Source organism: Ipomoea nil, unplaced genomic scaffold, assembly GCF_001879475.1.
Source record: "Ipomoea nil cultivar Tokyo-kokei standard unplaced genomic scaffold, Asagao_1.1 scaffold2761, whole genome shotgun sequence".
Lineage (NCBI taxonomy): Eukaryota > Viridiplantae > Streptophyta > Magnoliopsida > Solanales > Convolvulaceae > Ipomoea > Ipomoea nil.
This window is the reverse complement of record NW_017619189.1, coordinates 482,968-555,056: the sequence shown is the minus strand read 5'-3', so window position 1 is coordinate 555,056 and position 72,089 is coordinate 482,968. Positions and strand designations below refer to the sequence as shown.

Genomic DNA, 72,089 nt, shown 5'->3' with positions numbered 1-72,089 from the left:
TATAACTACAGTTTCATTCGACATTATACACTCAAAATATGTGAAACTGTTATTCAGTTTTATTTTATATACACTAGTTTCATTACAATACAACTACAATTTCATCGAACAATATACACTTAAATATGTGAAACTATTATTTAGTTTTACTTTATATACACTGCAGTTTCATTTCAACACAACTATCGTTTCATTTCGATATAACTACAGTTTCATTCGACATTATACACTAAAATATGTGAAACTGTTATTCAGTTTCATTTTATATACTGTCATTTCTATTCAACTACAGTTCTATTTGACTTACACTAAATATATGAAACATATTATTCATTTTCATTTTATACATACTGCAGTTTCATTTCAACACAACTAAAGTATCATTTTAATTCAATTACAGTTTCATTTGATAATACAAAAATAATATGTGAGACAGTTTCATTTTAGATACACTGTAGTTTCATTTTGTAATAAACACGCTAAAAATACGAACTGTGTTAAGATGTAACGGTAGCAATTTCTTTACTTAAAGAAACGCCGCCGTTTTTAGACCATGGTTCACGATATAACCACTGATAATACGGAGTAACATTTTAACAATTCTTTAAATTTGAAATTATCTAGTTGTGATCCTTCTACTTTTGCAATAGTATTACATTTGGTTATTCTGTACATTTTGGCGTTAGATCTTTAATTATAAGGCTATTTATGTAAAAACATTATTTTTTAAAAGTTTTTTCCAATTTAATATTTTTAATTTAAAAATAAGTTTTTGTAAAGTTGAAAATATTATATTAGAAAAAGTTTTTAAAAATTAAAACTTTACAAAAAATATCCTTAGAGTTAACAAATTTTAATTCCAAAAATTTAAGGGATGATTGCAATTTAATAATGATAATTTCAAAGCTAATGACTAAGGGGGTGTATTCAATCATGTCTTTTGTAGACTTTTAAAATGATTGATTTTAATAAACTTTGATCGACTTTTATAGAGTCGTTTAAAATTTTTTAAAACTTTATAAGACTATATAAAGTCTATATAAAAAAACATTTATAAACTTTTATCAATTTTTTATTTTAAAAAGTCTACAAAAGTCATTGAAATTCTAAATTGAATACATCCTTAAAAACTTTCAATGATTTCGATTCTTATCATTTATAATTTTCTTACAAAACATGTTATAATATATCATAAAATTCTTCTTATTATTATATAGTTTTTCACCCACATCAATATTCTCAACATTATTATTTTTATCCATCGTATGCTGAGACTTATATGCTAATTATTACTTATATCTACAATTTTAATAAGAGTCAATAATGTTAAGCATTATGAGATGCTAGATCATGATTATGCTAATAGTTTTATTTTAAAATGTTAATTTTTTTTAAAGGCAAAATGTTAAATTTTAATATGTAAACAAACTAATTTAAATTTTATGAAGATGTCCTTTTTAATCTTTTTACATTCATCCGCTTATCAAAAAGCTAATTTTACCAAACACTTTCAATCATAACAGCTAGCTTAACAACTCTTCAGTTTTCAGCTCCGAACTTATAACTTTTCAGCTTTCAGCTCCTTTTCAGCTTTCAACTCCTAGCTTATAACTTTTCAGCTAGGTTTGCCAAACAGAACCATATATAGGATGGTAAGAGAAACTCTCAACTACTACCCGATAGTGTGCATTTGATAAACTCCGCTCTTATATAATATCTCGCAAAACAGTACTTAATTGAGAGGGTATTGGTAATAATCGAACTAATGATTTTCCGGTACAAGAATCATGTTCAGCTCCATCCCTTATGGGGGCACATTTACATATTTTTAAAGCAAAAATTTGTGTGAGATCTTCTCACGTATCCTTGCCCGTGAGATGCGTCGGGTTGTAGTCACTCACAATTGGTTTATAAATATCACAATTTCAGTTATAAGTATTACAATATTTATCATTAGTAACACTCAATTTTATTTTAAATAATATCAAAATTTTACGTATAAGTATTACAATATCTATCATAAATAACGATTTATTTTTAATTCAAATTGGTATTAACTTTTCTAAAATAAGTGTTACAATTTTTTTATAAGTAATATTTCACATATTAGTAGAACAATATTTACATTAGAATTACACTTTGTAAGTATCACAATTTCAGTTAGAGAAAATTTCAATTTTGGTCCACTGTCTATTGGAGTTGCGTTAATTGCAACACTTGACTTTCAAAAATGTTAATTTAATACATTGACTATGTAATTTTTATCAATTTTGGTCACACCGGCCAAATTACCGGCGAATTGTGACTGGAAAATTTTAACTCATCAATCAATCTTAAATAATAAGGGCAAAAGGGTAATTTCATGTTATATATAAACAATTTATTTGTGACCATTACCGGCGAAAAACTCCATTGAAGCCAAGGAAGATGATGTCGGAACAGTGATGAAGAAAGAACCCAGCAAATTCAAGAATTTCAAGAGAAATTCGAGGATATTGAATGGAAAATGCCGTGAAATAAAGTCAACAAGATTAATTTTGACAAAGTTAATTCAATTGCTTGTGACCATTGTCGTCGTCGTTGGCCTCCAACAGGTTGCCCAGCGGCGCAACTACAAGAGCTCGGCAACTGAGGCCGTCTGTGAAACTCTGCATCTGAAGCCGGGGGGATCGCTGTCACTGGTTCATAGCTCGCCAAAGAAGAAGGTTCAAGGTCGCCGCTGGTATGAAAACGGTGGTGCTGCTGTACAGGAGAAGGACGTTGTTACTGACCCTCGAACTACTTCGCCGGAAAAATAGGGGAAGGGGAGAGAAAGCTCGCTAGCTACCCAGCGTCGCTAGAAATGCTCTGTTTACCGGATGAGGTCGTTGGTTCATAGCTCGCGAAGAAGAATGTTCAAGGTCTTCGCTGGTCACCAAGGTCGCCGGAGGAGGAAAGACGGGTGTAATTTTGGAAGGAACAAGAAAAGACGATTTTGCCCCTTCAAATTCAGTTCAGATGTTGACTTAAGATTTTTCGGTCACAATTCGCCGGTAATTTGACCGGCATGACTAAAATTGATAAAAATTACATAGTCAAGGTACTAAATTAACATTTTTGAAAGTCAAGTGTTGCAATTAATACAACTCCAATAGTCAGTGGACCAAATTTGAAATTTTCTCTTTCAGTTATACATATTACAATATTTATCATTAGTAACAATTATTTTACCCTAAATCGTATCACAATTTCACATATAAATATTACAATAGAGAAAATTACACTTTTGGTCCTATGACTATAAGGGGCGTGTTAATTTCAGTACTTGACTTCTGGTAGCTGAACAAAGAAGGATACTGATTAATTAATTAATTAATTAATTAATCTTGTATAATCCACATTATTGTATAATCCAAATTATTTCCGTCGCTGCAAAGGAATTAATGGCTCCACCGCCATTGCTGGATACTTGGAGGTGGCGGTTTCCGACCGTCGCTGCAAAGGAAGAAGAAGAATGAAGAAGAAGGTAGGAGAAGGAAGAAGAAGAGCCTGAAATGACCGTTTTACCCCCACTTATATTTAATTAAAAATGAGTTATGTTTTTCCAGTCAAATTTCGCCGGTGATTTGGCCGGGAGAACCAAATGTGTTAGAAATTGCATAATTACAAAACTAAATTGTTAGTTTTTAAAGTCAAGTACTGAAATTAACACGCCCTCTATAGTCATAGGACCAAAAGTATAATTTTCTCTATTACAATATCTGTTAAGTAACATTTTATTTAAACAAAATTTCAAAATAGTATTAAATTTTATGCATTAAGTATTAAGATTTCTATCATGAGTAACAAACAATTATCTTATATTTAACATGTTCTTACATATTAAGATCTGTTAAGATCTGTGAGGCAGTGATACACAACTCTAACTTTATTTTTAATATTAACCCCTTGGTCAAATAATTCCAATGTGTTTGGTACTTTAGTTAACCCATCGTGTTTTGTTAGCTTATAAGTCGCTTTAACAAAAAACACTTTCAACGTGCTTAACCCATAATGATTTAAACGTTGGCTTAGGCTTCTCTCTCAGATCGTCGCTGCAACTTAAAAATTAAAACACTGCATTATATATGCTAAATAATACTGCTAATAACTACCATATATATAATGTGATGAGATCTCGATTGCCATTATTCGAAACGGGTGGTTACAGGTTCGAACTCCGATTGATGGAGACTTAGATTTTTTATGTTAAAAATGTTTAAGAAAGTATATAATAAATACTATCTTATAAAAAATTATGAGTATTTAAAAAAAATTGTTTAAGTAATACTAATTGATATTGCATATTGCTCCTCTTTCTATAACCGAACTTAAGTCTTATTATTTTAGGATTGATTTAAGAAGTGTAGAACAAAAAAAAAAAAAATGGGATTAACATCTCAATTGATTTTTAAGTAGTAAATTGGGAGCAAGAACACAAAATCAAGAGTTGGAAGTCGCAAAAAATGTTATAATATATATTTTTCAATGGAATAGCAACTAGCAAGTATTATATTTTATTAAAAATTATTACATTGATTTCACAAATGAGATGATTTCACACTAATTTTGAATTACTTGGTGATTAATTGTAAATGTTGTTACTATAGAGATTCATGATTAACAATATAATAGTAATTAATGAATTGCTAACCTGCGAAATATATTATATAACGTAGAAAATATATAGTCTCCATCAATTAATGCTTTTCTTATGGGGATGTGTTACCACTAGTCACAAAGATACATGCATTTGCAATATAATTCAATATCAATCATATCATCATATAATAAATAAACGTAGAACGAAACATTAACAAAACATATACTCATTCATTTGGTAGGTTTACGTACAAAGTGCATTGAAAGTCATCAGCCTGCCATGCATTTCACATTTTCACATGTTTACCCAACCTTCTTCCTTTGACTAAGAGTAAAGCCATTCGTTTTTTTTTTTTTTTAGCATATAATATATAATATATAAATATAAATGCCTAATCTAACTATCAACTTAGACTTGTAGTTGAATTGGAACACATGTTTCAATTTTTGTATCAGAGTCAATCCCATGCCAAAGGTTATGAGTTCAAATATCTCCGCATCACCCCATAAAAAAAGAGACTATATACGGTCCACATGCTGTTTGGAACTCATCAAAAGTAATTGGCCCACACACGTGAGGGATGTGTTGAACATATGCAATATATAAACAGAAATGTGCAATCCAACTATCAATTTAGGCTTTTAGTTGAGATGGAACACATGCTTCAATTTTTTATTTTTTTATTTTTTTATTTTTTATTTTTTTTTAGTTCTGGAACAAATTTAGCAAACAAGGAAAGAGACAGGAAACAAATGATAAAATTGGCGACCTGTTACTTGTTAGCAAACAATATATGAGAGAGACTAATATAATGTTATGTTTGGTATAGCATATATTAGAGCTTATAATTTATTTTAAACTATAAATAAATTATAAGCTCTGTTTAGTAAAACATGAAAATGTTAAAATATTAGGTTATTTTGAAAGAGTTAATTTTATTTTTAGTCTTAGATTTATAAGTAACAGTTTACTTTTAGTCATTTTTTTATTAATACATACCCTTTTGGTCCTACCGTCCTAATATTATTGTAACATGACCAATTTTGTTTCTCTATCAACAAAATCGTTGAAATTTTCTTAAATAGAACTAAAAGTGAGTTGCCACCTATAAATTTAGGACAAAAAATAAAATTAACTCTTTTGAAATACTATCTTAAATAACATTTCAAAATAAGTTAGTAACTATTACCTTTTAAACTTTCACTTTTAAATTAGCTTATAAGCTAGGTATGCGACAAAAATATTGATGATTTGCCATTGCCCATTATTTGTTACGTTTAACAAAGAGAATAAGACAGGGCACAACACACACACACACACACACATATATATATATATATATATATATATATATATATATATATATCATTAATTCACTTACGTACGTTTTCCTTAATTAGACATGCTGTCATATGTGGGCAACTCAAGCAAAGTAATTCTTGATTAATTATGTTGAAGTATTAAGGTAATATTGAGTGGTGTCAATCTCGTGGCATGACACCTTTTAATTTTCATGATTTGGATAAGAATGTATCGATGTTGTCGTTTCCCAAAATTATGAATATATATCCAATTTGTTATTTTCAGTATGTAAACGTTCCATTTGTTACCATAATTCTGTAGCCATCTGTCATGCATACTACGTTTATAATAATCTATCAAGAATCAAAGTTGCGATACGTACATTGCATATATGTCTCCTTATGACGCAGCAATCGAGCATGACAGGTTGCTTAATTGCATGTGTTCACTTCAACTTTTATTACCTTGATAAGTAGCAAAGATGAAAAGTGTAGTGTTAATTTCATAATTGCAATAATGAAATTCAAAACAGAAAACATGCATGTTTTTAGCAATGTTTTTCATTTGGTTTTTAATTTCTTTTTTCGAACGTAACAGAAGAGTTTTTTTTTTTTTTTTTTTTTTTTTTTTAAAAATTTATTTATTTATTTTTTTACGAATACAAAGATGCAGGCACATAAATCATTTATAATCACCATCATTATTAATTACTCCATCTGTCTCATTTTACTCGTCATATTTACTATTCATTGGTCAAACTAACTCTTACTTCATTGCTTTTTTTTTTTAATAATTTTTAATTATTATTATTATTATTTTTGTTTGTGTTTAATAGTACTTTTAATGTAGTTTCTAAATAAACATGGGGTGTGGTTGAGTGGAAGAGACTCATTGATCCATCCTTAACCAAAAGTCAAGGGCTTGATCCTTGACTTTGTGGGAATAGAATAGTCTACAATCTAAGAAGAGAATTAGTCATATACCCAAGACAAACAAAATAAGACGGAGAGTACACATTTTCATTTCACTTAATAATTTATTGGGAAAATGGCACTTTTTACCCCTGAGTTATATACTTATAGCACTTTTTCCCCCTCAATTATTTAGGTAAGCACATTAGCCCCCTCAATTATTCTAAAAGTGGTGTATTTCCCCATGATATATTAAATTGACATTTATACCCTTAAAGTAAACATTTTATTTATTTTACTACTGCAACAAATTATTGCGTATACGTAGGGATGACCACGGTTCGGTTTGAATTGAACCGGATACTAAAACAATCGAATTAATAGTTTCCGGTTATAATTCAGATCTAGAATCCAATATTTAAATGTCAATTTATTAAAATTATGTATCAAAAAAATTGAATCTTGAACCGTGAACCGGCGGTTCCGGATCCGATTCGCGATTTTGAACCGTCTTTATTTTAAAATTTTATTTTTTATTTTAAAATAGTCTAAATTCAACAATAAATGTATTTTATTTTTTCAGTTTGAAACATGAACCGTCCGTTCCGGTTCACGATTTTAATAAACTCTAAATATCGAATTTCGATTCTAAATTGTAACTGGAATATTTTGGTTTGGTTGCTATAGTGTTTGTTTGGTTTGAACCAAATTATGGTCATAATTTGTTGGAGAAAAAAAATAAATTAAATATTTAGTTTAAGGGTAAATATGTCCATTTAACATTTCAGAAAGAAAAACAACCACTTCAATAATTTAGGGGGAAAAAAATACTATAGGTATATAACTCAGGGGAAAAAGTATCATTTTCCCTAATTTATTTCTATCATTTATCCACGCACTCCCCTATCTATAGCTCTTACCACCACCTACTTACCCATTTTCACCCATATCTATTTATCTTCTCATAATCACCATTACCTAATTTATATACCCTCTGCTACGACTACATGTAATACTATCTTTTCTTACTTTACCTACCATCATCTACACACTCCATTTTCATCTTTCTTATCTTAATATAATTTATTACTTACATGCAATTATGATGAGATATTATTAGGGATGCCAATGGTAGGGTATCATTTGCCTGTTTAGTGTTGGTCACAAAGATGAAGTTTGAGAATTGAAGAATAATCCGGGATCGAGTTTTATCAGCGACAATGTGGAAACAACCTTTCAAAGCGAGGGGCTCCTTGTGCGCAGTAAGCAAAAGTCTAACAACCTTTCAAAGCGAGGGGCTCCTTGTGCGCAGTAAGCAAAAGTCTAACCTTTGTGTTCAGCTGAGTTACCATGATTTACATCCTCCAGATGCTCTGTCAGATTGGGACATGGGGGCCCTTGGGGCCTTGGAGTGGGGGATTAAACCTTTGGAAAGAATCATCTGCCTATTTAGTCATTTATGAACCCGAACCTCCAACTTGAAACCTGATTGCATTTAGAGGGCAAATTATTGTGTGGACCATGGTTCACATATTGCTGTATGAACCATAAAAGAAACTAAGAAAATACATTTTTAATATATTAAAAATACATTATTTTTGTACTAAATGTATATTATTTTATAACATACAAAATATGGTCCACACACTATAATGATTGCATTTAGGGCTTCTCGGACCCATCTCAAACCTGAATGACCCATTTGACAGTATCCAAGTACGTGAGGGGTGACCGCTGTTCCGGTTCCGGTTCACGAACCAGCGATTCCATTTAGAACCGGCGGAATTAAAAAAAACAAAAAACTAATGCTTTTTAGTTTCTGCCAATGGCCATGCTATTGGCACAGGCCAATAGCATGGCTATTGGCAGCTAGCAGGCCATTGGCGTAGGACAGTAGGCATGACCACGGTTCTAGTTTCGGTTCGGTTTCAGTTCGAAACTGTCGGTTCTGGTTCCAAAAATGGACGAACTGGAACCGGCGGTTCCGGTTAGAACTGCCGGTTCTAACCGGATTTTTAAAAAAAAATTATATATTATATGTTCTGTTGTTTGTTGCATATGTTATGTTGTTTGTTGTACGTGGAAAAGTGGACAGTAGGCCACTAGCCTAGTGGCCTATTGTCCATTCGTTTTTTTAATTTTAATTTTTTTTTTTAAATTCACGGTTCCAAACCGGAATCGTCCGGTTCTGAACCGGAATCGGTGTTCCAGTTCCAAATTTTTTACAATCGAAATCGGAACCGAAACTGTACGAACTGTTCCGGTTTCCGTTCGGTTAGCACAGTAACAGTTACGGTTCGAACCTCTGATTTGAACCGAACCGTGGTCACCCCTAAGGTCAGTGGCCTGCTGGCTTAGACTTTTGAAAAGCCAAAGCCTTGCGGTTTTGGCTTTTCATGCAACTTAATTTTTTTTTTACGGTTTGGAACCAGAACCGTCCGGTTCCGAACCCGAACAGGCGATTCCGGTTCCTTTATTACACAAACCTTAACCGGAACCGTACGGACGGTTCGGTTCCAATTACGGTTCTACAGTGCACGGTTACGGTTCGAACCTCCGGTTCGAACCGAACCGTGGTCACCCCTAAGTACGTGTACCAAAAACCTGTCCAATATATTAACAAAAATGTTAAATGCAAATATTATACACACACACTCATACAACCTGGGACTTCACTACTAGCCAAACTCGTAACAAGTATTATTTTGCCTATTTAAATATGATTATCAACTACTTATTAGAATCAATATTGCAGAAGGCGCTAGGCGCTAGTCGGACGCCCAATGCTTAGGTGATCTAATAATTTGAGTATATTGCCTTCATTTTCCTCACTCAGTGCTAGGAGTTGTTAGACTGTTATAATCTCTCAAACTAGTCAATTACATATGTTAATAACAAAACAAAAATAATCTGAGTATATCGTCTTCATTTTTCACAATCAGCGCTAGAAGTTGTTAAGACTGTTATTATAATCTCTCAAACTAGTCAACTGCATATGTTAATAATAAAACAAAAAATAATACGGAGTAGTTAAAAATAATCTATATATCTATAAAAGTAAAATCCTCCTATGTAATTTTCCCGCTCAAACTTTTATAGTCAAATTAATGAAATATTTTATTGGTCAAATTAATAAAACTTATTTGGTAAGCAAATGTAAAATGGAAATGTTATAAAAGCTATTAATTGGTAATATTATGCAATACCAATATACCATTGTGAAATCCAGTCAATATAAATTGAAAAAAGGAAACTGATATTATTAATTGATTGAAAATATAAAAGGATTCTAATGAAAAAAGGAAACAGAAATTAGGCAAATTGATTGAAAATATAAAAAGAAATTAATTCTCACATTTTCTATCTCTACCTATAAATACAATGGATTAGTGACTAGAAAAATTATAACTCTTCCTTTTTGTATTGGGGTGAGTTATGTATTGCGTCTTTCATTTTCCAATGGCATAATTCTTAATTTATGTTCTTATTTCTTTTCTGCATCTTTTGCAAATATTGCAGGATACAAATATAGAGACAATTGAAATGGTTCTGAGCAACTATTTACATGCATTAAGGAGAGTTGATGACTTCCAACACCACGTGTGCCCACGTTGTAGAAGGTACGCACAATAACTGGATAAACTACAATGATGTTAAGCATTGGCAATTACAACGAATTTATAAATTTACATGTAATATGCATTATTATTATATAATAGTTGACACTACATTTATTTTTTAAAATTATTTCCCTTTTATTTTTTTATATATTTATTTTAAAAATAATATAATTGTCTAATTGTTGTAGCAGGAAGTCACAACGAAATTGTTGGTAGTCAACTTCATCCTACACTCATTTGGAATAGAATCAATGTTGGAGTGCTCCGTGTTGTTCATCTTCCAGAGGCAAGAGGTTTTGAAACAATAAACTCTATAGAGTGTGTAGTCCATGATAAAGAGGTGTTTTTTTTTTTTTTTTTTTTTTTTTTTTTTTTTGGTACTATGATCGTAATTTTAATAGTTTGTATTTCAAAACTTTTAGTTTATGCATATGGTTGATTTACAACATTTTTTTTTTACACTACAAATTCATGGTACTTTTCTACATATGCATATTCTTCGAAAGAATGTGATTCAAATAATGATGGGTATGTTAATAGCTCTAAAGATTGTATAGTTATTCCAACATTCAACTTCACTTATAATTTTATATTTTGTTATTGTTATGTAATAGGCATTTCTCACTTCTCAATAAGATCAAATATGTTTTTGGTTTTGAGAATTTTGGGTAATATTTACCTTAATTTACTACTACTCTGCACTATTCTTTGAAATTTTCGAAATAAAATCACACAGATTTTTATAAATCATTTACGAAATAGAATCAAATTTACGGATGTGGTTACATTTTTGCTAATTTTTTGTTAAGAGTTTTCCAATTTGTATAATTTAACAATTTAATCATTTTTAATTTATATATAACTTAATAAAGCTTATTCTATAACCAAGTATTTTGTAATATTTACAGTGTGTATATATATATATGTGTGTGTGTGTGACCTCAAGATCAAAATAAATTATAAAACAATTTATGTATAAAATTTTTCGCTCCTTATAATAAAATAATTCAATAAAGGTTTATATATAAGAAAATTACCCATAATATTTACCTTTTAAGTATAATTTATCAATTTAATTACTTTTTACTTGATAAAGATTATTTTCTAAACAACAATTGGTAATATTTACGATTTATTGAACCAACCTTCATATTTCCGGTCAAATGAGTACACAAGACGAAATATGTTCATTGCGCTAAATCTTAATATTAATTGAGTTGCCAAATTGTATATTGCATAAGAATTATTCATACCATAATATGAATTGTAACCAATTTAATAAATCAAAATATTAACAAGTATGTATGGTAATATTATTTCATATGAACGTGTGTGTATATATATATATACATATACATATATATATATATATATATATATATATATATATATATATATATATATATATATATATATATATATATATATAAAGTAAAATCATCCTACATCATTTTCACGTCCAAACTCGTGTACTAAATTAATTAAATATTTTATATTTTTAGTCAAATAATTAATAAATCTTATTTGGTAAGCATATGTTTAATGTAAATTAATTAAAATGTATTAATTGGTAATATTGCATAATTATGGTATTGTAAATGTATTAATTGCTAATCAATTTATAGTAACGTGAATATTATGTATGTGAATAACAGATGAAACACGGATTTGGAAAACGAAAGTGAAATTATGCAAATTGAAAAAGGAAACGTATATTATTAATGGACTGAAAATTATAAAAATCCCTAATTGACTGAATAGAAAAGAAAATGGAAAATGAAACTTATATTATTAATTTATAATTCTCACATTCTCTACCTATAAATTGGTGACAAAAAAATGGAGAGATTTTTTTTTAACCAGAAATTTCAGTTGCTATGTTTTTTCGGATACAAATTTATAATTATAAATTTATATTAATAAATAATTATTTAAGACAAGTATAATTTATTTTATATTGTGGACACATTATTTTTAATAATTTTGGTTTAATAATATTATACCTTAATTATAAAAATTATACCTGATAATCTTAGTATTAAATGTCATACAATAATTACCATAAACAATGTTTAACAATTGACAAATTCTATTAGGCAATAAAAATTACTATTATAAAATCTTTTGTAGTATGGATACATTATTTTTAATTATTTTGATTTAATAATATTATATCTTATTTATAAAAATTTGAAGTAATACATTTAGTACTATTGAATATTGATTGACTAAAAATTATCTTAATTATTAAGGTAATTAATAGGTATTTAGCTTTAAAAAAATTCAAATATATTAATTATACATAGTAGTATGAAATCAATTAGTAGGACAGTTATATTATGTAATCTAATTAATAATTTACTTTTTAAAATTATATCCTCTTTTCAATAATTATATATATATATATACTTAATGTATAATATTATTGGCATAAAATAAATTATACTTACATTAATATATAATTAATTTTTAATATTAATGGTAATTATTCTAATAATTTTCTTTCCTTCTTTTGTGTAATTATTATGATAATTTTATGATAATGTGTTTAAATATTGGAAGAGAACAAATATTAAAATTAATATAATTAATGAAATTATTTTGGTAATTGCCACAATATTTATTAATTATAATTAATATAATTATTGAAACAAAAAAATATAATATTTCTTCCCTAAAAATATTTGTGACAATTTCATTAAGTTATAATTAATAAAATATGAAATATAATTAAAGAAATGAAAGTATAAAATTAACAAAACATGAATATTTATAATTTTACATACAATTATACACTATAATAATCATACAATATTTAAATGCTACATTTTAAATTTCTAAATGTAATTTTTTAATTATAAATCTATCAATATAAATTATAATTATTGAAATTATATTATAGAATTTTTCTATATACATATTAATAAATATTATGTGTATATACAATGTATTATACAATCATATAAGGAAATGCGTCCGATTAGAGTTTAAATTTATTCATACAAAATTTAGAATTTACATTTTTTTTATTGATTTCGAAGTACAATTCTCTTAGTTAGTATTCATATTTTTAGAATTATAATATATATGAAATACAATTAGGAATAAATAAACTTAATTATGTGAATTTTTCAATAAATTTAGCTAAATATGTACATGATTAGAGATTATATTAACCATACAAAATTTAAATTTAAATTTTGTATGTTATGAAAATAGATACTTGACCAAATATATAAAAATCCAACTATATTATTATATTGTACATTATAATATATTTTCATTGTTTTATATTTTTAATTTTAAATTCATAAAAAAAAAAATCCGTGCAACGCACGGGTAAAACACAATCGTTATACCCTGCACCACGACGCGCGCAGCACTGTGCGTCCCGCGCCTCCCAAAACGACGTTGTTTTGGGAGGCGCGGAAGGGGGTTGACGTTATTATGTGTATTTGTTTATATCATTATGTGTATTTATTTATACAATTATGTGTATTTTTTTATACAGTTATGTATTGCATCAGGACGCACGATGCAATGCGCACCCTGGTGCATGATATAAATTGCCGGTAAAACACTATATTTTTAAAAATAGAATTTGATAAATATCATAAATTAATTAGTACAATATCATTTCTGTTTATAATAATTAAAGAAAAAATAAATAATTCAAATATGTGAACCAATGATTTCAAAATAAAATTAATATATAGTTACAAATAAATATAGCATTATTAGATGTACTTTAATTAGTTTTAATTTTCTTAATGAAATGACTTTTCTTTATCAATTTTTTATGGTAGACTAAGGGAGTGTGTGGGCCGCTGGAAAATATTTTAAAAATAAAAATACTTACTAATAAAAAATAATTTTAAAATATGTTTTAACCCCTTATAACATGTGTAAATCTTATATTTTTTAAAAAAATACAATTTGATAAATATCATAAATTAATTAGTATAGTATCATTTTTGTTTATAATAATTAACGAAAAAATAAATAATTCAAATATATGAACCAATGATTTCAAAATGAAATTAATATACAGTTACAAATAAATATAGCATGATTAGATTTTATTTAATTAGTTTTAATTTTCTTAATGAAATGACTTTTCTTTATCCATAGTGTTTGGATTGCTGAAAAATCTATAATCTATAATATAATTAAAAACAAAATTCTATTTACTTGATTTCCCGCTCAAACAATAGTAAATAGTAAAGGTAAATTAAAAAACGAACAGAAATATTTCACAATAATTCTCTACATCATCATCAATTAAAAATGGAACAAAAATGAGGTAAATTGGAAAATAAATGAATATTAATAATTGACTGAAAATTAAAAATGAAAAAAAAAAGAAACAGAAATTAGGTTAAGTGGAAAAGAAATGAATATTAATAATTAACTGAAAATTAAAAATGATCCATAATTGACTAAAATTGAAAAGAAAATTGTCAGATTATTGCATTTTAATTTTCACAATAATATTACATAGTAGAATAAATCAAAACACAATTATATCATAATCTTTCACAATTTTAAGCAATGGAACAGAAATTAAAAATGGAACGAAAATATTTCAATAATAATATTCTACATCATCAAGTAAAAGTAAATAAAAAATGAAAAGGAAATATTTTAATAATAATATTCTACACCATCAATAATAAAGACATATTTTAAACAACAGTAAAGGTAAACTAAAAATGGAACGGAAATATTTCAATAAAAATATTCTACATCATCAATTAAAAATGGTTCGGATAGGTAAAAATATCACTGCATCTGATATTCTAATTGACCAATTGACTGAGAAGAATAATTGTCTGAAAATGAATCTGATATTACTAATTGACTGAAATTATAAAAGGAAATGAATATTAATAATTGACTACAAATAAAAAATGATCTATAATTGAAATGAAAAAATAAATTGACAGATCATTGCATTTTAATTAAAAAATGAAACAGAAATTAAAAATTGGACGGAAATATTTCAATAATAATATTCTACATCATCAATAGTAAATGCATATTTTAAACAATAGTAAAAGTAAATTAAAAATACAAAGAAAATATTTCAATAAAAATATTCTACATCATCAATTAAAACTGGAACAGAAATTAGGTAAAAATATCAATACATCTAATATTCTAATTGACTAATTGACTAAAAATAAAAAAGAATAATTGGCTGAAAATGAATTTGATATTACTAATTGACTGAAAATATAAAAGGATTACTAATTGACTGAAATTCTACCATTATATATTTTTACCCGAGTCACTCATCCTTTGGGACTAAAGGTGTTAGCTCTAGACGAAGATAGACAAGATTGTGTTGTTACTATCAATGTTGTCTACAAAGAGGTTTCAATAATATGTAAATACAATCTGTGATATTATGTTTTTTTAAATGGGAAAATTGCTATATATCTAGACAAAAAATATATTTTTCATACAAATAAATTAGGATATCAATTCATTTTTATAACTGAGTTGCTAGAGAACGAGCACATTTGATTAATTTATAAAAGTACTGAACAATGATAAATAAAATCTCCAAAGTTACAGCACCGCATGTGTACATTTACATATTAGCTATTAATTTGAGCAATTAATAACATAAAAACACATAAATGATCCAAACCATACTTTCAATTGCACTATATAATCTTTGATGTTCTAATTTAAATAATTATATATCAATCCAAATATTCTTAATATATTACAACAAATTCATTCCGTGCATCGCACGGGAGCAAATACTAGTTACTAATAACACCAACAACTATGAGTAAATAATACTCCGTACAATATACTTACTCGTATAGGTAATTTACCCAAATACCTTTTATACCCAACTAATCCTATCAGCAAGTGAAAATAACTAAGCCAATTAGTTATTAGCTGAGCTAATTAAATATAATTTAATTACAAAACTCTCCCAAAGTTTAATAATAATTATTTAAAAATTTTAGGTATCTCCCTACCTCCAAGAATGAAGGAAAAATGGTCTGGAAAAAAATATGCGACAAAAATACAAACCTATTTTTTCCTTTTTGACAAAAATAATATTCTGATCCCAAGGGCCCCCGACAGAGCATGTAAATCACGATGACTCAATGGGTTAGTAGACATGGCCAAATCTACCCACTTTGGACATAATTCCCACACTACTACCGCTAAAGTTCGAACCTTGGTCTCTTACCCCAAATACTGCATACTAAACCATTGAGCTAAGCCCATGCGGGTACAAAAATAATATTCTAGTAATATGTACAACTGCGTAAAAGTTCCTATAAATTGCCATTTATAATTAATTATTTATTCAAAGAATAGCAATAATTTGTGACAAATGTTTATTTTGAAATTCTTGCCCCTATAAATTGCCATTTATAATTCATTATTTATTCAAAGAATATCAATAATTTGTGACAAATGTTTATTTTGAAATTCTTACCAAGTGCTAGTTCACAGGGGTAGATCAAGAGGGAGGCAATGGGAGTAGTTGCCCTCCACCCTCACCTCCATCCCCACTCCCATTATATATGTGTGTGTATGTGTGTATACAATATATGCCTTAGTATATATAAATAAATAATACATTATTTATATATAAAATTTACTAATGGCTGAGACAGCTCAATTGATAATTAGTACATTTTGGTTATAAAAAGTATAAGGTTCAAAACTTACTAACTACACTCCTTAATATAATTTTAACGTTTCGCCCCACTAAACATAATTCCCCTGCTGGTTCTGTTTAGTTAAAATATGATTTTTTTTCATTATTTTTATTATTTTAAAAAAAAAGAATCACCAAACATAATTCCCCGACTGGTTCTGTTTAGTTAAAATATGATTTTTTTTCATTATTTTTATTATTTAAAAAAATGAATTGTTCCTATTATTTAAATAAAGTGTTTATGTTGTTGTTGAATTTTTTTTCCTTTTTCTAATATTTGACCTATTTCATATTTTAAAGTAAATAACATCTTATAATTTAACTTTGAGTCAATTAAGTAATAAAATTAGCTTCAATTGTGCACATACAATTAATTATTTTGATCCGTAGTTGCCCACTTTTATAAATATAATTAGGAACGGAGCAGGAATTTCGTTGATGGGGAGCGAAGAAGCAGGGACGAATCCAGAATTTTTTTTTTCAATGAAGGCGAAATGTTAAAACAAAAGAGATAATTTGAAAAAAAAAATATCTAAGAAATATAGGTATAAATATTATTAAATATGAGCAAAAAATAAAACCCATCGAAACTTTATAAAAATATTCATAACAAAATATGAAACATAATTAATTTGATAAAATAATTTGAATAAACAACACATCATAAATTACACATCTCATTATTAATATAAAAGAATGTTATATATATGTGTGTGTATTAAATATTATAATTAAAGAAAAAAACTATTAAAAACAATGTGCAAATGTTTGATGCCAAGATTTGAACCTGACGGTAATAATGTTACCGGAAATATATTGTAAAGTGACGAATAAGAAAGTGACAATAGTTGTATTGCCTTTATCTCAGTATAGAAAGTACAGTGTCCTCTGCTCAGCTGAGGGAAGTTCTATTTATGCTAGGTCCTAACGGTAACAACATGAAGAGACATCTTTGGGGAGCTGAGCTAACGGCAAGAATATGAAGAGTCATGAATGAGGCGTTGAGGCTTTAACTCTCTCTCATCAATGGTGGCATCAAAGGTGGCTTCAATGACAATAAATGTGACACCTGTTGGATTCTAACCGTTGGAGTTCTGCCCGTTGGGTTCCCATGTGATGCTGAGTCAGATGCTCATTTGTGATCCGGGTCGGGTGCCAGCCCTATTATCCTGTCACCAGTCCTCCCTACTCCTGAGTCAACGGATGTGTTTGAGTTGACTTGGGAGTAAGGCTGAATCTATCTTGATCCTGTGTAGAATCTTGCTTGATTTAGGATATGTGATTTTATTTGATCCTTTTCTTTTCTTTTTTTTTTTTAATCACATATGATTTTATTTTATTTCTTATGCTAGCCGAGATAGGCTTTGGCCTAGGTTGGCAGAGGTGCGTGGCTCCGGCCGAGGCGTCGCCTCGACCGATCGTGGCCGAGGCGTCGCCTCGACTGATCGTGGCCGAGGCGTCGCCTCGACCGATCGTGGCCGAGGCGTGTGCCTCGACCGATCGTGGCCGAGACGTCGCCTCGACCGATCGTGGCCGAGGCGTCGCCTCGACCGATCGTGGCCGAGGCGTGCGCCTCGGCTGACCGTGACCGAGGCGTCGCCTCGTCTGACCGTGACCGAGGCGTCGCCTCGGCCGATCGTGGCCGAGGCGTCGCCTCGACCGATCGTGGCCGAGGCGTCGCCTCGACCGACCGCGGCCGAGGCGTCGCCTTGACCGACCGCGGCTGAGGCGTGCGCCTCGGCCGATCGTGGCCGAGGCGTCGCTTCGACCGATCGTGGCCGAGGCGTGGCCTCGACCGATCGTGGCCGAGGCGTCGCCTCGACCGATCGTGGCCGAGGCGTCGCCTCGACCGATCGTGGCCGAGGCGTCGCCTCGACCGATCGTGGCCGAGGCGTCGCCTCGACCGATCGTGGCGGAGGCGTCGCCACGACCACTCGTGGCGGAGGCGTGCGCTTCGGCTGATCGCGGCCGAGGCGTAGCCTCGACCGATCGTGGCTGGGGCAGGCTCCGGCCTCTTTTTTTTTTTTTTTTTTTTCTTTGGCCGAGACGGACTTCGGCGTTGGCCGAGGCGGGCGCCTCGGCCAACACTTGGCCGAGGCGTGCCTCGGTCAGATTGTGGCCGAGGCGGGCTCCTCGGCTGAACTTTGGCCGAGGCAAGCCTCGACCCTCCGAGTCGAGTCACGTCTCGGCCAACCTGTGGCCGGGGCGTGCGACTCGTTCCTTTTTTTTTTTTTTTTTTTGGAAACAACATGGGCGGACCACAAGCACGAGATATTGTTCCAAAGGATTTCAGAATGCAAAGCGGGCGGACCGCGATTACCAAACACTAGTCCCAAACGACTACTAGAATATTAAGGAAAATACTTAATCAAATGTTCCTAGCTCCATACCCGATCGATTATCTTTACAGATGGTGTGGACTTATGGATCATTTCTGCCAATCTTTTTGCATGCTTTAACGTAACAACTGCGGGCCGCTCGCTGGTCTCCTCTGACGATCCCTATCCCGCTCGGAGTGGGGAACTTCATACACAAGTGTTCCGCCAACACTATGGCCTTGAGGTTCTCCAGTGCCAGTCTCCCTAATATGATGTTGTGCGCACAAGTGAGTCTTACCACGATGAATTCCAAGTCAAGTTTGCGAATGTTAGGGCTCGTGCCTATCTCCACTGGTAAGACCACTGACCCCTCCGTCTCCACTGAATCACCCGTAAATCCAGAGAGTGGGGTACATACTTCTTTGAGCTGGTTCCTAAGTATCCCTAACTTGGTGAAGGCATCGTAATACATCACATTGACTGAGCTTCCCGTGTCGACTAAGATGCGGCGGACAATGACATCGTTGACGTCCATTTCAATTACCAGGGCGTCACGATGGGGTAACGGGCCCTCTGGGAGGTCATCATCAGAGAAGGTGATGGCCTCCTGTCTCTGTTTCTTTTCTCTGGGAAGACTCGCCACTTCTCCCACGTATAGCCGCCGGCTCCACTTCTTTCTTTCCGCGGGCGTGTCGCCCCCTGCAGGTCCACCATAGATAAAGTGTATGGTGTGCTTCTTTTGTCGTCTAGGTGCCACCTCGGTTTCTTTCTCGCTATCACTCTGCTCAGATATTTGGTCGTGTTCTCTTTTTTTCAAGGTGGACGGCTCGGTGACATCCTCATTTCTCCAGACATTTTTTGGTGGTTTTTTGATGGATCGCGCTGCGGCTGCTGCTGCTGCTTGGATCGCTTGACAAAATGCTGAAAGTAGCCCTGCTGGATGAGTTCTTCTATTTGTCTCTTCAAAACGTGACACTCATCTGTATCGTGGCCGGCTTGACTATGAAACCTGCAGTACTTTGTTTGGTCTGCCTTTGGGGAGACCTTCATGCACTCCTCGGGGAATTCTACCATTCCCATCTCCTCAGCTTGCTGTAGAATGACACTGACGGGATGGGTAAGAGGAGTTAGATTACGCAAGGGGACCAGGCGAGGTCGTTCGTGGTCTCGGCCTTTCCCTGCGGTCGGGTGGTTCGAGGGTGGTGCCTGGCTGGGCGGACCCGCTTTCCCAGGCTTCCCACCTTTCCTTCCATCCTCTTCGTCCTTCTTCTTTCTGTCGACGTCCTCTGCTTCGGCATAGCGGCTAGCCGTCCTTATCAGATCTTCATAAGAGCGGGGGTGGTGGGCGTTCAACTGCTTGTGGAAATACCCTGATCTTAAGGCATGGATAAATATCGGGATCGCCGCCTTGGAGTCGAAGTCGTAGACATTATTGACTTCCTTTTTCCATTTTATCAGGAAGTCTTTGAGGCTCTCGCCTCTATCTTGCTTCACTACACAGAGGTGAGAGAAGGGTTTCTTACGTTGTATGCTACCGGAGAAGTATGTCAGGAAGCTTTTGGACAACTCCCCAAAGTTTTGGATCGACCCATCAGGGATGGTGTTGAACCAGTCTTGGGCCGCTCCATCCAGGGTGGACAAGAACGCTCGGCACATGATGGCGTCCCCTGCCCCGATCATTACCATAGCGGCCTTGTACCTCGTCATGTGGACGCGTGGGTCAGTGACCCCCGTGTACTCCTTGATGGCGGGCAACCTAAAGTCCCTCGGTAACGGTACGTCCATGATGCTTGGGGAGAATGGTGCTGCCATTCGTACCTCGGGTTCCGGCGACTGCTCCCGTGCCTCCACCTTTCTTGCTAACTCCTCGATTCTTCTCTGCAGCCTCTCGACCAGGGCCGACTCATCAGGGTGCCGGCGCGGGGCCGGCTGCCGCTCCTCCAAGTGTCGACGTAAGGCCGACTCATCAACGTGTTGGCTTGGGGTCGGCTCCCGAGACTCGCCCACCTCCTCTGTGGGTGATCTCTCGGCTTCTCTGTTTTCGTGTTGGCGAGGACCTCTGGTAGAGGATCCCTCGGCCCGTGGTCCTAATCTATGCCGCACGGGCGCCCTTTGTCCCAATCGTTCTGGTGCAGATTGGGAAGGGCCTGGTTGTCGTCTGGCCGGTCCACTTCTTTGGGTCTCCACCCTTATTTCCTGGGGCCGCGGCGGGGGCACTTGGCCTTGCAGTCCCACCGCCACCTGATTTAGCGCCGCCGTCACTGCTTGCTGAATAACATCGGCAGTCGCATGGAGGTTCACGGCTTGGTTCACCCCTCCATTGTTGAGTTGGTCTCGAAGGTCCCCTCCGCGATTGTTGGTGAGTTGGTCCCGGAGGTCTCCTGAGGCATTGCCATTGTTCAAGTTGCGGGAACCATGGGAGCTGCGGGACACCATTCTTTCAAGCTTGCTGTTGAAAGAGGAATGAGTTGTGTGTGTCGTAGCCTGCTTGAGTATTGGACTCAGGCTCTCAATGAAAGCACCAATGACGGTAATAATGTTACCGGAAATATATTGTAAAGTGACCCGAATAAGAAAGTGACAATAGTTGTATTGCCTTTATCTCAGTATAGAAAGTACAGTGTCCTCTGCTCAGCTGAGGGAAGTTCTATTTATGCTAGGTCCTAACGGTAACAACATGAAGAGACATCTTTGGGGAGCTGAGCTAACGGCAAGAATATGAAGAGTCATGAATGAGGCGTTGAGGCTTTAACTCTCTCTCATCAATGGTGGCATCAAAGGTGGCTTCAATGACAATAAATGTGACACCTGTTGGATTCTAACCGTTGGAGTTCTGCCCGTTGGGTTCCCATGTGATGCTGAGTCAGATGCTCATTTGTGATCCGGGTCAGGTGCCAGCCCTATTATCCTGTCAGAACCCATCACATTCATTATCATTATTTATAACCAAATACATGCTTTGCCAACTATTCTAACTTACATTTTGTTAACATTCATCTATTTTTTATACTAATATTAAAACTTGTACTATATATACATATATACATGCAAATGTTATATATGAGGTGGGGGTGGGGGTGGGGGTGAGACCGAGCAGCTGCCCCCTCCCCCGCCCCCCTTTGGCTCCGTCCTTGAATATAATCCCTAATAATGTCTAGTTGTTACTTTTTTAATCCTCAAAATTGTAACTTCACTTATGTATTCCATCTAACATTTTTTTTTATCAATCTTTACTAACTACTTTTAAAATTGAGTCGAATGAAATATGATTCTAGATAATCAAATAATTCTTGAGATGTTATCAAAAATAATACTACATGTACTTTTTTTCTTTTTCTCTCTTTTAATTTCTTACCTAGCAAACTCCGGTTCATTCATAAAAGAGAATAAGTCATCGTTCTTTTATTAATTTTTTTTTTCTTTTATAAATAAAATTTTATAACGTGTGATTTGTGTTTTCCGTCTTGAAAGTTAATATATCAATTTTGTATTATCAAGAACGACTCTCACATATGTGGAAATGGGAACATGAAAATGTCGTCCCTTAATTCCAACACAAAAATGTTGTGATGACGAATTGGTGATGGCGTGGTAGCGTAACGCTGCAAGCACTGTGATGAGTGGACAGTAGTGTAGGAAAATGGTGAAAAAATGGGGAAATTTTATATTTATTTATGGCCTTAAAGCTACTTATTAGTACATTTGTCTTGTTGTCACCCATCATTGATCTTAAAACACAGTCATGGTGGAGTTGGAGGTGTGATTTTATGATTGGGCACACCAAATTCCAAATGATTTGGCAAACCAAATTTTTGAATAGGTAAATGCATGTTTAATTTGTTAATGTATAATTGTTTTAATTTATGTATTTTAACGTTGTCATTTTTTTTTTTAATGTATTTTAACGATTGCAAAATACACTCTTAATTTTATAAAATAGTTGAGATTTAATTTTCAACTCTTGAATAACAAAACAATGAGTCTCTATTACCAAAAAAAAAAAAAAAAATCTATTCAAATGTGATTTTTACTAAAACCACTTGTTATTTGTTAATATGAGCTAAATCATAACGAAGATTTATTGTTACTTGTGGGATGAAAATCATAACTTTTTTTAGAAAAATCAGGGGTGTATTTAGCAACAATTGAAAGACAATGATTAAAACGACTAGAGCTATATAATTGCGAGTACGTAAAAAAATATTTTTTACATTTGATTTATTGTATTTATTAATAATATTTTAATATAATGCATATATTTTAATTTGTGATGATGGTGTGTATTTGGTAAATTCTCTCTTGCGTCCTTAACTGACAAAGGATTACACGGAGATAAATCAACCTAGGTTGCTCATAAAATAAACAATAAAAGGAGTAATAAATATTCTTTTAATTTGAATGGGGATAAATTGCTCTATATAATTTTTTGAAGTTGAGAGAAAAATGTGTCACCAAAAGTAAAACTATACTTGTTTTGGTCGTTACTAACGTACAATTCTCTATTTTAATCAAAGATTGATCCATTTAATCAAAATAAAACCTCATTATTAGTTGGTTATTGTGTGTGAACTTTTATATCATGCCTTCAACTTATATTTTTTATTTTTCATTTTAATTTGTCCAAAGGATATAATAAGAGATACGAATACAATTTCACTAAAAATAATATATGATACCTTATAAGTATGATAAAAAATTTCATATATAGGGTTGAAGTGAGAATAGACTCTCACGCACAAAGAATCCTTCAATCTTGGTAGATTAACGATTAAAAGTTACTAAAAAATATGGGAAAAAAGGTACAATTCTTTTATAAAATTGACCTGTTAATTTTTATCAAAACTCTCAATCGATGAACCTTGATTGGCCGCTTAACTTGTCCTCATTTTTAACAGGAGGCTCATGTTACCATTGAGTCATGTGAAAATATACTATAAGATAAAAAGTGAGGACTAATATGATCTATCCATTTGATAGATCAACTATTGAGGGTTGCTGAAAATTAGGGAGAAAATGACAAGGAATAGTTTTATAAATATTGCAATAATTATAAATTGATCCCATATTTTTTTGTTTTACTAAAACATTCTGCCATTGATGAATCCTATAGGCCGCTATGATCAGTCATTACTTTTTAGTTTTTAACGAAGAACACTGTTCTCATTTGAATCCCCATATATATATATATATATATATATATATATATATATATATATATATATATATATATATATATATAGGGTTAGGTTCCTGTGAGGTCAGGTCTTCCCGGGCGGTCAGTGTCGCATACACTATTAGATATGCATAAATGCACCACACAGTGTTCGTAAATACACCATTATGTGTGGTGTATTTTTTTTGCGTGTGTTGTATTTTTTGACATTTCATTATGGTGTATTTTCAAACAGTGTATGGTGCATTTATGCATACCTAATGGTGTATGTCGCACTGACCGCACGGAAGACCTGACCTCACAAGAACCAAAAAAAAAAAAAATAATAATATATATATATATATATATATATATATATATATATATATATATATATATATATATATATATATATATATATATATATATATATATATATATATATATACTTGTGTTCAAATGATGAGAACACTTCTTTAGGTGAGAACGTGCGAACAAGTAAAGTTCACACAATCTACTCTAGGGTTTCCACCGTCATCCAAGCATGCATGAGAGTAGATTTTGTACACTCATAAAGTATATTGTGTGAACTCATGCTTGTTCGAATGTTCTCATCGATAATGGAAATGTTCTTATATGATCTTGAATATATATATATATATATATATATATATATATATATATATATATATATATATATATATATATATATATATATATATATATATATATATATAGAATCGCACTCAGGTGCGAATGCTTCGCCCAGACGCGAAATAGGAATGAATTCTGTTCGTCCACGTGTCAAGATCTAATGGATGAGACACACTGATTTTTTTAAAAAAGGCGGTGGCATTTTCGTAAATAATTGAACATCAAAGTGCAAGTAAAATGTATTACAAGTGCATGTAAAATGTATTATAGGTGCAAGTAAAAATTTACACTGAGCATCAATCCTTAGTTGCACCTATAGTTCTAAGTAGTTGCACCTATAGTTCTAAGTAGTTGCACATATAGTTATAAGTAGTTGCACTTAGGTGTATGAATGTTTGCGAGTGGTTTTCAGGGGTATTACTACCCGCTGAACTCAGATCAATGAATGTTAACAAGGCAAAATTACATGTACTTATAGGTGAAAGTAGGTGCACCTATAGTTATAAGTAGTTGCACCTATAGTTATAAATAGTTGCACATATAGTTATAAGCACACCCAGATGCATGAATGTTTGCGGAAAGTGAATGCTAACAAGGCAAAGTTACATGCACTTATAGGTGAAAGTAGGTGCACCTATAGTTATAAGTAGTTGCACCTATAGTTATAAATAGTTCCACATATAGTTATAAGCACACCCAGGTGCATGAATATTTGCGGAAAGTGAATGCTAACAAGGCAAAATTACATGCACTTATAGGTGAAAGTAGGTGCACTTGTAAGTGATTTTACTTGCACTTCGATGTTCAATTATTTACGAAAATGTCACCGCGTTTTTTTTAAGTTATTAGATCTGGACACGTGTCGCGCGCTGATTCGTTCGCATTTCCTTCCTAAGCACTTATTCGCACCTCAGTGCATCCATATATATATATATATATATATATATATATATATATATATATATATATATATAATTTAGCAAAAGCTTCATGGTGTAACTTAATTAATTGGTGGTGGACATAAATATGCCTATACTATCCTAGCAATAGATGAGCTCAAATTGAATCTCTTCTATTATATATCTCTCAAATATATCCTAAAAGAACTTTAGCCAATTATCTTTTAACTTAATGGAATGGTAAAAGAGGAATAGGAGAAAATTTTAACCAATCTTCTGATCTCTTCTTGTCTTGACTTAATAGTGAGAAGGAAGTCTTTTAAACTTTTGATTAGTGATTAGACTCTTGAATTGCATATTGTAATATTCATCATTTTGATAATGATTCAAGTATTCATCAACTTTTGATTTGTCTTTTGAACTGTCTTGTGATATAATAATAATAATAATAATAATAATAATAATAATAATAATAATAATAATAATAATAATAATAATAATAATAATAATAATAGTCTTTTTTTTTTTGAATGCAATAATAATAATAGTCTATTTATCTTATTTTACCATTCTTATTTTCTATTTACTAGTCAAATTAACTTTTTTCTTTACTTATTTTTTTTAATATTTGTATAATCTTTAAATTTATTTATTTATTTTTAATATTTAATAGTACTTTTAATATAATTTATAAATACGTAAATTTTATATATTAATATTAAAATAAAGACTAAAAAAAATTAAATTATAAATTAATTTTTTTTGAATGCCACTGACTCTATTACATTGTAGTATCTGTTTAAACATACTTTCTTAACCTAATAAAGCACAAAGAGTGAACAACACCTCCACTAAGGCTTGATCTCATGTTCTCCCACATGAAAAAAGTCACTACAGGATATTTAAGCACAAGGTGCTTGGCAAACACAGAACAATAATATGAAAGGAATATTATAATTGTAATAATTAAAAAACTAAGGGAATTGAACAAAATGGTATTTGTAGTAGGTCGTGAGTAGCTTTTAAAAACGTAATGGTGGGCCACGGAGACTCACATTCTCCCACCTTATAAATACAAATGAAATGTCTCTCTAAATGTGAGCATAATATTTGGTGCAAAATAAAGTACACAAAGTTGGTGAGATGCTGTATATAAAGGTGACTAGGGCTAGAGCCTAGAGAACCTTAGAGTAGCAACCAATTCCACTACCACAAACCAAAAGTCTTCAATTCATACCTATATATATTAATAACCTTAGAAGAGGCTAAGATATCATGGGAAGACAACCTTGTTGTGACAAACTTGGGGTGAAGAAAGGGCCATGGACAGCTGAGGAAGACAAGAAGCTCATCACCTTTATCCTCAGCAATGGCCAATGTTGTTGGCGTGCCCTCCCAAAGCTCGCCGGACTCCGCCGCTGTGGCAAGAGCTGTCGCCTCCGGTGGACTAATTACCTTAGGCCAGACTTGAAGAGAGGCCTTTTATCCCAAGATGAAGAGCAATTGGTTATTGATCTCCATGCTAGTCTTGGCAACAGGTAACTCTCGGTAACTCCCTCCGTCTCATTTTGTGTGTCTAGTTCAGTTAATCACACTTGACTGGAATTACTTTTAATTCAACAGTTTTTCATAATATTATGACACAAAGAATCAGTACCGCTCCCACTGGGGCTAGACCCATGACCTCCCATTTAGGAAAGTCACTTCGTGCCACTAGACCATAGGGTTATTGGCACAAAAAAAAAAAATCAAATTTAAAAATAAATAAAAGTACTAAAGAAAATAAACAAAGGAAAAAGAGTTGGTTTGACCCATGAATAGTACATATAAAATGGTATAGAGTAAGTATAATTAATCTCTTTGAATTCAAATTTATAACATATCTTTGTCCCAAAATTTTTGTTATACTAGTTTTGACAACAAGTAACTATAATTATTCTTAATTTGAAATCTATTACTAATAAATTATATTTTCGTCTAAAAGATTTTGTCACTTATAAAAGATTCAAAGTTAATTATAATGGTTTGTTATCAACCATTTCTTCTTCTGTGTAAATTTGATTGGTTTGCTTTAAATTTTGATTATTTAATATTTAATTATTTATGATGAGTAATATACATATTACTAATCATTGCCCGTGTTGCAAACATTGGTTATAGGTTCTTGACTTTTTGTACAAAAAGTGGATGGAGTACTTGAATTCATGACTTTACTTATGCATTATAATTAATAAAGAAATTAAGAAAATATTATAATATCGTGTTTTAAAAATGATAAAATGATGATTGTTCAAATATTTACATTATTTATAAAATTTAAAAATTGTGCCACTTTTATTTTAAAAATATGTGACAATTATAGAAGGTCTAAAAAAAATGTAATGATTAACTTTCAGTCACATCACCTACAAATAAAAAAATTGATGCATCTAAATTTTTTCCATGTTTTCAATTTTTTTTTCCACATAAAGTGGATACTACATGCCAATTCTTAGCTTGTTTTACCACTATAATATATATATATATATATATATATATATATACAAATTTTTCTTGTGTGTATTGTGTATTTAGATTTTTAAATTTTTTATTTGTCACTTTTAGTAATAAAATCTAAAAGTGCATAATAGAAATTTTTAAAATATAAGTCCACATACAACATAGTCACGAGAAACATAATATGCATATGATCTCTCCTTCTCTCTTACGCACACAAACATATATATATAGAGGCGGGTTCAGGTGCGGCAGTGTCTTACGGTGCGCTTATTTCTTACGGTGCGGCAACACCAATAGTTCACCAAATATGCACCATCAACGTTAGGAAATACACCACACAAAACAGAGTAAACAGAGCCCTGCATCACCAAACACACACCATTAGGTATGAGTAAAAACACCATACACTGTTCGAAAATACACCATTGGGGGTGGTGAGTTATATGGTGTGTTTTTTTGAGTCTGTGGTGTATTTTGTGATGTTTTATTACATTTCATTGGGGTGTGTTTTTATTACACTGTTGGTGCATATTGTTAACACTGTTGGTGTATTCTGGAATTTGACCGCACCGTCGCACCGTAAGACCCCGCCGCATATGAGCGCTCTTCTATATATATATATATATATATATATATATATATATGAAAAAGTTTTCGTGCGGCACCCGTGCGGCGGTGCGACGGGATTACAGAATACACCAATAGTGTTATCAACATGCACCAATAGTGTAAGGGAAATTAAACGCACCTCAATGAAATGCAAAAAAAAAAAACATCACAGAGTACACAACAGACCCAAAAAATACACCATATAACTCGCTACACCCCAATGGTGTATTTCCGAACACTGTATGGTATTTTTACTCACGCCTGATGATGTGTTTTTGGTGATGCGTACCTAATTTGTGTGTATTTTTGTGGTGTATTTTCCTAACGTTGATGGTGAATATTTGTTGAACTATCGGTGACGCCGCACCGTCACAACTAAGGACACCGCCGCACCTGAACCTAACTCTCTCTCTCTCTCTCTCTATATATATATATATATATATATATATATATATATATATATATATATATATATATATATATATAAAATCAAGTAATGACTGTCTTTTTATATTATACTCCGTATTTGTTAATAAGATTCATGCGTGTAGAGTTATCAAGAACTTTTATTTTTTTGCACTATTTTTACTATTTTGTAAATATTTCTTCTCGATTTGTATTCGCATAAAATAAAAATTATATGTGAGTAATATGACTATCATTATTTTATAATAATTAAGTTATATTACAATGATTACATGATCATATGAATGCCAATTACGTTACATGTGTGTTGACCCACATAATAATTTGTATTACTCCATATTTTGTAAAGATATTAGTATTTGACCCATTATAAGTAAACCAACTACAAAGAAAAAAATATATGAAATTTTGTGTTTTTTTTTTTTTCAATTCTTGTTTTTATAATTATAAAGTGCAATTTTATGATTTATGTAACGATTATCATATTATGTTTTTTTTTTGTTTTTTTTTTTGTTTAATATATAGGTGGTCCAAAATTGCTTCAAAATTGCCCGGAAGGACTGATAATGAGATTAAGAATCATTGGAACACCCATATTAAGAAAAAACTCATCAAGATGGGAATTGATCCTGTTACACACGAGCCTCTCATCAAGGATACTACAGATTCCACAAGTGATAAGGGAAATGGTCAGCTGCAGGTACAAGTTGTACCAGAGGGTACACCACCCACAGTACCCAACTTAATTTCAGAAGACCTCAACTCTTCATGCTCCACAAGTGAAAACTCTTCAATTACTAGTACTAACGATGAGTTCCAGCGGGTTCTTGACACCATGAGTGACAATGATCCTCTACTTAGCTCCCTACTTGAAAATAATGCACCTCCGGTGGATTTGACGTGGAATCTTTCGGATGATCATCAGATGATTTTTGAAAATCTTACCATCCCAAAATTAGACGAAAATTTCGCTTGGCTAATGGATCATCAAGATTTTGGCATCCATGATTTTGGATATGAATGCTCCAATGTAGCAACCTTGATGTGAATATTTTAAGTACAGTAAATACCCAGAATAATGTATAATAAATTAATCAAAACGATAAATTTCTAACATGCAACAATCCTTTTAAAAATTGATTGAAGTTAGGTCTTTATACTTCTAAATGATATTGTTGTATAAAGTTATTATATGCTATATAAATGACTGAATTATATTTTATGGAGTTATAATTTATTGTATTGTACATTATTGTAATTATAATTATATTTACAAAGGTTCCAAGTGAAAACCTTATTTCTTTTTAGGTTTTGGACCAATTCACCAACTAAACTAGAGTCACATACACCAATTCAAAAATTTTGTTTGTACAAGTTATTTATGCTTGCCAAGGACAGAGACATTCATAGATGTTGAATTAGTGCTTAAATAATGTATGCTTTGTGCTCAATTTATAAAAGTCAGAATATAGTTAAAAAAAAAAAAAAAAAAAAAAAAAAAAAAAAAAAAACTATCTGGATGGATTCCGCTCCCATAATGTCGCTTATAAGCATATGTGGGAGGTCTGTTAACTGAAAGTTGCCAAGGAGAATACTGTAGATGGTCTATGATTATGAATGATTTGTACAAAAAATGTTCAAAACCTAACAAATTTTAATAATTATAATGAATGATTTATCTCCCTTATATATAATCGTATTTGAATATAAGACATAAATATTAATCAATATATATCTTTTAAAAATTTTATAAATTACAAACATAATATTTAAAGAATTGTAAGACATCATCACTTTGATAAAACTATTATTATTATTGTTGTTGTTGTGGTTGCTTTTCAAAAGAATTGAAAAAAATAAGGACAAATAGATTAATCCTTAGCTCACTATTTGTTTTTCTGATATATTTTTTCTGAGTAAAAAGGGAAATCGCAACAATCACCTGAAGGCGTGCACTAAGTAAACCTTACCTTGTGACTTTAGTTGGCAAATAACTATAATGAGGTAAACCAACCTACGCTGTCCATAGCTGATCGACTCAAACCAAATAAGTCAATAAGCTGCTCCAATTGGAAATTGAACTATAAACCTTATAGTTACTAAATCAATAGTCTGACTAACTTAGGTGGATTGCCTCACTTTTCTATAAACTTATTTGCAGCCACGTATAGTCACTATCTATTAATAGATTTTCTAATTAAAAAAAGTGACAATATAATGCGATTAGGTGAGATTTAAGGCTCATACAGAAAGTGTTGCAGAAAAATTAATCAACCGTTATATAGAGTGTTATTAGTTAGGCCATCTAAAAGTGCTCCAAATATAGTGGGTTAGCTGAGCTAATCAAACATATTTTGTCTAATTTTACAAGTGGCATATAATCTTTGGGTACACTGCTTATTTATTTTTTATTAGTATAAAAAACAAATAAATTGATAATGGACTCGAAAGATATACTTAATTATATGATCTTTTGTCATTAACAATTGACATTGACATCACAACATTAGTCATTGTGGATTTTTTTTTTTTAATTTAATGTGACTGAGAATAGGATAATTGTTTGTGTGTGTATGTATGTATGTGTATATATATATATATATATATATATATATATATATATATATATATATATATATATATATATATATATATATATATATATATATATAAAATTAAGTGCTGGTGTGGTTGGCAGTCCCAGGTGCGGTTGTGGGGTTAAATCTGAGATATTGATCTTGCTTAAATCAAAGTCCAGGATTACCAAAATTAAAAAAAAAAATGCGGAGGTAATTTGGTAATTTTTTTGCATCTAAGTCAAATTTAATGTGCGTGACTTTTGTGCTTAAGGTGCGTGAGATTTGTGCTTAAGGTGTATGTGTATTGTGCTTAATATGCGTGAGTTTGTGCTTAAGGTGTGTGAGTTTTGTGCTTAATGTGAGTAGTTGTTAAAACTTAAGGTGCGTGAGATTTGTGCTTAATGTGCGTGAGTTTGTGCTTAAAGGGAGCGTTATGCTGTGCATCCGTGTGCACCATGCATGGTGCACACAGATGCAAAAACGACGTCGTTTTGACGTCGACTAAAAAAATAAATAAATCATAACTTCATAACTATAGATCCATAACTCCATAACTATACATCCAGAATTGCATGCATAACTACACATCTATAACTTCATAACTATACATCCAGAATTACATAACTACACATCCATAACTTTATAACTATAAATCAAATTGCATAACTACACATCCATAACTTCATAACTACACATCCATAACTTCATAACTATACATCCAGAATTGCATAACTATACATCCAGAATTGCATAACTATACATCCATAACATCATAACTATAAATCCAGAATTGCATAACTACACCATGCATAATTACATATCCATAACTTCATAACTATAAATCCAGAATTGCATAACTACACATCCATAATTTCATAACTAAAAAATCCAGAATGAATGAACTAAAAATCTAGAATGAATGAACAACATAATGCTGTTGCTGTGAATTGAAACTGATTTTTTTTTTTTAAATGTGGGACGCGCGTTTTTAGTCAAAACGACGTCGTTTTTGCAATTTGCCTGCTTAAAGTGCGTGGGTTTTGTGTTTAATGTGAGTAGTTGGTAAAATTTAAAGTGCGTGGATTTTGTGTTTTAGGTGCGTGAGATATTTGCTTAAAGTGCGTGAGTTTTTGCTTAATGTGCGTGAGTTTGTGCTTAATGTGAACCATTTTAAAATCTTAGGTGCGTGGGTTTTGTGCTTAATGTGCTTTGTTCTGTGCTTAAGGTGCGTGGTTTATGTACTTAAGGTGAGTGATTTGTGGTCTTAAGGTGCTTTCTTCGTGTGCTTAAGGTGTGTGGTGATTTGTGTATTTAAGGTGCGTCCAATCGCACAACCGCACGGGAAACCATTCCCGTGCAGTTGGCCTTATCAGGTGTGATTGTGCGGTTGCATAGGTGTGTGGTTTTTCTTCTTAAGATGCGTAGTTTGTGTGCTTAAGGTGCGTCAACTAAAGCTTTAGGTGCGTGTTTTTCCTTCTTAAGATGCGTGATTTGTGTGCTTAAGGTGCGTGTTGAAACTTAAGGTGCAATAAGTACTTGTTTGGCTCAGGGTAAATTGGTTTTCATGCATTAAAGAAAAAATAGTATCTAATGCCTTATTATTAAAACCAGTCGTTGTCATCTTAGGGACAGCCCATTCAATCTCTGGCTTGAGGACTGGAGGATCTTCTGGAGTGGCTCCAGCTTTGGTAGGATGAGTCCACCCAGTAAGAACCGCCCTCCAGACCCTCCTTCTTTGGGTTCCAGCTTTACTGTTACTATTACTGTTACTATTACTGTTACTGTTACTATTACTGTTACTATTACTATATAAGGTAAGATAAGATTATAGCTCAATTGATTTGATTACACATCCCATGTGTTAAGTTCATGTTTAGTTATTAGCTAATTAATTTTTCCCTTTTTTTTGAAACCAATCGAAAACTCCATTAAAACCAAATCATAATAACCCCGAGATACATCTCGGAAGAACAGAGTCTCAAGAACCAAGGACAGACATAGAAACAGTCGCCTGTACTAACACATGGGCTACATGAAATGGAACACTTGCATGGCAAATTATGTTGTGCATCCGTATGCACCATGCATGGTGCATACGGATGCAAAAACGACGTCGTTTTATTTAAAACACGTGTCTCACTTAAAAAAAAAAAAATTCAGTTTCGATTCCCAACAACAACATTATATTCTGCATAATTTGAACTAAAATTCCAGAATCTTTGAACTAAAATTCCAGAATCCCTATGAACTAAAATTCCAGAATCCCTATGAACTAAAATTCCAGAATCTATGAACTAAAATTCTGGAGTGAATGAACTAAAAATCCATAATGAATGAACTAAATATCTATAATAAATGAACTAAATATCCAGCATGAATGAAAAAAATCAGTTTCGATTCACGTCTAAATATCCATAATCAATGAACTAAAATTCCAGAATTTATGAACTAAAATTCCAGAATCTATGAACTAAAATTCCAGAATCTATGAACAACATAATGCTGTTGAGGGGAATCAAAACTGATTTTTTTTTTTAAGTGAGATACGCGTTTTTAATAAAACGACGTCGTTTTTGCATCTGTATGCACCATGCATGGTGCATACGGATGCACTGCATAACAATTGGGTTGAGCTTGGTAGATTAATACATGTGGCCCAAGTTATTTGTGCGGTGCGGCATGAAAGATTAAGAGAACGGGAGAAGCTACAAAACGGGTAAAAAAAACGAACGAGGCAGATAGTTGACCAATCATTATTGCATAGACCATGGTCTACACAATTGTGTGAACCATATTTTAAGTCCCTGGGTTGTGATACCAATTGAAAAAGATCGTGGATCTTGAATGCAAGTAATAAACTAAATGGTTCCTACTAAATTTTAATTTGCTTGATAATCTGGACTAGCTCCAGGATCTACCCCAGACAGAATAAAAAACAAGTACAAGAATTATAAACGAAACTAGACACCAAGAAATGTTCACGCAGTTCGGAACCTCACTCCTACGTCTGCAGGGTCTCTCACGTCAACTCAATCCACTAGATGATCAACATGGCATACAAGGGGAGAGTACATTATACATGTACTACAACATAAACTACAACTACTCCAGCGCATCCTTCATCATCACAATGGACTCGACGTGCAGGCTATTTTCACCATGACATGAACCGGTTGAGAAACCTTCACTACACAGATATATTGATAAAAAAAAATGGGAGGATTTGAGGAATAATGTGTAGAGTTTAATCCTTGAATCTTCAAATTTGATAGAACGCCGAAGGTAGCTATTTATAGGAATAAAATGAAAACCTCTTGGTCTGAAAATGTGCAGCCACCAAATCCTCAAAATAAGCTGCACCACATGATTTTAAAGACCATACAAATAGGATCTAAACAAATTTGGATGTTTGAATGAGTTTCACCCTTCCTGAACTGCATCCTGATGCTGATCCAAACTGAGAGCACTGTTACAGAACCTGGACTAGATCCAGAGCCTAGTACAGACTAATAATATTTAATCTATGTTTTTGACAAATAATTAAGCCAATATAAGTGGGTCAAATGTGTATCATTTGTTCACTTACAATTCCCTAGTGTATGCGGGCGTATGTCCGGTTGGTATGTATTGCGTGTTGTCCGAGGAGCATATACCGACTGTAACCGTCCTAATATATGTGTCTAGACCGGCCCGAATCAAAATTCTTTTGCGCCGCCAAACAAAGAAAGTTTAATTTAATTTGTCCCGAAATTTGTTGCTTGACTTAATGTCATGACTGAATGCAAAATGTGGGGTTCTAACAAAAAAGACTCAAAAGGTGTGAATTGTATCCTTTTGCGCGCATAAAGACTAGGGTCTGACCGGTGACTAATCGTGAGACTCGTAATTACTTCTGCAATAACTATATTGGCTGGACTTAGAATAATTAGTTCCACAAAACTGGGATCTCCTAAGTATTTTAACAAAAAAAAAACTTAATTATGCAGGAAAACCATTTTGTCTGCAAAGATTACAAGGATATCTTTATCCGGCCATCTGCTAACCCACGTGTTCACGTATAACTTTATGTGTATCTCATTTTTAAGGCTTTTCATATAAAATCTAGAAATGATATTCAAATGCTGAGTAGCGCCAACCTTCAAGCGTGCCACCACCACCACCACCGAATAGAAGAGGTTAGAAAAGCCATTAGAAGTGTGAAATCGAGGATATGTGAACCTGTCAACATTGGGGTGTTGGCATCTTCTACAGAAATGAATGTTATAACAAAAATGATTTGGGGAAGTATGATGGGATCTGATGAAGAAAAGATTGATCAAATTGGAGCAGAGTTTAGGGAGATAATGGGGAAGTTTCTTGCCATGGTTAGTGAGCCTAATATCTCTTATTTCTTCCCCTAGCTTGCTAGATTGGATTTGCAGCGAGTACAGGCAAGGATGGAGGGTATGGTGAAGGTTGTGGATAATATTCTTGAACCCATCATTAAGGAAGGTGAAAGAATAGTGTTGCGAAGTGAAGAGGAGAATCAAGAAGCAAAGAAGGAAATTGTAAACTGTCAAAACTGAATTGAATTGATCATTGAAACCAGTGGCTTTCCTTTTTGTTCTTGTACAGAGAGAGAGACTGACTAGTAACAGTATAAGTACCTCTAACTGCCTATTATATGTGCTCAGCTTAAACAGAAGATTAGGATGATTAGGATGGTGTCACGTTTAAGCCACGTGTCATATGATCTATACTCCTAAAACCCCCCCTCAAGCTGGATTATATATATCCAATAATCCAAGCTTGGAAATGTAGGAATAGAAAGATCTAGGACAATGAGACTTAGTGAATGTGTCTGCCAGTTGGTTGGCTGAGGTGATATGGAAGAGTTTGATTGTGCCTTTGTTCAGCTTCTCTCTGACTAGGTGGCAATCCAGCTCTATGTGCTTTGTTCTTTCATGGAAAACAAGATTTTCTGCAATAGCAATCGCTGACTTACTATCATAATATAATGCCACAGCATTGTTATAATGAATTCCCAGCTCTGTCAATAGGAATATTAACTACTGTACTTCACAAGTTGTAGTTGCTAAGGCTCTATATTCAGCCTCTGAAGACGATTTAGAGACTGTTGGCTGCTTTTTTGACTTCCATGAGACTAGAGCATCCCCTAGAAATACACAGAAACCAGTAACAGACTTTCTTGTGTCAACACATGCACCCCAATCAGAGTCAGAAAAGGCTTTGAGCTGCAAATCAGAGTTAGTTGGAAAAAAAAGGCCTTGACCAGGAGCAGCTTTTATGTACCTCAAAACCCTGTGAGCAGCTTGCATATGCAGATGAGTGGGCTTATCAAGAAACTAAGATAATTGCTGAGTAGCAAAGCTGATATCAGGCCTGGTAATTGTTAGGTACAGGAGCTTGCCTACTATCCTTCTATACTCTGAGTTATCTGTAAGAGGCTCACCCTCATTTTTGCTCAATTTGTGTGAAGGAACTGTGGGACTGTGTACTGGCTTAGCATCAATAAAACCTGTGTCATTAAGCAGTTCCAAGGCATATTTTCTCTGACATACTGCAATCCCCTTTTGATGTCTAGCAACTTCTAGACCAAGAAAATACTTTACAGCTCCTAAGTCTTTGATCTGAAATTTGTCATTGAGTTGCCTCTTAACCTCTTTTATGACTTCCAAATCAGCACTTGCAGTAATTATATCATCAACATACACCAATAATGCCACAAAGAAACTGTTTTCACCTCTTGTAAACAAAGAATTATCAGGTAATGATTGTTTGAACCCCATATTTTGTAAAGCAGTACTCAACTTAGTGTTCCACTGCCTACTAGCTTGTTTCAAGCCATACAGAGACTTAGTAAGTTTGCATACCTGCCCACTTTCTGCATTTAGGTAACCAAGTGGAGGCTGCACATATACTTCTTCTTCCAATTCCCCATGGAGGAAGGCATTGTTGACATCCATTTGATGTATGTGCCAGTTTTTAGCTGCTGCAACTGCTAGAAGAGTCCTAATTGTAGTCATCTTGGCTACTGGACTGAAAGTATCCAAATAGTCAATCCCAAGGGTTTGGTTGTAGCCTTTAGCTACAAGTCTTGCCTTGTATCTGTCTATAGTTCCACCAGCCTTATATTTGATCTTGTAAACCCATTTACACCCAATAGGTTTCTTAGAAGGAGGCACACTGACCAGTTTCCAAGTATTGTTTCTTTCCAAAGCTGTGATTTCTTCCTGCATTGCCTTTCTTGCTGTGCAATCATGGAGTATGCTTCATTGACCTCAGGTAAAGGCCTCATGAGCATTATTTGGTTCCTAGCTCCTGTATACCTTTCATGTATCCCAATCAAGAAGATAGATAGTTTGTCCACCTCAGATTGTTCATTCAAACTATCAATTTTCTTCCCACAATCACACTTATCAACACAATCACAATACAGCTGAGGCCTTAGAATGGCAAGTTCATCCCACAATAGTTTTTGTCTGGTAAAATACTCATTCAACATACTATCACCTTGCTTAGTCTGGTAAATCTCACACTTGATTTCAGCAATTCTAAATAAGTCTTGCTTACTAAACCTCCTTTTCAAATCGGTCCAGATACCATAAGCTGTATCAATCCATAATACGCTTCGACCAATTGCAGGGGTTAGGGTTCTAACAATCCAAGATACAACCATGTTGTTGCATCTTTCCCAGGCCATGAACCTTTCCAGGTTGTCTGCTGAAGGCTTCTTTATACTGCCGTTGATGAAGGCGATCTTGATTTTGCAAGATAGAGCCATCGTCATAGCTCGAGCCCATGGATGGTAATTTGAACCATCCAAGTGGACTGCCACCAACTCGAGTGCTGGATTTTCGTTCATATGCAGGAAATAAGGATTCGATTGGTTTTGGGGATCGAATCTTACCTCGGAGGAATTTCCTCCGGTTGCCGCTGTGGAAGAAGTCGGCGCTGTGTTTCCGTTTGCCGGTGCTTCGGCTGGAATATTTCCCGGTTGTGGCAGGTTGTTGAGCGGAGGCCAAGCAGCCATGGACGCCATGAGAACTCAGACAAATAGGACGTGAAATTCCTCTATTCTACTTGCTCTGATACCATGTTGCGAAGTGAAGAGGAGAATCAAGAAGCAAAGAAGGAAATTGTAAACTGTCAAAACTAAATTGAATTGATCATTGAAACCAGTGGCTTTCCTTTTTGTTCTTGTACAGAGAGAGAGACTGACTAGTAACAGTATAACTACCTCTAACTGCCTATTACATGTGCTCAGCTTAAACAGAAGATTAGGATGATTAGGATGGTGCCACGTTTAAGCCACGTGTCATATGATCTATACTCCTAAAAAATAGTTTCTTAGAAATCTTGTAGCACAACCAAGGATGACGAAAATAAGGATTTTATGCGGATCCTCTTAGACCTGAAGAATCGTGATGACAACGCTGCGAAATCATTGGATTTCCAAGCAATCAAGGCCATGTTGCTGGTATGTACTGTTTTCCTCACTTCATTTTAGATCAAATATAGTATTATTATTACCATCATCCATCTGTAAAGTGATTTGTTAGTATGTTTGAATCTACTAATTAAACATGCTGTAAGTAAATCAAACAAAATTACTTCAAAAATATAAAAGTTATTGGATACAACACTATTAGGATCAGGCAAGCCAAGGCTTAGTCCTACACCTGCCTCTGCAGGATAATTCCCCTTCCAACACCTGAGAGTCGTCTTAACTACATAGTGTTTGCTTTTTTAGGACTCAAACTTGTTGTAACCTGACTCTAATACTAGTTAGAATCAAGTGTTTACCACTAGGTCAAAAGTTATAACTCACAGTGAATACAGAACTTTATTTCCTTATAAACCGGTCACACTTTCAAGAACCCATCACTAGCCTCCGCTCAACAATCCCCCTCCAATTGCTTAGACTTGACCCTATATCAACCTCCGCCCAACAATTCTCCCCCCAAGCACCAACCATTCTTAATTGTACAATTTAGAATTGCATATAATATGATGTTTTTAACTTTGGGTGTTTTATCATCACCGTCACAATTAATAAAAGAATAGCTTCATTTCTGTAGACGCAGACACATTATCGAACCACGTAAATCTTGTCTTCTTTATTTTTTTTCATTGTTATTGATTTTTTGTTCTAGTTACTCTCAACAAACGCTATTCTAATTTTAAAAGTCATTACTGCCTATATTTTTTTAACTATATACATAGGATATTGTGATAGGCGGGACTGACACTACATCAACAATGGTGGATTGAGTTATTGTTGACTCAAAATGTTTTGTCAAAGTTATGTGCAAAAAGAATTCCAGTTCTATAAAGGAATACCAGTCCTAAGAGGAATAACTATTGAAAAATATTAGTTCTAAAATGAATTGTTATTGAAGATTTTCTAGTTCTAGTTTGATAAGGAATAGCTTTGATATTCACGAATCTGTTAGGAATAGCTACTATAAATAGGGCTTGTCCTTTATTGTAGAATTCAAGCATTCAACATTAATCTTGTGAGGTATGAGAGTCTTTGAGAATATGATACTAAATTCCCCTAGAAAGTAGTACATGTGTTTAGGTTTCAATAGTTTGGTAGGAAAGATCATTCTATTGTGTAATATCAGGTTCCAAACAATGTACTTTAAATATTGAGCTTTTAGTGGATTTAGGCAAATTCTGAAATTGAGAAGTGCTTCGCAAATTAGGGTTGTTTGCCCGAAGTGCGTTACAGATTGTTTGTGTACAACTTCAGTTTCGACATCACTGTGTGCTGCGTTTTACAAATTTTCAATTGGTATCAGAGCCAAACTGCTTAAGTTATTAGCAGGATCCTAATGGAGTTTCCTAGAGAAGGACTGTCAAGCACCAGGCCCCATGCTCTCTTTAGTACAAATTTCTCCTACTGGAAAGCTAGAATGAAAATATATATTTTGGCACAAGGAGAAGGTGTCTGGGAAGCCGTTGAGAAAGAATGGAAGAATCTAGTTGATGATAAAGGTAATCAAAAACCTAAAATAGAATGGAACGAAGAAGAGCAAAGGGAATATAATTATAATTCAAAAGCAATGAACACCATCTATTGAGTGGTAAGTGAAGATACTTTCAAACTAATCGCTACCACTGGCATAACTAAAATTGCATGGGATATACTATGTGATCATCACGAAGGAAATACTTCTGTTAAGCAATCCAAGCTGCAAATGATACAAACACAGTTTGAGAATTTAAAAATGGAAGAAGATGAGGATATCTCACAGTTTAGTGCAAGTGTTTTAGGGATTGCTGGAGATGCGTTTAACCTAGGCGAACCTATTCCTGAACATAGGCTCGTCAAAAAGGTCCTACATTCCCTACCTAAGAGATTTATGATAAAGGTTACAGCCATCCAAGAAAACAAAGATCTAAACACCTACAAACTCAGTGATCTAATGAGAAATCTTCAAACATATGAGCTTGAGATACTGCAAAAATGGAAAAATAATGACAAAAGAATTGCATTCCAATCAAAGCAGAAAGAGAGTCTAGAAATTGATACTGAAACCATGGAACAATCAATTGCTCTCCTAACAAAGAATTTCACCAGAGTTCTCAAAAATTTTAACAAATTTAGAAACAAAAGTGCTTCAATCAATCTAGGGAACTTCCCAACTGGACAAAATCAATCTATTTCAAAAAGAAGGGAGAGTCCAAAACCTGAAGGAGTTCAGTGCTACGAGTGCAAAGGGTTTGGACACATCCAGTCAGAATGTCCAACATACTTTAAAAGGAAGAGCAAAACATATGTGACAACACTAAGCGATGTCTCAGATAGTGAAGAAGACACCAACACTAATTTCGTAGCATTCACCGCAAATCATGAGAATGACAACGGAAACGAAAATGATATGCAAGAACTGCTACAGTCATATACCCAACTACATGCTAAATGGGAACAAATCATCCAAAGTGAATCTAGAGCTCATGCAAGAAAATCAGTTTCTAAAAGGTGAAAAAGAGAGAGAAGAAAAATGCCTCAAAGAAACTCAAAATGAATTATTTGAATCTAAAAACAGAGAGGCCAAACTGTTACAAGAAATCAAGGTACTAACTAAAAGGCCTAGATCTCCAAACTCAGCTTCTGAAGAAAGCTACGTACATGAAGTTCCAGAGGTGTCACAACATCACTTCCAACATCGAAGAAGAATCAGATGCTATTACTGCCATAGATTGGGACACATAAAGGCGTACTGCTTCAAAAGACAAAATGATCTCTATTATAGGCAAAATAACATAGATTGGGCAGTACAAAGCAAAAATAACAGCAAGAAAATCTGGGTAAGAAAAGATCAGAATGTTGCCTACACCTCAAAAGCTAGCAAAGAACAAAACGTATGGTATTTTGACAGTGGGTGTTCAAGGCATATGACTGGAAATCCAGAAAACATGGAAAATGTTCAGTATAAGAATGAAGGACATGTTACCTTTGGAGATGGAGGAAAAAAAGCCAGATCATTACAAGCGGCATCTTGAATGTCCATGGGCTGCCTAGGTTGCCAAAAGTCCTCCTAGTACAAAGTCTAAAACCAAATCTAATTAGCATAAGTTAGCTTTGTGAAGATAAACTCAAAGTAGAATTCTCTAAAGACAATTGCACTGTGTTTAATCAGAATCACAAGTGTGTCATGATGGGAAAAAGGTCCGCAAACAAATGTTATACATGGGATGGTGACCTATCTGGTTTACAAACAACCATCAAGCAAAAAGAATCACGACACCAACACATGGGACACATAAATTTTCATGACATCAAAGGGGACCAAGGAATATTCCGAGGTTATTCACCAAATAGTAGGGCTTTCAGTGTAGACAGTGGAATGGAATCCATGAATGTGGTTATTGATGACACAATTTCAACAATAACCACTAATGATGACGAAAGTCCAAGAGTTGTTGAAACAACTGTTCCAACACCTCTGACTACTGTTATGCAGGATCACAAAATAGAAACAGAACCAGATGAAGATAAAAGTCAATCTATTGACTTAAAAATTTAGATAAATCTTCCTATGGAAAATATCATAGGAGATCTCAATCAAGGAATAAAGACTAAAGTAAAGAAACAAGATTACCGCAAAATGGAAGAAGGATACTACTACTACTACACCTCCAAGTTTGAACCCAAAAACATTGATGAAGCTCTAAACTGTAACAGATATACAAGATTGGGGTCTAAAGTTGGGCTATGTCATATGTGAACAAAATATGAAGTTTAGGTTGCACTTACAATGACTAAACAAAAGAAGACCAAAGCCCGGCCCAAAACCTTGACCCATAACCACGGTCAAAATCAAAAAGAAAAGAAAGGGATCTTGATCGTCTTCCTCAAGAAATCGCTCATCTATATCACTTCATTTACCGTCGCACTCTCTAACATCTCAAAAAGGGCATCAATGGTGAAAACATGACAACAGTTGAATTCAAAATTACCTCGTAGGGAGACATCTCACCACAACGGCTTAGGGGTTTTCTCAAACCCAGTTTGCATCGACGATGGCGACCCAACAACAATCATCATGAATCCGGCTCCCGTATCTCAGGTTCCATTTCACGATGTTCAAGAAAATAGAGTCTCCTCTCCAGCGTTCGCCCTAAACCATGGATGGACGCCCGACCATCACCGGACATTTCTGAGCAAGAACCCCAAAAATCTCAGAAAAAGAAAAAGAAGCAAAAGAAGCACATGAATCACACAAAACTGGGATATTGAAGAATCTAGTGAAAACTTGGATGGTGTAAAACGAAGAGCCCGTGCTAAGAATCGCACCAAGAATCAAGAAAAAAAAAAGGGAAATTTTTTTTAATCAAAATGCTTAATTCTGAGATTTGGTTTTGAAGTCTGACTGCACTAGATTCTGGGGAAGTTTTATACTCCAGTAATGATTCTTCAACTTCGATTGGACCGTTTGATGGAGGAGGGTTGTTTCTAGAAGATTCAATTCCGACATGGTTCGTATCGTCTATCACTAATCTGAGATATTTCGCGTCATCCTTGAATATTGTTTGGTGTGCTGCTCGGAGTGATCGATGCAGATGTGTAATTTGAAAAGAATTTTTTTTTTGAGAAGTTTGAAGAGAAGCTTATGCGCTCTCTTTGTGAAAGGGAAACTTGAAACAACGGACATTTATGTTAAGTTTCTTTTTGTAGCTGTCAAGAAAACAAGAAAAGAAGCCATCCAGAGTGCTCTTTGTTTATGTAACTTGAATAGATGATATTCAATGTTATATGATAGTCAACACATTTAGCTCATGAACAGTGATGAAGTGACAAACAGAGTTTCAAGACAACACTCATCAGATGAAAGAGATACATGGAATCAATTAAGGGGGAGAATAATAAGAAATCAAGCCACTATGAGATCAAGGTCTTTGCCAAAATTTGACAAAGGGGGAGATTGTTGACTCAAAATGTTTTGTCAAAGTTATGTGGAAAAAAAATTTCAGTTCTGTAAAGGAATATCAGTCCTAACAGGAATAACTATAGAAGAATATTAGTTTTAAAAGGAATTGTTATTGAAGATTTTCTAATTCTAGTTTGATCAGGAATAGCTTTGATATTCACGAATCTGTTAGGAATAACTACTATAAATAGGGTTTGTCCTTTATTGTAGAATTCAAGCATTCAACATTAATCTTGTGAGGTATGAGAGTCTTTGAGAATAGGATACTAAATTCCACTAGAAAGTAGTACATGTGTTTAAGTTTCAATAGTTTGGTAGGAAAGATCATTCTATTGTGTAATCTCAGGTTCCAAACAGTGTACTTTAAATATTGAGCTTTTAGTGGCTTTAGGCAAATTCTGAAATTGAGAAGTGCCTCGCAAATTAGGGTTGTTTGCTCGAACTGCGTTATAGATTGTTTGTGTTACAACTTCAGTTTCGACATCACTGTGTATTGCGTTTTACAAATTTTCAGTTATAACAAAATTACTTTATAATCCAGAAATAATGAAAAAGGTCCAAAAAGAATTAGAGGAAATTGTTGGAATGACAAGCATTCTTGAAGAGGTCCATCTACAAAAGCTCAAATATTTGGATGTTGTTGTAAAGGAGACATTTCGTTTATACAAAGCAGTGCCACTTCTAATCCCCAAGTGTCCAAGTCAAACTACACAAGTGGGTGGATACACTATCCCTAAGGATGCAAGGGTTTTTCTAAACATGTATGCAATACATAGAGACCGTAAACTTTGGGATAATCCATTCCAGTTCAGCCCTAAGAGGTTCCTTAACGAAACCTTTGGTTTAGACTATACTGGCAATGATTATAGGTTTCTGCCATTTGGATGGGGCAGGAGAATTTGTGGTGGAATTTCCTGGGCGAAGAAAATGCTAATTTATATTTTGAGTTCGATGTTGCACTCTTTTAACTGGCATTTTCCTGAAGGTGAAAAGATGGACTTATCAGGTGGGTTAATTGGACTTGTCATCAAGAAAAATACTTCTCTAGTTGCTATTCCAGTACCGAGGTTATCTAATTCCGAGCTTTATCAATAATTTCATAGAAATATGTCCTTTTGTAAATGGCATATAGGTGTGCAAAGTGGCACCATCATTATATGTGTATAATAAAAATGGCTTCGTCTATCTATACTTTACCAGAATCAAAAATAAAAATTTTATTTTAAAGTTTTTAGTCTTTTATTGATTGATTAATTGGTCTATCTATACATTTCACTAAAACTGTTATATGCTCCATTTTTGCTAAACTATATTATGTTTACCCCGTTATAACTTCATTACCACATAAATGATAGAATCTTAACACTGATGGAGATGATGGCTAAATAAAAACGATTACGCATCCATTTATCTTTTTAATTATCATATATAGTAGCGAAAATGGTCAAATAGGCCCCTAAACTTTACCCCAAAGGTCAATTAGGACCCTAAACTTTAAAAAAGTTCAATCAAACACTCAAACATGTCAAATTGGGTCAATAAAGCCCAAAAACCACTAAATAACCTGTTATTACATGTCATTTCAATTCTGGCGACGGATTCCGGACACCGGTGACAAATTCCGGCCACCGGCGACAATTTACGGTCGTCCGGTCATCTTCCACTGGAGAAGACGACCGGACGGCCACCTTCTCCATTGGAGAAGACGACCACACGGCCGTCGGCCGTCTTCTCCATTGGAGAGGACGATCCAGATCTGGTCGTCTTCTCCATTGGAGAAGGCGGCCGTCCGGTCGTCTTCTCCAGTGGAAGACGACCGGACAGCCGGAAATTATCGCCGGTGGCTGGAATTCGTCACCGGTGGCCTGAATCCGTCGCTGGAATTGTAATGACCTGTACTAACAGGTCATTTACCGATTTTTGGGCTTCATCGACCCAATTTGACATGTTTGAGTGTTTAATTGAACTTTTTTAAAGTTTAGGGGCCTATATGACCCTTTTCTGATCTCTATATAGTATAAAGATAATAAATGAGTTTTTAATGATTTTGCAACAATTGTTTTTATGAGTTTGCATGTTATAATGTTATATGTGATTCAAAATTCTTCAATCATTTTCTCTTTTATTGCATACACTTTTAGTTTACATAACAACATATAAATCTCTATTACACTTATTTCTTCGATTCAAAGTTTCATCAAGCTGATAATAGTCATGAGTAAAAAAAGTCAAGCGATATTAACTCAAGTGAAATACAACACAGAAGCCATAGTGTCGAACAACAACTTATAATTTAGCAACAGATCTAAACAAAGCAACTGGCACATGAGAACCAGTAGACGTGATCAACGCTATAAATTTAGACTTAGAGTCAGGTTAGGGGGATGATACGATCACCAATAATCAACTGGAAGAACCCATGCATCCGAAAGTACCACGGTCAACTCGAATTAGGCGATAGAAAAAGAATGAATGTTTTGTTAATGGAATAATGGGTAGAGACCAATTTGAGGACTCATGCATGAAAGAAAATACTAAATGACATGGAATCTTCTCATTATATCAATTCCTTGATTTTTAGTTCCTTGAAACATGCAATTTCCATATTTCCTCTCCTAACACTACTGGAAATTATGGAATTTCCGACCACCTGAAAGTGATCTTAAATCAAGTTGAAATCAAAAAGTGGTCGGAAATAGCAACAAAGGTTTTTTCGGATACCAAAAGTGGTCGGAACAAGACTTTCGACTTGATTTAAGATCACTTTCAGGTGGTCGGAAATTCCACAATTTCCAGTAGTGTAAATAAGTTAGACTTTAGCGGCTGTATTTGTATGACGAATGGGCAGGATGAATAAGAGTTTTCCTTTCCTTTGTTTTTATTATGTGTTCCTGGAGTCTTGTACGCTCGAACGTACAACATAAGGAGCTTGTACTTGCTCGAAAAGTACTTTAGATATCTTAGTGTATCATCAGTGTTCAAGGTGGCTGACCGACTAGGTTGGATAATCGACCGATTAACTATTGTTCTATTTTTTAATGGATTGTTCCATTCAAAAAGACGTCGTTTTGAATAAAATAAATCTAAGTTCAAATTAGTCGCAAACCCAACAAATGTAACAAAAAAAAAAAAATCGAAATCAACTACTTGTTCAAAAAAATTGATTTGAAAATTTAGAACTAAGTTGATACTTTATGAGTTGTGATTTTGTAAAATTATGTTTTTATTTTTAAATCTTTATACAATTTACAAATACTTTTAGGTTAATAATTAATATTTTAGTATTAATTATTAAAATATTAAATAGTTTATATTCTTCAAAAAATAAAGAGTTTATAATTATTAAGTCTTAAAAATTTTTAAAAATAAAAATTTAAAATAAAGACCTCTTTGACTCCCATTAAAAGTATTAAATATATAGTTTTGGGGTTGGGGGTTCAACATTTTGGGAAGAAAGTATTAAATAGGGATAAAGTATAAATAAGCCATTGAACTATTTGAGAAACATCAATTAAGCCATCGAACTCAAATAACCCCCAAATAAGTCATTGAACTCGGAAAAAAAAAGAATAATTAACATTTTTAACAAGTTAACTCCAAGTTTTTGCTGACTGGATTGTCAAATGTTTATTTTATTTACGTTTTTTTTTTAAATTTATAATCCACCTACATAATAATATATTTTAAAGTAATTATAATCAAAATAGTTTTGTCTTGTCTAGATCTAATTTATTTATTTCTTATTATTTTTTTAAACAAAAGATCCAGTGAAAAAATAATAATAATAAAAAAATCAGATCTTGACAGGACAAAACTATTTTGATTATAATTACTTTAAAATATAATATTATCCAAGTGGATAATAATAATAATAATAATAATAATAATAATAATAATAATAATAATAATAATAATAATAATAAATAAATAAATAAATAAATAAATAAATAAATAAATATTTGACAATCTAATCAGTAAAAATCTGGAGTTAACCTGTTAAAAATGGTAATTGCTCTTTTTTTTTCGGGTTAAACACTTATTTGCTCTTTTTTTTTTTTTTCGGGTTCAATGACTTATTTGGGGTTGGTAGGGAATATCCCGACCGACATAGCTTCACCGCGACCGAGAAGCCTTTGTCCTTTTCTCTTTGTCTTTGCAGGTAACAGGTCGGGCTCCTTGTGAAGAACCCGGTCGGGGTCCGACCGGGAGTTGCCCGAACGACGATGTCAACCACCGAGCGGTAGCCCTTTGGCGAAAGAGCTGACGAAGGACACGTGGCAGCTCTCTACATCGACAGGCAGGGCACCCGGGAGGATGACACGTGGTGGCTACGTGGAGGACATGCCGAACGGCTGGAATCCTGTCCCCGGCATAACGGCTATAAATACCCACAGTAGCTACAGTGTGAGGGACTTTTGGACGATCGATAGGTTGTTGTTAGAGAATCCCGACCGCAGTCAGTCGGTACCTCAGAGCAACCAAGTAGATTGTACTTAGGGCCTTTACCGTGATCAATAAAGACATTTACTTGCTTTAATTGGTCTCGAGTTATTTCATATTGCTTACGTATAATTAGCAGTATCATTTTGGCGCCGTCTGTGGGGACCAGTGCAACAAAGCTACGTCTTGACGAGCACTCGGCCTCTTTGCAACGATGTATCCGTGGGCATATAACAACTTCGCCGACGACCAAGCAGATGTGGCGAGCTCATCTGACCATCACGCTACCCAACAGCAAGGTCAGACGGTCGATCTAAACCTCAACCTCTCACCACCGCATCCATCAAATGCATACCCGGCCGCCCAACAGCCAGTGAATTACATACAACCGGGATACCCAACACCCGGTCAGCCATACCAGCAGCAGCCGATGATGTATCCCGGCCAGTATCCGTACCCGGTCCCACCTCCACCGTATGGGTATTGGCCAGGCCAACCAATGTGCTACACTCCCCCGGTTGGTTATCCACCATATACGCCTGCTTATACAGCTCCAGCCGCCGCCCCTCCAGTACAACCGACCGCACAGGTAGAGCCGCAGCGTCAGTCCACTTCCCGGGCTCGACGCTCGGCTCATTCGCGGTTGTGGTCGGGGGGTGCTGATGCGATGGAGGCACCATCTCAGGCCGTCCAAGCGGAGGACCCTGAAGAAACTGCCCGGGCGGCGGCTTTTGATCGTCTTCGACCGGAGATGCGCCAGCGTTTGGGACCCCAAGACCCGAACCGCGGGCAAGAAGACGTACAGATGCAGGAGGCTAGTCAGGAGGCTTCATCTGGGTATAGCGGGTCGAGATCTCACCGACGGCGACGCGCTCGGGATACAGCCCAAGCCGCTCAAGCCGCTGAGCTCAACGAAACCCGAGGATTGCTCTATAACCTCCAGGCGGAAGTTGCGCAGCTCAAGAATGCGTACCCTGCAACACCCCCGGTCAACCAATCGACCCTGCACCAGACGCCTTTCACAGCAGCGGTAATGGCCCAGCCTTACCCGCTCGACTTGAAGGTCTCTAGAGAGAAGAGTTATGACGGATGGGCAGACCCCGAAGCCCATGTGAATGATTTTTATAGCAACATGATGATGAAGGGCGTTTCAGACGCCGTAATGTGTAGGGCATTCTACTCTACGCTCACCGGTCGAGCAGCAGAATGGTTTCGGACCTTACAACCGGGCTCGATCGACAGATTTGACACCTTGGCGATCAAGTTTGTGAGGAAGTTTATTACTTCCAAAGTGGTGAGAAAGTCCTACATGTATCTTGAGAAGGCCAAGCAGCTAGAAGGGGAAAGCCTGACCGATTTCCTCGTCAAGTGGAAGGCAGCGGTCGGGGAGGTCGAGCCTATGGACGACGCGACCGCCACCCATATGCTTCACATATCTCTTCGGGCGGGACATTTTTATCAAGACTTCATCCTACACCCCCTGACCACGTATGAGGAGGCCCTTCGAAGGGTCACAGATTACGCCAATGCTGGCGAGGCGAACGCCGTAAAGCGCTCGCAGGAAGTCGGATCTTCATCTCGTAAACCAGCCGGCCGGGCGGAACACCGATCGGGTGATGACAACCCCCGATCCCGCACCAGGCCTGGCGAGTTTATGGCCTTGAATCGATCCGCAGCGGAGGCCATGCAGTACGCTTAGTCCTGCAATCTCATCAAACTCCCCCATCCCGATCGAGACGGCCCGGACAAGAGTAAGCATTGCGCTTACCATCGATGTGCTGGGCACGACACCGAAGAGTGCACCCACTTGCTCCAACTATTGGAAGATTTGCTCAATCAAGGAAAGTTGGACAAGTGTGTGGGAAGGAGAGAGGACCCCAAGAGGAATACCGATCGGAGGGAACAGCGGCGCTCTCATCACCGCTCCGATCGGTCAGGTCAGGACCGAAGAGATGGTCGAAGAGACGATCGTCATGATGACCGACGGGACCCTGACCCTCCGTCTACCGGTCGCCCGTCCGGAAAGCCTACCATACATGTCATTTTTGGTGGGCTGGAAGATGCTTCCCGACCGAGGACAAATTGCCCGGTCGCTATAGTGGACTCCCGGGAGACCGGGAAGAGGCAGAAAATGGAACCCATAACCTTCACCCTCGAAGACCAACCTACCAGTAGTGACCACGGCATGGAGGCGCTTGTGGTCACGATCGACGTTAAGGGGACGGACGTCCAGAGGGTTATGGTCGATACGGCAGCAGTGTGAACGTCCTATACTTGGATGTCTTTGAGAAGCTTGGCCTTGACAGGAAGGAGCTGACTCCGGTCGGTGTACCACTGTCAGGATTTACCGGGGCTCTTATTTACCCCGAGGGAAAAATAATGCTCCCGGTCGAGATCGGCACACCTCCAAAGTCGATCAAAACGGAGCTGGAATTTGTTGTGGTCAACCTTCATTGCGTCCACAACATAATCTTGGGCCGACCTGCCATTATGAAGATCGGTGGGATAATTTCTATGCCCCATCTGTGCATGAAATTCCCTACCCCTAATGGGGTCGGTGTGGTCCGTGGCGATGTCCAATCCGCCCGGAAGTGTTACACCCGAGCGGTTAATAGACGTGACTCCGGTCCATCTTCCCGGGTGAACACCATAGCCAAGGAGGAGGCCAAGGATCGGAAGGAACAACCTGAGCCTTCCGAAGAAATAGAAGAAGTTCCCCTGTCCGAGGACCGCCCGGATAGGAAGATCAAGATTGGCCGAGCCCTCACCCCCGAGCTTCGAGCGGAAGTTTTGGCCATACTCCGGGAGTATGCTGATATCTTTGCGTGGGGGCCTGAAGATATGCCGGGGATTGATCGATCGGTCATCTGTCACAAATTGGCCGTCGATCCCTCAGCCAAGCCGGTCGTGCAGAAAACACGACACCTTTCCTCCGATCGCCGCGAATTTGTCAGAGAAGAAGTCAAAAAGATGGCGGCGATCGAGCACATCCGCCCGGTGGTTTATCCCGAGTGGGTGGCAAATATCGTTCTTGTTCCTAAGCCCCCAGCATGGAGGATGTGCATCGATTTTACGGACCTCAACAAGGCCTGTCCGCTCGACCCGTATCCTCTACCGAGCATACACCAGATGGTCGACGAGACGGCCGGGGCCGAATTAATGAGCTTCATGGATGCCTTCAAGGGATACCATCAGATCATGATGCACCATGAAGATGAGAGCAAGACAGCCTTCGTGACCCCGGACGGGCTGTATTGTTACCGAGTGATGCCGTTCGGTCTCCGGAACACAGGGGCGACCTACCAGAGGATGGTCAACATGCTCTTTGCCGATCTATTGGGCCGAACGATGGAAGCTTACATCGATGACATGCTGGTCAAGAGTCGGGACCGATCTGACCACACTCGGGATCTCCAGGAGTGCTTCCAGATCATGAGGAAGTACCAGTTGCGGCTGAACCCGACCAAGTGCACATTCGCGGTTCAGACCGGCAAGTTCCTCGGCTATATGATGACCAAGAGAGGAATTGAGCCCAACCCGGCCAAAGTAAAAGCGATTCTGGACATGCAACCACCTTCCACCGTTCGGGAAGTCCAGCAATTGACCGGTCGGTTGGCAGCCCTCAGCCGGTTCCTCTCCAAACTAGCCGAGCGCGCTTTACCTTTTTTCAAGGTATTGCGGAAGGCTAATGGATTCGTCTGGGACGAAGAATGCCGAGCGGCTTTTGATGAGCTGAAGGAATATCTCATGTCACCGATCGTGCTCTCAAAGCCCGAGCTCGGAGAAGAGCTAGACGTGTACCTCGCCGTTTCCGATCGTGCAGTAAGCGCAGTGTTGTGCCGAACCGATCCGGAAGGGGTCCAGCGACCGGTGTACTATGTAAGCCACGCGCTACATGGCCCCGAGCTCCGGTACTCCCGGCTAGAGAAGGTCGTCTACGCCTTATACATTGCCGCGAAGAAGCTGGCTCCCTATTTCCAAGGTCGAGCAATTCGCGTGTTGACCGATCAACCGATCGGGCCAGTCCTCCGAACTGCCTCATCATCAGGTCGCCTAGTCAAGTGGGCGTTAATGCTGACCCAGTATGCGATCGAATACCGACCAAGACCAGCTATCAAAGGTCAGGCCCTTGCTGATTTCTTGGTCGAGTGCACCGCCCGGGATACCCGACCCCCGAGGTAGCGGATCCCAAGGCTGAGTGGTGGTCGTTGGCTACTGACGGGTCGAGTAGCAAGAAAGGAGCAGGAGGAGGGGTGGTGGTCACGAGCCCGGAAGGATTCAAGGTTTATTTTGCTCTCATGTATCAGTTCCACCCGACCAATAATGAAGCCGAATACGAAGCCTTTGTTAACGGCTTACAGTGTGCTCGGGATTTGGGGGCTGAATACATCCGGGCTCAAACGGATTCCGCGCTCGTGGTCGGGCAAGTTCTCAGGGATTATGAAGTCAATGGAGAGCGTTTGCAGCTATACCGAGACCTTGCCATGGAGAAGCTTGCTCAGTTCCGGGGGTATACCGTTCGACATATACCTCGCTTGGATAACGCCGACGCAGATATCTTATCTAAATTGGCTCAAGATGCCCCGGAACACATGTCGAAGATAGCTCGGATTTTGGTGATCCCGAGACATAGCATCCATCGTCTACCGGTCAATCCAATCCAACCGACAGAAGACAATTGGATCACCGATCTGAAGGAGTTCCTCGAGCACGGTCGACTTCCAGACGACCCTCAGCGTGCTCGAAAGGCCAAGTTGAGAGCCCCTAGGTTCCAAGTCTTGAATGGCCGTCTCTACAGGCGATCGTATGGAGGCCCTCTCATGCGTTGCTTGACCGCATTTGAGGCCGATTTAGTCATGAAGGAACTTCACTCGGGAATTTGCTCTTCGCATCAATGAGGCATATCGCTTGCCCGTCGTATCATGCTGATCGGGTACTATTGGCCGTCCCTCCAGCTAGACTGTGAAAAGTTAGCTCGGGAATGTGAGACGTGCCAACTGTACGCCCGGATGCCTGGACGACCGGCAACCTTCTATCAACCAGTCACGACCGCAATTCCTTTCGCTAGGTGGGGGGTGGATATCTTGGGCCCCTTCCCTCAGCTCTCTGGTCGAAGAAGGTTCGTGATTGTCGCCGTTGATTATTTCTCCAAGTGGATAGAAGCCGAGCCCTTAGCCACGATCACCTCTCAGCAATGTGCTCGTTTTCTCTGGCGAAATGTGGTTTCCCGCTTTGGCGTGCCCGTACATCTCATCAGTGACAATGGCCGCCAGTTCGTAAGCCAGTACTTCCAGAACTTTTTGGCCACGATCGGGACGACTCACATCCGATCGTCGGTGGCTTACCCGCAGGGAAACGAACAAGTGGAGAATGCTAACCGGACGATCTTGGAAGGTTTGAAAAAGAAGCTACATCCGGCTGGTCGTAGTTGGGCCGATGAGTTGCCATATGTGCTGTGGACTTATCGGACGACCCCGAGAGAAGCTACTTTAGAGACCCCTTTCGCCCTGGTTTATGGAGCCGAAGCTCGACTCCCGATTGAAGCTTGGATCCCGACCGATCGAGAGAGAACTTACAATGCGGAGGAGAATGAGCATGCGATGGCCGTAGACCTCGATGCGGTCGAAGAAAAAAGAGAGCTAGCCGCTCGGCGTATGGCCGAATACCAGAAGCATGTTAAGAGTTCTAAAGACGTTCGGGTCAACCCTCGTTATTTTCAGGTTGGAGATTATGTTCTACGACGAAGGGAGGCCAGTCAACCTTTAGAGGGCGGAAAGCTAGCTCAAAACTGGGAAGGGCCGTACATCATCAGCGCGATCATACGGCCGGGTACATACCGACTGGAGACGACAACCGGTTGGGTAATCGAGGGGACTTGGAATTCCGAGCACCTCGTCATGTTTAGGCATTAAGCCTATTTTTTGTAATCTTTGGACGAAGAGGGGGCTTGACCTGTGTGTAGGTCCCGGTCGTCGTTTGTAGTTAAATTCCTATGTTTGTAGATATTAACCGCCTGCGAGCGGGAAGGTTTTAATGTATATACGATCGGTGATTGCTTGACCGCTTGCATGCGGCGGCCCGGTCGGTCATTTTCTTTACCTTCGGTGCACGTAGATCAATTTATCTTCAAGCTACACCGACCGGGCGAATTTATCGACCGGTCAGACGCGCTCCACATCGGCGGACATTCGAGTCACGCCACCGGTCGGGGAAGCCAGGAGCACACAGCATAATTCCCCGATCTGATCACTTCTTGTCCACTATTGCACTCACTCGTGCCATGAGAGCACAATAGTGTGGGGGCTGGGATGAAGGAAGTATTTACAGGCCCGTCGTTCGGAAGTATCCCGACCGTAGAGGCTTACTTATTTTCAAAAATTTTGACAAGGCCTGGAGACCGGGTAAACCCGATCAGGTTGGCCAGTTTGACGTCGAAGTCTTGGATGCGCGACCGGGCCATAAGGCCGTAGGGTCGGGTGTCGAACGGATCGAGTAGTGCAAGACCGGGCCGTAAGGCCGCGAGGTCGAGCATTAAGGATCGGCATTTGTATGACTAAAAGTAAAAATGTGAAAAGAAAAAACGAGCGAAGTAACTTTGCAAAAAGAGATAGTATTAATCATCAAAAAGTGCCCGGTACAATTTCGGGACCGGGCTCCTGGTACAATTTCGGGACCTATTCTACTTCTTCGCCTCGGCATCGCCCTTCCTCGGCGCTTCCTCCCCGCTCGCCGTAGCCCGATCCTTTGGATCAAAAGGTGCTGGCCCCGGGTCGGCTACGTCGTCAGGGAGTGTGGTCAAGACCAACTGAAGATCATCCCCTTCAAGGGCCTGCTCCATGATCTTCTTGGTCTGATCACGCATTTTTCGTTGACCGGCTTTGTACGCCCACCGGCCAAACGTCCATATCAGCTTCTCCCCGACCTCTGTGCCTTGAACGGACTGGAGAAAGCGAGTGCCCGATTTGGTGTCTTGGAAAAGATGCTGGGCGAGCTTATCCGGGTCGTTCTGGCGAGCCTTGAGCTCGGCTGCCTCCCCGATCGCCTGTTGGGCGACCTGCTCGGAGAGGTCCCGCTCAGGTTTGACCTTCTTTAGCTGAGCCTCCAGATCCCGGATCTCCTATAGCCGCCGGTTGGCGACCTTCTTCAAGGCCTCAGCTTCGTTGGCCTGAAGGGCCCGTTGTTGAAGAAACTGGGCCGCTCGGGAGATCTGCATATACGAACGACCGTGTTAGCCGGACAGCAGTACTTCGAGAAAATTCAGAAGAAGGAAAATACGCTTACCTCGGCCAAGTCGTAGCCGATCTTCTCGGCTACCTGGCTCGGGGTCAGCTTGGAGAAGTCCTCCTTGGCCGACCCGGCGTTCCCGATCCGAGCAAGGATCGAAGATCCGCCTCTGCTGCCCCCGCCCGATGGGGTCGAGCTGTGTTGTTCCCGGCGCCGCTTCAAGGCCCCGGTCTCTGAGGTGGTCTTTTCTGCCACCTTCTCTTTCCCCTTCCCGACCGCCACTCGGGAGACCAGGACCTCTGAGGCGTCCACCACGAAGCCTTCGGTCGTGGTGATGGTCGACGCCCCAATGGGTTGGGCAACCGGGATCTCCTTTTCCCCGGCCGGCTTGGCTTGGCCTTTCTTTTTGCCAAGGGAAATCTTGGCCACCGGGCGCACCGGGACATCCTCATCTCCGAAACCGGCCATTCCTGCAAAACAAAACAAAATAGGTTAGGTCGAGCTAAAGGCTCAGCCGGGCTTTTGAGATCGGTGAAAAGGGCTAACGTCGCACCTTTGCCCTTTCGTTTGCCCCGGGCGGGCATCTTTGCGATCGTGACGCCACGGGGCTCGGGCTTGTATTTATCGGGTATATTATATACAGGCTCGGGCAAGTCAGCCCCTTCGAGGGACTTGGGCGTCTTGAAGATTCGATACTCGTAGATTTCGCCCGAGATTTTAGAGACGGCGTCTATGAGGACCTGGGTCTCGCTTGGGATGACTTGTTTCCGGAAACGCTGGCTCCAGACCCTCTCGACCGGGAGGATCCACGGATCATACTTCACTGAGAAGATCCGGTTCTTCCACCCCCGGTTGTTCCCGGGCAGCCCTTCGATCGAACATCTATCCGCTCGGGATTGTATCATCAGAAATCCACCCCCATACGCGGCCGCTAGCACCTTCACTTGGTAGACAAAGTTGAAGAGCTCCATCGTACAGGATACGTCGTGCCGATTGCAGATCTGGGGAAAGCATGCGATAATCCGATGCGCGTTCGGGCAAATCTGCCCGGACATAACTTGGTAGTAGCCCAAGAATGCTGTAAGGAGGCTGGAAAAGGGGAATGTGATCGGGGCCATTAGCGAATCGTAATGCAGCCCGATCCATTTCCCCTGGTGCCGCTCGATGATATTTTCGAGCTGCCTGCTGGTATCGAACTCAACCCGACCAGCAAGAGTCGCCGCAATTTTGCTTGCTTCTCCTTTTGTCAGCAAGCTCTTCTGGCCTTCAACGCTCTCGCTGTTGAGGAATTCAAACCCGTTCCCGCCCGGTGGCGCCGGCCCGGTCGGGTCCTCTTCATCCGCTTCGGCTTCGTTGGCCCGGTCTCCGCCCTCAGGCTCGGCTCGAGGGTAATCCCCTATTACCCTCGTAGGCGTTTCCCTAACGCCTTCGTCCGGGAGGCTTCGTCCGCTCGTGGACGTTGCCTCGCTCCCCGACCCACTGGAGCTCGACCCCGAGGTCCCTGACGAACCTGATGACCCTGCTGGCTCGGGGGCTCGGTCGGGAATGGGCTGTGGTCGTTGTTCGACCTCTGGGGAGTAGGACATGATGTCCACCTCCTCGCTGCTGTGCTCGATTGCGTCGTCGTAGTCTGCGATCGAGGCGTTCTGGCTATCCGAATCCGACATGTTTTCTACCTAAAGGTCGGTCGGGGTTAGTACAGGGTCGGGAGGTTAGCTCAAAGTTAGTCCTATCCTACTCCTACGCAAAGCTAAAAACAAAGTAAAAAGCTGAGGGATCAAGAGCTTACCGATTGCTGGTACTTTGCTCGAGGGAGAGAACTTGAAGCTTGGCTTTGCTCGACTGGTTCGCTGAACTGATGCTCGGGACTCTCTGAGGGTACCGATTGCTTCAGAAGATTGAGGAAAGTTCAAATGAAGGCCTCAGGGGCCTATTTATAGGAGAGCGTTTGGGCGGGAAAATCATCCACTTGCGTGACACGACCAGCGCTGACTCCGAGGTGACGGTTGCAGTCGCAGAGGCCGGCAGTGGCCGACACGTGGCGAGGAGGGGAATGACAGCTGGCCGGTCGGTTTAGTGGCCGACGGTTGGGCTTCTTCATCCCGACCCATTTTTTCCCGGACGTTCAAAAAGGCCCGGGCTGGGGGGCTCTTGGTAGGGAATATCCCGACCGACATAGCTTCACCGCGACCGAGAAGCCTTTGTCCTTTTCTCTTTGTCTTTGCAGGTAACAGGTCGGGCTCCTTGTGAAGAACCCGGTCGGGGTCCGACCGGGAGTTGCCCGAACGACGATGTCAACCACCGAGCGGTAGCCCTTTGGCGAAAGAGCTGACGAAGGACACGTGGCAGCTCTCTACATCGACAGGCAGGGCACCCGGGAGGATGACACGTGGTGGCTACGTGGAGGACATGCCGAACGGCTGGAATCCTGTCCCCGGCATAACGGCTATAAATACCCACAGTAGCTACAGTGTGAGGGACTTTTGGACGATCGATAGGTTGTTGTTAGAGAATCCCGACCGCAGTCAGTCGGTACCTCAGAGCAACCAAGTAGATTGTACTTAGGGCCTTTACCGTGATCAATAAAGACATTTACTTGCTTTAATTGGTCTCGAGTTATTTCATATTGCTTACGTATAATTAGCAGTATCAGGGGTTATTTAAGTTCGATGACTTAATTGATATTTCTCAAATAGTTTAATGGCTTATTTGTACTTTATTCCTATTAAATATATACTTAGTTTATAATTATCAAGTTTGCAAAAAAAAAAAAAAGTAAAAAAAAAAAATAAAAGTGGCATTTTTTCTAACACGTGTGCCAACTAAATTGCCTGTGCGGCTGTGCAGCAGTGCAGGTAAAAGGTTGGGATCATCATGTAATAATATGAGGATTTCCCAAGTTGTCTTTAGTTTGTCTACCTCTACTCAATCATGCATGCGTGACCTGCATGGCTGTATTCAAAAACCGAGGACTCAGTACAAAAAACAAAACAAATAAAAATCTACGAACCAAAAGTCTTTGGCGCGGCCAAACAAAGAAAGCTTAATTCATTCCGAATTTAGTATAGTAATTTGTTGCTTGATTTTGATGTTATGATGGAAGGCAGAATGTAAGTTTCGAGTCTTATTAAAAACATGAAGAAGAAAGAGATTTAAAAATTATGAATTGGACCTCTGGACATAAAGATTAGGATTTGATAAATGGATTGATTGCGAAATTGTGATTTACATTTACAGTGACTATATAAGTATGACTTAAGTACTTCGACAAAACTGGAATCACCTAAATATTTATTTAAAAAAAAAATTTAATTCTAAAGGCAAACCATTTTTTCTGCAAAGATATCTTTATCCATCTGCTTACCCTTCAGCCTATCATCAGTGCCATTGCCGTCTCCGCCTCTACAAAATCCAAACAGCAGGCACCTACGTGTTCACGTAGAAATTTCCCATTTTTTCTACTATACCTTGCCGTTATTGTTGCCAATTAAACTATGTATATCTCTTTATGTGTATCTCGTTTTTGCATAGAAAATCTGGAAATGATAACTCAAAAGAAAATGTAAAATTTTGGAAGAGCAATTAACCATCTATATAAGACAGCTGCAAGGATAAACAAGTACTCCAACACCACCTCACATAGATGGAAGCCTTATTAGCTCTTTTCACGTTCTCACTACTACTTCTTTCAGCCTTGTGGCTTTATGCAAAAAAGTCTATAAGCAAGAAAGCCCCGCCGCCACCATTGCCACCGGGGCCGCGCGGCTTCCCCGTGGTGGGATACTTGCCATTTCTCCGCCCCAATTTACACCACCACTTCACAGACCTCGCCCGCAAGTACGGCCCCATCTTCAAGCTCCAACTCGGGAGGCGCCTTGTTGTGGTAGTCAACTCACCCTCCCTTGCCAAAGAGGTGGTTCGCGATCACGACGCTATTTTCGCTAACCGCGACCCGCCCATAGCAGGAATTATCGGCACGTATGGCGGCCGCGATATCGCCTTCGCCCCCAGCGGCACCTACTGGCGCGAGATCCGCAAGGTGTTTGTACGGGAGATGCTGAGCAGCGCCAACCTCCGAGCATGCTACGAGCACCGGAGAGAAGAGGTTAGAAAGGCCATTAGAAGTGTGAAATCGAGGATAGGTGAACCTGTCAACATTAGGGCGTTGGCTTCTTCTACTGAAATAAATGTTATAACGAGTATGATTTGGGGAAGTACGTTGGGATGTGATGAAGCAAAGATTGATCAAATTGGAGCAGAGTTTAGGGAGATAATGGGGAAGTTTGTTGCCATGATAGGTGAGCCTAATATCTCTGATTTCTTCCCCTGGCTTGCTAGATTGGATTTGCAGGGAGTACAGGCAAGGATGGAGGATATGGTGAAAGTTGTCGACAATATTTTTGATCCCATCATTAATGAAGGTGAAAAAAAAGTTTCTGAGAAATCTCGTAGCATAACCAAGGATGACGAAAAAAAGGATTTTCTGCAGATCCTCTTAGAGCTGAAGAATCGTGATGACAACGCTGGGAAGTCATTGGATTTCCAAGCAATCAAGGCCATGTTGCTGGTATGTACTGTTTTCCTCACTTCATTTTAGATCAAATATAATATTATTATTAGTTCTATCATCCATCTCTAAAATGATTTGTTAGTATGTTTGAATCTACTAAACATGCTATAAGTAAATCCAACAAAATTACTTCAAAAATATAAAATTCCCCTTCCAGAGAATCAAGTATTTACCACTAGTTCAAAAGCTATAATTCACGGCCAATGTACAACTTTATTTCCTTATAATAAACTGGTTACATTTTCGAGAGATAGCTTAGGGTGATGGACTTAGCCCTTTACTAGCCTCCACCGAACAATCCCCCACCAATTGCTAGACTTCCTTTTATCCACTTCCATCCAACAATTCTCCTTCCAAGCACCCGTCATTAACTAGTACAGTACAAATATTCTTAATTGTACAGTTTAGGATTGCATATAAATATGATTTTAACTCTGAATTTTTATCATCACCATCACAACTAATAAATGAATAGCTTCATTTTCGTGGACGTAAACACATTGTTGAACAAAGTAAATCTTGTCATCTTTACTTTTTGCCATTGTTAATATTTTGTGTCCTAGTTACTCTCAACAAACGCTATTCCAATTTTAAAAGTCATTGCTATAACATTTGCTTACTTACTTTTTAACTCCTGTTATTTTAACTATATCTATATATATATATAGGATATTGTGATAGGCGGGACTGACACTACAGCAACAATGGTGGAATGGGTTATGACAACATTACTTGATAATCCAGAAATAATGAAAAAGGTCCAAAAAGAATTAGAAGAAATTGTTGGAATGACAAGTATTGTTGAAGAGGTCCATCTACCAAAGCTCAAATATTTGGATGCTGTTGTAAAGGAAACATTTCGTTTATACCCTGCATTACCACTTCTAATCCCCAAGTGTCCAAGTCAAACTACACAAGTGGGTGGATACACAATCCCTAAGGATACAAAGGTCTTTCTAAACATGTATGCAATACATAGAGACCTTAAACTCTGGGACAATCCTTTGAAGTTCAGCCCTGAGAGGTTCCTTAACCAAACCTTTGGTTTAGACTATACTGGCAATGATCATAGGTTTCTGCCATTTGGATCTGGAAGGAGAATTTGTGTTGGCATTCCCTTGGCGGAGAAAATGCTAATTTATATTTTGGGTTCCCTATTGCACTCCTTTAACTGGCATCTTCCTGAAGGTGAAAAGATGGACTTATCCGATGGACTTGGACTTGTCATCAAGAAAAATACTCCTCTGGTTGCTGTTCCAGCACCGAGGTTACCTAATTCCGAGCTTTATCAATAATTTCGTAGAAATATGTCCATTTGTAAAGGGCATATAGGTGTCCAAAGTGTCATCATCATTATATGTGTGTAATAAAACTGGCGTCGTCTATCTATACTTTACTAGAATCAAAAATAAAAAATTTATAAGCAACGATTCATATATAGCAAAAGAATGTTTGTTGAAATATAATGTTGCTTATTGTACTTGTCATCCTTTATTTATAAGCTCGGCTAGTTATCAAATCTTTACTATTTCAAAAGTCTTGTTGTTCTAAAGTTGTTAGTGTTTCAAACTTCTATTGTCTCATCCTTAAACTTCTTCTTCTAGCTAGCAAAGTCTTGTTGTTTGAAGAGACTTGTGTTATTGCATAACCTCCATTGTCGCATGTGTCAGCATTACGTCACCACCAAACTTGTGTTGCGTTAAAATCTTTTTGTAATAACTTGACACTTTGCGGTGAATTTGTAGCAATGCCGATAACTCTTTAAAATGTTAATTTTTAGAAGAAAATTTTTTGGGAGTTTAAGTGATCAATCTTCCGTGTAACGCAAAATGAGTTAGGAGTGACTACATTATTTACAATCTAAACCACCGTTATACTTTCTCCACCATTCCTAGTCTGAACTTCTACTAGATGAATTTTTTTGAAATTGATAAGTGAAATTCTTAATTAGTACTTTTATGTGCACAATTGATATCAAATTCATATAATTTCTTTTTAATTAGAAGCTAAGTATGTGTTTATTTGATTCCTTTGTGTCATTTATTAGGTGATTTGGATGCATTGATTGTAACATCAAGTAAATTAGAGCTCAATTGGTTGTGTTTCGAAGTCATCGATCTTGACACAATTCTAATGCGTGTTCTGAGTCATGATAGGTCAAGAGAGTGAAAAAGGGCGAGTTGGAAATATCATGGCATGACTCGGGGGCCAAAGGAACAAAAGAGATGGAGAAATATGTATTTTGGAGTGAATATCATGGCTCACGTTGGCATTCACACCATGAGTCCTACCGTGACCACGGGCCCATAATATGTTTTAAGTTGTAATTTTTGCGCAAATTGAGCGGTATAAATTGCCCTAGGCGGTTATTTTTAGGGAACTTTTCATTTTTCACTCTCTCTCCAAGGTTTACTTAGAGAGAAAACATCTCCAAACATTTCATTTGTCTAATCAATCCAACATGACATTCGACACGGGCGTGTCTGTCAACACATAAAGATCTCCTAACCAACTCTGTAACTAACTTAGTTAGTTTGCCTCCCAATTAACTAACTGTTTGTATATAGATAGAATAGTGTACTATTGTAGCATTGATACAATTCAATTCAGAACTTTTGGTTTTCATTCTTTCTCTCCTACATTTTGCATCTTCCTGCTACTAATCTGACATGGTATCAGAGCGTCAATAGTGTGACGTCCACCAATCATGGTTCAGCATGGAGCTTCGTCGATGCCGGGAGTATCTGGCCAGAATCAGAATCAGAACCCCACTCCGGCTCAGGCTACGATTCATGCAGGGTATTTTATCCAAATGATTTGACAAACCCCCTGCATATTCATACAAATGAGAATCCAACCCTACAGCTCGTGACGATGCAGCTAGAGGGCAGATCCAACTATCACTCTTGGGCTCGAGCCATGGAAATGGCATTGAGGTCCAAGAACAAGATGAGCTTCTTCAATGGTCTTGTGGCTATTCCGGTTAACACTGATCCGAAGTTCTACTACTGGGATCGCTGCAACACGATGGTCCTATCTTGGATTCTTAGATCCGTTTCGTCCACCATAGCTCGAAGTGTCCTTTGGATCAACACCGCTGAAGGTGTATGGAAGGATTTGAAGAAACGTTTCAATCAGCGTGATGTTTTCAGGATTGCTGAGATCCAGTCACAAATCTACCAGACAAGGCAAGGTAACTCTAGCATAAATGAGTACTTTACGCAATTGAAGTTGCTATGGGATGAGCTTCACGTGTTGAGACCAATCCCTAGCTGTGAGTGCTCTCCAACTTGTGAGTGTGGAGAAAACTGTCAGAAAAAGTGAAGACACACCTGGAAAACGACATGTTGTCTGCTTTCCTCACTAGCCTGAATGATAGCTATACTGCTACCAAACGGCAAATCAAGTTAATAAAGCATTTGCCTGATGTTGGTGAGGCATTTTCCATGGTTTCACAACAAGAAAGGAAAGTGGAGCTTGTGTAACACCCCGTGTTACGACCCCTAAACCAAATTAATTAATTAATTACTCACCCTAAAAAGGGAATTAAAATCCATTAATTAGCTAAAAGGGGGCCCACCATAGTCCATGGGCCCTTATCCCTAAAGCCAATCCCTTAGTCTTATAGGAAATAGAATTAGCAAACCCATACCACTTAGACCCTAATTGGGACTCTTAGATATATAAATAGGGACATAGGAGGCACCTAGAACTCACACCACAATAACTTTCACCACACAAGAATTCCCAAGAATTCCCATAGGAGAAATCAAGAAAGAAGAAATTTTAAAGAAAGACCCTTCATAGCTAAGGAAATTAATTAAGGCTAAGAGGTAACCCATGTCTCAACAAAACCTATTTTCCTTGCTATAATCTCCTTCTTTGGCTCCCTCTATTTGCTTGTGTCTTGATGAATTTCTTCATGATAATCGTGATATAATCTTGTTGATTGATGTGATGATTTTATGTGTGATCTTGATGATCTTGATGTTAAAAAAGAGGTTCTTGATGTTTGTGTGATGATTCTTGATAAATCTTGATGGTTCTTGATGATAAAGATAAAATATGATTTTAATGATCGGGAAGGGTTTAGAGCCCTAAGTTGGATTGGGAATTTGTATTGTGATGTTCTCAATATATATTTGGGAGGGAATTCGCATGTTCGGGTGTTGTTTATGTTTAGAAGTCATGTTAGGATATGTTCAATATGTTGCTAATTGCCTATGTAGTGTCGTTATTTGCGTTTAAAAGTGTCTAAGCATGGTTTCGAGTTCCACAAAGGATCCCGGGACGTTTATTTTGATAAAGAGTCAGTGGGGGTAGGGGGACCCGCCACCTACCCGCTGCCCAAAGAGACACCGCCAGGCAGCGGGCAGGCGACTGCCCGCCGGGCACCCGCTGCCCGGAGAACTATCGCCGGTGGGCAGCCGGCGGGTGGCCCTCCACCCACCGGCTACCTGCTGGTTTGTTGCCCACTTCGGGTCTTTGGCTTTCCCGTTTGATGTTCCCCAATCCCCGTGGTGTCCCAACGGACCCCGTTTGTCATGCGTGAGTCTAGTTTGATGTTTCGGGTACCATTCGTAGGTTAGAAGAACCTCAGGTATTGCATACTAGTTGAATCGGTAACCCGTTGGCCTAGGAGGAAGATGCATGAACCCCTTAGGACTATTCTTAGTATGTGAATGATCACACGTAAGTTTATTTATACGTCTTCCCCTTCCCAATGTGTCAATACGTGCTATTATGTGTTATGTGATGCATGATTCCCCAATTTGATTGCGATCAAATTGTGTGTTCCTAAGCTGCGGTTCAGAAGTTGGCTGCGGTCAAATTGGTTACTTATGAGCTGCGGTTCATTTTCTTGGCTGCGGTCAGTGATTCACTTCTTGGGCTGCGGTCCACATGGGCCTCGTGTGCTATGGTCCACCGACTGGACGCGCCAGGCGGTGTGTAGGTCCATTAGCCCAAGGAAGGCTGCGATCCATCGAGTGTATGGGCCAGCGGTGTGTAGGGTCGTAGTCTCCGAAGATCATCGCCTACCGAATGAGTCCCTCAGGCGGTGTGTAGGGATTGATCTACTACGACCCACCGACTGAGTTCGTCAAGCAATGTGTAGGGTCGTAGTCCCCCCTTGTAAAGAGGATCACAGTCCACCGACTGAGCGCGTCAGCGGTGTGTAGGACTGTGATCCGCCGTCGAGTTCGTCGACGGTCTATACGGTTGGTTGCGATCAACCCCTTCATGCTGCGGTATGAGGTAGGGTGCTGTGGGCCCGTGTTAGTACTACACGTACTAACCCTCATGTTCGGGGTATGCGATTGATCCCGTGGCACCACCAAAGTATGCTTGTGTGACTTGAATGATTATGTGAATGATTTGAAAGCGAACGGTGACCATAGATACATGTTCTTTATGATATTGTCTCTATATAACTGTCTGTCATTGCTTAATATGTTTATCCCTATCTGTCGAGTCTATTCCTTGTTTTAAAGCTAGAGTCTCCTAAGTTTATATCTTCCTGCTTCAAAATGGTTTTCCTATAATATATATATATATATATATATATATATATATATATATATATATATATATATATATATATATATATATATATATATATATGTGTGTGTGTGTGTGTGTGTGTGTGTGTGTGTGTGTGTGTGTGTGTGTGTGTGTGTGTGTGTGTGTGTGTGTGTGTGTGTGTATGTATGTATTTCAACGTGTTGGAGTGGGTTACCAGCATCATTCGCTGAACAGATATATTTGGCTTTCAGGCACAGATGAGTAGACCCCGGAGCGCGCTAGAGATCCGGAGCGTAGATTAGTTAGTTTCCCTTTCGGCTTGCGTGCCATAATTATGTATTGACATTGCTTCGAGAATATTTAGTTAGTTTAGCCTGTGCATCTGAGTTCTCCAGCTCAGATGTGGCATAGCACCCCGCACACTTATACCTGATTTTGGGATTTAATGAGAACTCACCTTTATTTTATAAGTTTTAAAAGTCTTAAATTTTCGGGGTGTTACAGCTTGTGTCTACCACCATTGGAGACAACATCACAGGAGCCAATGCCTTTTCACTAAGGCAGATAACAGTAACAAAAGGGGCTTCCCAAGTTAGAAGCAAAAGCCAATGTGTAGTTATTGTGGCTATACTGGGTATACTGTAGAGAAGTGCTACAAGAAACATGGCTACCCCCCAGGTTGGAAGCTAAGAAACAAAGGAAATTCAGTTAATATGGTGCAAGGTCCTATGGAAGAAGGGGGCAATTCAGAGATCAGTTCTTCTTTTACTCAAGAAGATTGCAGAAGGTTTCTTGAGTTCATGCAGCAAGAAAGAACCAAAAACAGCACCCTTCTTGATCTGAATCCACAGGCTAATGTCATGGCAGTCAATTTCATTCCTAATGCTCATTATGACGGTAAATTGACTACATCTCCTCTCAGCTCATCTAATTCTGAATCTTCATAGATTATTAATAGTGGTGCCACACACCATGTAGTAATCATCTATTTCATACATTCAAGAAAGTGCAAGGGATTCAAGTAGATCTACCAAATGGACACCATGCAGAGGTGTCACATATTAGGACTGTTCACCTAACCACTAATCTAGTCCTACAGAATGTGTTGTGTATCCCCATGTTTCATTATAATCTGATCTCACTGGGAGAACTCATAAGAGGATCCAAATGCAGTATATTTTTCCACACTAATTAGTGTATTATACAGGATCAACACCATGGGAAGATGATTGGGTTGGCTAAGCTGGAGAAGGGATCGGACTCTACCATCTTATTTTTCCTATTCCTGCTAATTGTAACTCTGATCTGTTGTTTTTCCTATGGCAAATGCCTGTAGTTTTTGGCATGCAAGGTTAGGCCATGCCTCTAATAGCAAAATAAAACTTCTCCATACTTTGGATAGTAAAATTTGTAATGATAAATCCATAGCATGTGAATGTTGCCATTTGGCTAAGCAAAAGAGGTCACCATTCCAATCTGGTTCTTCCATTGCTAGCTAGTGATTGTTTTGATCATATTCATGCTGATGTGTGGGGACCTTATCATGTTCCAACTATCTATGGTCATCAATATTTTCTAACCTTGGTAGAGGACCACAGTAGAGCCACTTGGGTTTACCTCATGAAGAAAAAGAGTGAAGTAAAACAGATCATACATTACTTTTATGAGTTAATCAACACACAGTTTGGGAAGTTGATTAAATGTGTGAGAAAGGAAACATGAACATATCTTATCTATGGCAAGAGCTTTGAGATTTCAAGCTGATCTTCCTAAACAATTCTGGGGTGATTGCATTCTACATGCTACTTAATAAACAGAATTCCATCAACAGTGTTAGGCAATCAGATTCCCTATCAAATACTCTTTAGCAAAATTCCACAATATCAACACCTTAGAATATTTGGATATCTAGCATTTGCCAACATTCCTAACTGCAAAAGGGACAAGTTCTCTCCAAGAGCTAGGAGGTATATATTTATAGGATTTTCCAATGGTGTGAAGGGCTACAAGTTATTTGATGTTCAAACTAAGGAGGTTTTCTTGTCAAGATATGTTATATTCTATGAGAATATCTTTCCATTTCAGAACTTACAGACTGAGCAACCTTCTGATTTGGTTCTTCCCTCTGAGGGGTTGTCACATTTGAACTATGATGAAGACACTTCCCAAGCTAATATAGAGGTCCATTCTGACTCACCTGAAGTTCCACAAAATGATCCAATCCAGAGTAATGGATCAAATGATACAGAACCATCACCAGCTTCAGAACTAAGGAGGTTAACTAGGGTAAGAACAAAACCTACTTACCTTAGTGATTATACTTGTCAAAGTTCTATCACAAGAACATCTCCTCACAATATCTCTAAATTCTTATCTTATGATAATCTTTCACAAGCATACAAAGTTAATGCCTTGAGTGCTAGAGAACCAAAAACTTATAATGAGGCTATCAAAGAGGAATGTTGGAAAAAGGCCGTGGAAGCAGAAATTGTAGCCTTACAAGAAAACAATTCATGGATTCTCACTAATCTTCCTCCATCTAAGACACCAATAGGATGCAAATGGGTTTTCAAAACTAAGCTCAAAGCTGATGGAACTATTGAATGACACAAAGCTAGGCTAGTAGCCAAGGGCTATACTCAAACACCTGGTTTAGATTATCTAGATACCTTTAGCCCTGTGGCAAAGATAACCACCATTAGAGTGTTGCTTGATGTGGCTTCAATCAAGGGCTGGATTCTTCACCAACTAGATGTGAATAATGCTTTCCTACATGGGGATCTAAATGAGGAAGTATACATGACACTTCTTCCTAGCTTTACAATCTCTAAACCTGGCCAAGTGTGTAAACTAGTCAAATCCCTTTATAGATTAAAACAGGCCTGCAGACAGTGGAATGTTAAACTTAGCCAAGAACTTCTGAGCATGGGCTTCTAACAGGTTGTATCTGACTCATCTTTGTTCACAAGAGGCCAAGGTGATGACTTTGTGGCATTACTTGTATATGTTGATGATGTGGTAATTGGTAGTCCAGACTTGCGCTAAGTAAAACAAATCAAGACACATCTGAATGTTATTTTCCATATTAAGGATCTAGGTCCTTTAAAGTTTTTTTTTTTTGGGGGTTTAGAAGCGGCCAGAAGCAACAAAGGCATATGTGTAACTCAGAGGAAGTATACACTGGAGCTACTTGAAGAATATGGTTTTATTGATTGTAAATCAGCCAAAACACCCATGGTGGCATCTACTAGACTTAGTAGAGACATGGACAACAAATTGGAAGACATAACTCAGTATAGAGGACTTGTGGGTAAGCTGTTATACCTCACAATTACAATACCAGACATAAGCTATGCAACACAACAACTATCTCAGTTTCTAGATTGTCCTACTGATATGCATTTGCAAGCAGCACACAGGGTTTTAAGATATGTTAACGCAACTCCTGGTCAAGGCCTTTTTCTCTCAGCAACTTCATCCTTGCAGATCAAAGGCTTCACAGACTCTGATTGGGTTGCTTGTCCAGATACCAGGAGGTCTATCACTGGTTTCTGCATGTTCCTAGATACCACCTTGATATCTTGGAAATCAAAGAAACAACACACCATATCCAGAAGTTCCTCTGAAGCTGAGTACATGGCTCTTGCAGCAGCAACATGTGAAATTCAATGGCTGATCTATCTTCTACATGACCTGAAGGTGAACATTGACTCTCCAGCCATGCTATACTGTGATAATAAATCTGCAATTGCAATAGCTGAGAACCCAATCTTCCATGAGAGGAAAAAACACATTGAGATAGATTGTCATCTTGTGAGGAAGAAGCTACAGAAGCAAATACTCAAGCTGCTGCATGTTAACACCACCAATAAGCTAGCTGATGTTTTCACCAAACCTCTGGCAACCAATACATTCTGCAACTTCATCTCCAAGTTGGGTCTACACTACCTGTATACTCCAGCTTGCGGGGGGTGTCAACAGATAAAGATCTCCTAACCAACTCTGTAACTAACTTAGTTTGTTTCCCTCCCAATTAACTAACTGTTTGTATATAGATATAACGGTGTACTGCGGTAGCATTGATACAATTCAATTCAGAGCTTTTGGTTTCCATTCTTTCTCTCCTACATTTTGCATCTTCCTGCTGCTAATCTGACAGTGTCACCGTCGTGTCGTGATCGTGTCTCAATTCCAATAAGGGACACAACTGCGACACACCCGTGTCACCGAACCCAATCCTTCCCTAGCCAATTCTGCTATATCCACCTCCGGTTGATCCTCCCAGGCCCAGACGTCCTCAACACACTCATCCAATGACCCTAAGGCACATGACTCGTGATTCCACATATAACAACGCTTTAATTTCCCTAAAGCTTTGTACAACAGCACTTTGGGGTCGGTTCCACATGAACGATATATGAATGTGATTGGGTGCAAATGGGTTTACCGAATCAAAAGAAGAGCAGATGGTAAAATATAATTGAACGATACAAAGACAGACTTATTGCATGCCATAATACTATAATAGTAGTTGCAATTTTTATTTTTTTTGTATGTATAAAGAATGCAATGGCTTAATTGTTGGTCCTAGATAAATTGAAGTCTAGAAGAAGGTTGAATATGTTTTAGAATGCTTTAAAAAAAATAGAATAAAGAAGAAGAAATGGGTTAGTTCTTCAATTAATGACCAATCAACGCATCAGGTTGTGGAGAAGGTATGAGTATATGCACTACAATGGGAAAGAACACAATTACACAATAATGTAGTAATGCCATTTAGTATGCATACACAGATGATGGTACTTGGCACCCCATTATGCTATTTAATTACATAAAGACATATTTCTATAAGATTATGGGAAAACTGTCAAATTAGCCCCCTAAGTCGACCGGATAGTGCAATTAGGTCCCCTAACTAGAAAAAAGCTCCATTCACATCCCCTAAACCTGTAAAATTGTTCAATTAAGTCCAAGGTGACTTGTTGAACAGGTTAAGTCTTCACATGGTTGACACATGGCTTTTTAAAATATATATTTTTGGTTTTTTTTTATTAAATTTTATTTATTTATTTATTAAATAATAATAATAATAATAATAATAATAATAATAATAATAATAATAATAATAATAATAATAATAATATTTAGGAAGATAACCTCTGTGCTTGACACAACAATCAAGGGAACATTTTTCTTAGTGACTATCCCAAATTTATCAGATAGGTCAAGATTTTCACCTTTAGGAAGATGCCAGTCAAAGAAGTGCGTTTCTGTATGTGAAAAATTAGGGATGATCTAATTTAATTAAAAATGATTATTTGTAATACTAAATATATATGCTAATTTAATTTAAATGAATTAATTAAGTTACATATATATAATAATAGTAGTAACTAATATTATATTCTTCATTTACTTAACATGTTAAATTACATGAATTACATGAATCTATTTATAAATAAATATGAATACAATAAATGTTTTCACATTTGGAGGGAAAATTTTTGAAAATTACATGAATCTATTTATAAGTTAATATGAATACAATTAATGTTTTCACATTTGGATGGAAAATTTTTGGGAAAATTATTTTGCTTTAATATAT

At 37.3% G+C, this 72,089-nt stretch overlaps 3 protein-coding genes across 3 annotated transcripts; all 3 read left to right on the top strand.

The window, feature by feature from the left end:
• The first annotated feature begins 27,265 nt into the window (after positions 1–27,265).
• LOC109157076 (protein ODORANT1-like) lies at positions 27,266–31,009 on the top strand. The gene is made up of 2 exons (XM_019304955.1): positions 27,266–27,709; positions 30,231–31,009. The coding sequence occupies exons 1-2, from the start codon at positions 27,447–27,449 to the stop codon at positions 30,751–30,753; spliced, it is 786 nt and encodes a 261-aa protein (XP_019160500.1). The 5' UTR covers positions 27,266–27,446; the 3' UTR covers positions 30,754–31,009.
• An 11,945-nt stretch (positions 31,010–42,954) lies between these two features.
• On the top strand, positions 42,955–45,822 carry LOC109157016 (cytochrome P450 76C1-like). The gene is made up of 3 exons (XM_019304902.1): positions 42,955–43,297; positions 43,352–43,474; positions 45,242–45,822. Exons 1-3 carry the CDS (start codon positions 42,955–42,957, stop codon positions 45,820–45,822), a joined length of 1,047 nt encoding a protein of 348 aa, XP_019160447.1.
• A 62-nt stretch (positions 45,823–45,884) lies between these two features.
• Positions 45,885–62,388, top strand: LOC109156970 (flavonoid 3'-monooxygenase-like). Its single transcript, XM_019304853.1, has 4 exons — positions 45,885–45,907; positions 59,242–59,246; positions 60,033–60,958; positions 61,630–62,388. The coding sequence occupies exons 1-4, from the start codon at positions 45,885–45,887 to the stop codon at positions 62,254–62,256; spliced, it is 1,581 nt and encodes a 526-aa protein (XP_019160398.1). The 3' UTR covers positions 62,257–62,388.
• The last annotated feature ends 9,701 nt before the right edge of the window (positions 62,389–72,089 follow it).

What these genes read in the sequence shown, in the direction of transcription:
- LOC109157076 (XM_019304955.1), top strand. Translation starts at nt 27,447, where the DNA reads ATGGGAAGACAACCTTGTTGTGACAAACTTGGGGTGAAGAAAGGGCCA. An exon ending in CATGCTAGTCTTGGCAACAG is followed by an intron (nt 27,710 to 30,230) that starts GTAACTCTCGGT and finishes TTTAATATATAG; the next exon opens with GTGGTCCAAAATTGCTTCAA.
- LOC109157016 (XM_019304902.1), top strand. Translation starts at nt 42,955, where the DNA reads ATGGGAAAAAGGTCCGCAAACAAATGTTATACATGGGATGGTGACCTA. An exon ending in AGAACCAGATGAAGATAAAA is followed by an intron (nt 43,298 to 43,351) that starts GTCAATCTATTG and finishes AAAATATCATAG; the next exon opens with GAGATCTCAATCAAGGAATA. An exon ending in CATTGATGAAGCTCTAAACT is followed by an intron (nt 43,475 to 45,241) that starts GTAACAGATATA and finishes ACAAATTTTCAG; the next exon opens with TTATAACAAAATTACTTTAT.
- LOC109156970 (XM_019304853.1), top strand. Translation starts at nt 45,885, where the DNA reads ATGTGTATAATAAAAATGGCTTC. An exon ending in CAATCAAGGCCATGTTGCTG is followed by an intron (nt 60,959 to 61,629) that starts GTATGTACTGTT and finishes ATATATATATAG; the next exon opens with GATATTGTGATAGGCGGGAC.